Source organism: Procambarus clarkii, chromosome 29 (genome assembly GCF_040958095.1).
Source record: "Procambarus clarkii isolate CNS0578487 chromosome 29, FALCON_Pclarkii_2.0, whole genome shotgun sequence".
NCBI classification, from domain to species: domain Eukaryota; kingdom Metazoa; phylum Arthropoda; class Malacostraca; order Decapoda; family Cambaridae; genus Procambarus; species Procambarus clarkii.
In genome coordinates, this window is record NC_091178.1 from 23,095,425 (window position 1) to 23,167,513 (window position 72,089).

The window sequence follows — 72,089 nt, forward strand, 5'->3', positions numbered from 1 at the left end:
AAGCAAGTATGGGCTTATAGCATGGACATGAGTTCTCCCACATTAACAGTGGCTTGATGAAAATTGTATAGTAACCCCTAACTTGTCTGGTGCCCTTGGAAGTGGGGATATATGAGGTGTATATATATACCTCGAAATCTCTACTTATTTTAAGGGTCTGATGTGGTGTAGTGGGTTAAGGCGTACTAGTTATGGCAGCTACTGGAAGGTAGTTGTGCTTTCTGGGTTTGAGGCCCACTGGTGGGTATTGTCCAAAGATTGTTAATCTTAAAATGTGGTTTAAGCAAGTATGGGTTTATAGCATGGATAAGAGTTCTCCCACATTAACAGTGGCTTGATGAAAAACGTATAGTATCCCCTCACGTATCTGGTGCCCTTGGAAATTGGGGATATTTGAGGTGTATATATACCTCGAAATCTATACTTCTTTTAAGGGTCTAATGTGGTGTAGTGGGTTATGGTGTACTAGTTATGGCAGCTACTGGAAGGTAGTTGTGCTTTATGGGTTCGAGGCCCACTGGTGGGTGTTGTCCAAAGATTGTTAATCTTCACTTATGATTTATGCAAGTGTGTGCTTATAGCATGGACACGAGTTCTCCCACATTAACAGTGGCTTGATGAAAAGCGTATAGTAACCCCTCACTTGTCTGGTGCCCTTGGGACGAGGGGATATTTGAGGTGTATATATACCTCAAAATCTTACTTGTTTTAAGGGTCTGATGTGGTGTAGTGGGTTAAGGCATACTAGTTATGGCAGCTACTGAAAGGTAGTTGTGCTCTCTGGGTTCGATGCCCACTGGTGGGTGTTGTCCAAAGATTGTTAATCTTCACTTGTGGTTTAAGCAAGTATGGGCTTATAGCATGGACACGAGTTCTCCCACATTAACAGAGGCTTGATGAAAAACGTATAGTAACCCCTAACTTGTCTGGTGCCTTGGGGTTTGGGGATATTTGAGGTGTATATATATATACCTAGAAATCTCTACTTCTTTTAAGGAATGTGGTGTAGTGGGTTAAGCGTACTAGTTATGGCAGCTGCTGGAAGGTAGTTGTGCTTTCTGGGTTCGAGGCCCACTGGTGGGTGTTGTCCAAAGATTGTTAATCTTCACTTGTGATTTATGCAGGTATGGGCTTATAGCATGGACATGAGTTTTCCCACATTACCAGTGTCTTGATGAAAAACGTATAGTAACCCCTCACTTGTCTGGTGCCCTTGGGAAGTGGGGGTATTTGAGGTGTATATATACCTCGAAATCTCTACTTCTTTTAAGGGTCTCATGTGGTGTAGTGGGTTACAGCGTATTAGTTATGGCAGCTACTGGAAGGTAGTTGTGCTTTCTGGGTTCTAAGCCCACTGGTGGGTGTTGTCCAAAGATTGTTAATCTTCACTTGTGATTTATGCAAGTATGGGCTTATAGCACGGACATGAGTTCTCCCACATTAACAGTGGCTTGATGAAAAACGTATAGTAACCCCTCACTTGTATGGTGCCCTTGGGAAGTTGGGATATTTGAGGTGTATATATACCTCAAAATCTCTACTTCTTTTAAGGGTCTGATGTGGTGTAGTGGGTTAAGGCGTACTAGTTATGGCAGCTATTAAGAGGTAGTTGTGCTTTCTGGATTCGAGGCCCACTGGTGGGTGTTGTCCAAGGATTGTTACTCTTCACATGTGGTTTAAGCAAGTATGGGCTTATAGTATGGACACGAGTTTTCCCACATTAACAGTGGCATGATGAAAAACGTATAGTAACCCCTCACTTGTCTGGTGCCCTTTGGAAGTGGGGATACTTGAGGTGCATATATACCTCGAAATCTCTACTTCTTTTAAGGGTCTCATGTGGTGTAGTGGGTTAAGGCGTACTAGTTATAGCAGCTACTGGAAGGTAGTTGTGCTCTCTGGGTTCGAGGCCCACTGGTGGGTGTTGTCCAAAGATTGTTAATCTTCACTTGTGATTTATGCAAGTATGGGCTTATAGCATGGACACGAGTTCTCCCACATTAACAGTAGCTTGATGAAAAACGTATAGTAACCCTCACTTGTCTGGTGCCCTTGGGTTGTGGGGATATTTGAGGTGTATATATACCTCAAAATCTCTACTTCTTTTAAGGGTCTGATGTGGTGTAGTAAGTTAAGGCGTACTAATTATGGTAGCTACTGGAAGGTAGTTGTGCTTTATGGGTTCGAGGCCCACTGGTGGGTGTTGTCCAAAGATTGTTAATCTTCAATTGTTGTTTAGGCATGTATGGGCTTTTAGCAGGGATACGAGTTCTCCCACATTAACAGTGGCTTGATGAAAAACGTATAGTAACCCCTCACTTGTCTGGGGCCCTTGGGAAGTGGGGATATTTGAGGTGTATATATACCTCGAAATCTCTACTTCTTTTAAGGGTGTGATGTGGTGTAGTGGGTTAAGGCGTACTAGTTATGGCAGCTACTGGAAGGTAGTTGTGCTTTCTGGGTTCGAGGCCCACTGGTGGGTGTTGTCCAAAGATTGTTAATCTTCACTTGTGATTATGCAGGTATGGGCTTATAGCATGGACATGAGTTTTCCCACATTACCAGTGGCTTGATGAAAAACGTATAGTAACCCCTCACTTGTCTGGTGCCCTTAGGAAGTGGGAGTATTTGAGGTATATATATACCTCGAAATCTCTACTTCTTTTAAGGGTCTCATGTGGTGTAGTGGGTTACTGCATACTAGTTATGGCAGCAACTGGAAGGTAGTTGTGCTTTCTTGGTTCGAGGCCCACTGGTGGGTGTTGTCCAAAGATTGTTAATCTTCACTTGTGATTTATGCAAGTATGGGCTTATAGCACGGACATGAGTTCTCCCACATTAACAGTGGCTTGATGAAAAACGTATAGTAACCCCTCACTTGTCTGGTGCCCTTGGGAAGTGGGGATATTTGAGATGTATATATACCTCAAATCTCTACTTCTTTTAAGGGTCTGATGTGGTGTAGTGGGTTAAGGCGAACTAGTTATGGCAGCTATTGGAAGGTAGTTGTGCTTTCTGGATTCGAGGCCCACTGGTGGGTGTTACGGACCCGGTTCCGACGTCTGAGCACGGAGCAGTGACAACCACGCCATCTGTGGGTCAGCTCCTGAAACCCCCTCCAAATGGACGACGACACCTGGCAAGGACGAAGTGTACTGGCCACAAGGGCCAGTTTCCAGTCCTGTTCAGCTCACAACACCGCCGCTGCTGACCTCTGGTGAGGTGGTGCTCGGACAACAACGCCATCTATGGAGTGGATACGTCGGGCGTTTGTGTCTGAGCCTGTAAGTGAGGTGCTTTACTGTGTCCCTGTTATTGATGACGTGTCTGCTTACAGAGTCGACCTGGGACTGCTGTAAGGGAAGTTGAGTCAGTCTACCCAAGGCCGCCGTCCCCATACCAAGTGCTTTGCTGCAGCAGCTGTGAGTCGCCTCCCGGAGGAACACTGTGGTGTTGCCCTGCCAGTGAAGTGGCAGTTGAAGGATTGTCGTACCCGGGACCGACTGCTGGAGACGATTGACCACTGGGGTATTGTGGACAGGAGAGTGATCTGTGGTATCACACGAGGCTCATGACTGTGGCGCTACCCTAGTATCGCTCGTGGAGTGGCCTGAACAGCGTTGCTGATCCGGAACCTGCCACCAGCTTGCTGGACTTGTGGTTGACGGTCTCCACGGCGGTGCCCCAGTGAAACTGTGTTTTGGCTGGCCTGTGTAAGGGGTAGACTCAGCTTGATCGAAGGATTCGTCAAGAGACCACGAGAGCACCGAGGACTTGGCACCGAGAGGATCCAGCGTCTTCAGGAGAAGACGACCTTGTATATACATCCCCTGTGCAGTGTTAATACCCCTCTCCCTGTGTAATCTTTTTATATATTATTTATTGGTGGCGGTGCTAATTATAGTATTAAGTTCTTGACTTTATTTCCCTTCCCCATTAATTTACTTGCGTTACGGATCACATCCCTTGAAAGCCACTACTGGGTTGGGGCCGGATACCCTTCCTCTAACGACATCAGAGTAAGAACCCAGTTGCGACCCGAGAGGGCCGTAACATAATTGGCATCCCCAGCGGGATCCGTCCCCTTGTTAAGTATGTTTGACAGGGGTGGTGAAGTGGCGTAATCGCTGTATATAATTCCCCCTGTGTGTGACGATTGGGACGTTATACGTCCTGTGCGGTGCTCAGAGTGACTAAGTGCGATATTGTGCAGTGCGGTGCTCGCTGTGATTAAGCGATTAAGTGCAATATTGTGCAGTGCGGTGCTCGGCGTGATTCAGTGCAATATTGTAGAGCGAAGTGTTCGCTGGGATTCAGTGCAATATTGTGTAGTGCGGTGCCCGAAGTAATTACGTGCAATATTGGCAAGTGAGGCGCCAGGTGCGATAAAGTGCAATATTGACGTAGAACAGTGCTCGGTGCGTTAAGTGCTAACGTGAAAGCGGTGTGTTAAGTGCTAAGTGTTCCATCTGTGACAATGGCAGAAAAAGCTACCATCGATGATCTGGACGATGTTCAGGCTTTTCTGAACAGAGAGGACTGTCTTGCCAGATTAAAATATCTGAACAAACAGGAACTCGTACTGGTGAGCGCCTACCTGGAGATCAAGATCCGTGCCAGTGATTCCCGTGTGGAGATCTTGTCAAAGGTTCACCGGCATTTGAAGGCCGAGGAAAAACAGGAAGGTGAGGTACCAAGTACAAAAGAAAGTGAAGAAGTTGCTTCCACTGAAAAGGAAGATAAAGGCAGTGACATTGACAGTGATGCAGGTGAGCTGAATATTAGCTTGCTTACAGTCAAAATGCGCGCCTTAGAGATAAATCGTGAGATAGAATGGAAGAAATTAGAAATGGAAAGAGAGAGACAAGATAAAGAATTAGAGATGAGGCGTTTAGAATTAGAAGAAAGGAAGGCAGAAAGAGAAAGAGAAGAGAAACGAGAAAGAGAAAGAGAAGAACGAGAAAGAGAAAGAGAAGAACGAGAAAGAGAAGAGAAACGAGAAAGAGAAGAGCGAGAAAGAGAAGAGAAACGAGAAAGAGAAGAGCGAGAAAGAGAAGAGAAACGAGAAAGAGAAGAGCGAGAAAGAGAAGAGAAACGAGAAAGAGAAGAGCGAGAGAGAGAAGAGAAACGAGAAAGAGAACAGCGAGAGAGAGAAGAAAACGAAAGACAGAGACAACATGAACTAGAAGTATTGCGGTTAGGCGGTGGTCGGAGGCCAACGACGGAAACCAGCAGTTTCGATCCGGTAAGGAACATCAAAATGGTCCCAAAATTCAATGAGAGGGAAGTTTCAAAGTTCTTTGCAGCCTTCGAGAAAGTCGCTGCCTCTTTGGAGTGGCCAAGGGAGAATTGGGCCATCATGATACAGTCAGTCTTGACTGGGAAGGCCCAAATCGCCTACTCCACGTTATCCCTTGACGACTCCGGCGATTATGACAAGGTGAAAAAGGTCGTGCTCATGGCGTACCAATTGGTACCGGAGGCGTACAGGCAGAGGTTCAGAAACCTGAAGAAGACCTCAGAGCACACTTTCACCGAATTCGCCACTATCAAGGAGCGACTTTTCCAAGAATGGTGTGCCTCTCGGAAGGTGGAGACCAAAGAAGACCTCGAGCAGCTCATACTGCTAGAGGACTTCAAGGATTGTTTGTCTGGAGACCTGAAGACGTACTTAGAGGAGCAGCAGGTGGAGACCTTGAGCGCGGCAGCCACCATGGCTGAGGAATACATCCTGACTCATAGGCCGTCTGCTAAGTACGTCCCGAGGAATTACCAACGCCGGTTTGACAGACCTCATGACGAAGAGGAAAGACCCGTCCCACAAAGCGCTAAGAAGACGCCCCCAAGTAGCCCTCGAAGGACTAGTCCTAGCAGTCCGAAACACCGGAGTCCGAGGAGGAATATGGTGTGCTGGACTTGTGGGCAGAAAGGGCATGTAGCTGCTATGTGCCGAGGCAGAAGAGGTGGCGGCGCACGTAGGGAGGTGATGATGATGAGCTGTGTAACACCACCAGCAGGAAGCCAGTCGGCGATTACGCAGGAAGAACCCAGATTGTTTTCCCCTCACACTTCAGGCGGGTATGTATCGAGTGATCATACTGGTAGAGCAGTTGTAGTGCTGAGAGATAGTGGAGCAGCCCAGTCCCTGATCGTGAAAAACTCGTTGCCCGAGGGAGTAAGTGCGGACGGGAGACAACAGGTTGTCCTGGTTGGGTTTCCTAGGACGCAGTACATCGCCCCCTTAGTGCCAGTACATCTCGACTCGCCTTACTTCAGCGGCACATGTGTGTTGGCAGTAGTCGATACCCTCCCTGTAGCTGGGATTGACGTGGTACTAACCAACGACTTGGTGACAGGTTGGAGCGACAATCTTCCCAAGGTCGCGGACGAGTCAACCGGAACAGCAAGGTCTGAGGTAACAACAGGCAATGGTAATGTCCAGGTAAAGACAGACCCGGATTTAGGTATGTTTAATGCTTCCTCTCGCCTACAGATTGACGACAGAGTCGACAGTTTTCTAGCAGTGTCTCCCGATTCTTCGCCCGATAAGGAACATGCGGTTAAGGAGGCAGAAGTACCTGAGCTAGAAGAGAGGCCTTGTGTGCAGGCACCCACGGATACCAACGAGTCTGGAGCGAAGGCGGATGTGTACTTGCGGTATGGCAAGGTACAGCGTTCATTGAACCGACCAGAGATTCCCCAGACGTCAGAGGTATGTGAGGTGTGTTCGAAAGGTCTAGTGCCCTCTTTGGTCCAAACCAGGCTAATGGATGTAGCCGGCTATGGACATTACAGGCTCAGGAAGCTTATCCCTCAGTTGACCAAATGTTTCCTAGCGGTATTTTGTTTGATTCTTGTTCTCAGTAAGGACCAGTGGACGACCAGAAGGATGATGGCTCCCTTGAACATCGTGAAGAGATCCCTGGGATTAGAGACGTCCACTGTGAGTGTTGCAGTCGAAGAGGGGACCTGGAAGGTGATGGTAGATACAGGAGGTACGCGATACGATAATATGAGTGACTGTTTCCGACAGGTTGACACCCCCCGCGTGATAGCTGAGCCTCAATGCAGCGTTGTGCGGAACGTTGGTCGACCTGACGGTGGCAGAGCGAATGCCATCTTCGATGTACGAACAGCCCCGTTGGAACTAGGTGTGGACCTAGTAGAGTATGCTGTAAGTACTGTTTTACCCGCTGTCGCTGTCACTCTAAATTATCAGACCCCTGTATTCCAGGTGCCCGACTCCCTGAAGGACCGCTGGAACGGTACCAGAAATGCCGTTTGTAACCAGCCATCATTGGTGTCACGACACAGGGAAGTGTCGAGTCGACCCAGATCGTGTCGATACCAACCCTTACTAGAGAGAAGTGAGAATATGCCCCTGCTTGGCATCGCAGTGGAGATGCGGACGATTACATCTGGCAGGTCATTGCCCTCTATCTGCAAGTTCCCGTTGTGCCGGAATTGCCCAGTAGGACAGTTCTGTGGACAAGGCAGCCTCGCCGCTCCAGTTTATAAAGCATGTGAGTCCATTTGAAGTTGTGTCCCCGTACTAATTTGGTTTGTCTTCTCTTTTATAGAAACCCAAACCAAATTCTTTTTGGTGGGGAGGTGTTACGGACCCGGATCCGACGTCCGAGCACGGAGCAGTGACAACCACGCCATCTGTGGGTCAGCTCCCGAAACCCCCTCCAAATGGACGACGACACCTGGCAAAGACGAAATGTACTGGCCACAAGGGCCAGTTTCCAGTCCTGTTCAGCTCACAACACCGCCGCTGCTGACCTCTGGTGAGGTGGTGCTCGGACAACAACGCCATCTATGGAGAGGATACGTCAGGCGTTTGTGTCTGAGCCTGTAAGTGAGGTGCTTTACTGTGTCCCTGTTATTGATGACGTGTCTGCTTACAGAGTCGACCTGGGACTGCTGTAAGGGAAGTTGAGTCAGTCTACCCAAGGCCGCCGTCCCCATACCAAGTGCTTTGCTGCAGCAGCTGTGAGTCGCCTCCCGGAGGAACACTGTGGTGTGCCCTGCCAGTGAAGTGGCAGTTGAAGGATTGTCGTACCCGGGACCGACTGCTGGAGACGATTGACCACTGGGGTATTGTGGACAGGAGAGTGATCTGTGGTATCACACGAGGCTCCTGACTAGGGCGCTACCCTAGTATCGCTCGTGGAGTGGCCTGAACAGCGTTGCTGATCTGGAACCTGCCACCAGCTTGCTGGACTTGTAGTTGACGGCCTCCATGGCGGTGCCCCAGTGAAACTGTGTTTTGGCTGGCATGTGTCAGGGGTAGACTCAGCATGATCGAAGGATTCGTCAAGAGACCACGAGCTCACCGAGGACTTGGCACCGAGAGGATCCAGCGTCTTCAGGAGAAGACGACCTTGTATATACAACCCCTGTGCAGTGTTAATACCCCTCCCCCTGTGTAATCTTTTTATATATTATTTATTGGAGGCGGTGCTAATTATAGTATTAAGTTCTTAACTTTAATTCCCTTCCCCTTTAAGTTACTTGCGTTACGGATCACATCCCTTGAAAGCCACTACTGGCTTGGGGCCGGACACCCTTCCTCTAACGACATCAGAGTAAGAACCCAGTTGCGACCCGAGAGGGCCGTAACAGATGTGGTGTAGTGGGTTAAGGCGTACTAGTTATGGCAGCTATTGGAAGGTAGTTGTGCTTTCTGGATTAGAGGCCCACTGGTGGGTGTTGTCCAAGGATTGTTACTCTTCACATGTGGTTTAAGCAAGTATGGGTTTATAGCATGGATAAGAGTTCTCCCACATTAACAGTGGCTTGATGAAAAACGTATAGTAACTCCTCACTTGTCTGGTGCCCTTGGGAATTGGGAATATTTGAGGTGCATATATACCTCGAAATCTCTACTTCTTTTAAGGGTCTAATGTGGTGTAGTGGGTTACAGTGTACTAGTTATGGCAGCTACTGGAAGGTAGTTGTGCTTCTTGGGTTCGAGGCCCACTGGTGGGTATTGTCCAAAGATTGTTAATCTTCATATGTGGTTTAAGCAAGTATGGGTTTATAGCATGGATAAGAGTTCTCCCACATTAACAGTGGCTTGATGAAAAACGTATAGTAACTCCTCACTTGTCTGGTGCCCTTGGGAATTGGGGATGTTTGAGGTGCATATATACCTCGAAATCTCTACTTCTTTTAAGGGTCTAATTTGGTGTAGTGGGTTACAGCATACTAGTTATGGCAGCTACTGGAAGGTAGTTGGGCTTTCTGGGTTCGAGGCCCACTGGTGGGTGTTGTCCAAAGATTGTTAATCTTCACTTGTGATTTATGCAAGTATGGGCTTATAGCATGGACACGAGTTCTCCCTCATTAACAGTGGCTTGATGAAAAACGTATAGTAACCCATAACTTGTCTGGTGCCCTTGGGAAGTGGGGGTATTTGAGGTGTATATATACCTCAAAATCTCTACTTCTTTTAAGGGTCTGATGTGGTGTAGTGGGTTACAGCATACTAGTTATGGCAGCTACTGGAAGGTAGTTGTGCTTTCTGGGTTTGAGGCCCACTGGTGGGTGTTGTCCAGAGATTGTTAATCTTCACTTGTGATTTATGCAAGTATGGGCTTATAGCACGGACATGAGTTCTCCCATATTAACAGTGGCTTGATGAAAAATGTATAGTAACCCCTCACTTATCTGGTGCCCTTGGGAAGTGGAGATATTTTAGGAGTGTATATACCTCGAAATCTCTACTTCTTTTAAGGGTCTGATGTGGCTTATAGCATGGACATGAGTTTTCCCACATTACCAGTGGCTTGATAAAAAACATATAGTAACCCCTCACTTGTCTGGTGCCCTTGGGAAGTGGGGGTATTTCAAGTGTATATATACCTCGAAATCCCTACTTCTTTTAAGGGTCTGATGTGGTGTAGTGGGTTACAGCATACTAGTTATGACAGCTACTGGAAGGTAGTTGTGCTTTCTGGGTTCGAGGCCCACTGGTGGGTGTTGTCCAAAGATTAATAATCTTCACTTGTGATTTATGCAAGTATGGGCTTATAGCACGGACATGAGTTCTCCCACATTAACAGTGGCTTGATGAAAAACGTATAGTAACCCCTCTCTTATCTGGTGCCCTTGGGAAGTGGGGATATTTCAGGTGAATATATACCTCGAAATCTCTACTTCTTTTAAGGGTTTGATGTGGTAAGGTTGGTTAAGGCATACTAGTTATGGCAGCTATTGGAAGGTAGTTGTGCTTTCTGGGTTCGAGGCCCACTGGTGGCTGTTGTCCAAGGATTGTTACTCTTCACATGTGGTTTAAGCAAGTATGGGCTTATGGCATGGACATGAGTTCTCCCACATTAACAGTGGCTTGATGAAAAATGTATAGTAAACCCTAACTTGTCTGGTGCCCTTGGGAAGTGGGGATATATGAGGTGTATATATACCTCAAAATTTCTACTTGTTTTAAGGGTCTTATGTGGTGTAGTGGGTTAAGGCGTACTAGTTATGGCAGCTTCTGAAAGGTAGTTGTGCTCTCTGGGTTCGAGGCCCACTGGTGGGTGTTGTCCAAAGATTGTTAATCTTCACTTGTGGTTTAAGCAAGTATGGGCTTATAGCATGGACACGAGTTCTCCCACATTAACAGAGGCTTGATGAAAAACGTATAGTAACCCCTAACTTGTCTGGTGCCCTTGGGAAGTGGGGATATTTGAGGTGTATATATATACCTTGAAATCTCTACTTCTTTTAAGGGAATGTGGTGTAGTGGGTTAAGGCATACTAGTTATGGCAGCTACTGGAAGGTAGTTGTGCTTCTTGGGTTTGAGGCCCACTGGTGGGTTTTGTCCAAAGATTGTTAATCTTCATATGTGGTTTAAGCAAGTATGGGTTTATAGCATGGATAAGAGTTCTCCCACATTAACAGTGGCTTGATGAAAAACGCATAGTAACCCCTCACTTGTCTGGTGCCCTTGGGAATTGGGGATATTTGAGGTGCATATATATCTCGAAATCTCTACTTCTTTTAAAGGTCTAATGTGGTGTAGTGGGTTAAGGCGTACTAGTTATAGCAGCTACTGGAAGGTAGTTGTGCTCTCTGGGTTCGAGGCCCACTGGTGGGTGTTGTCCAAAGAATGTCAATCTTCACTTGTGATTTATGCAAGTATGGGCTTATAGCATGGACACGAGTTCTCCCACATTAACAGTGGCTTGATGAAAAACGTATAGTAACCCCTCACTTGTCTGGTGCCCTTGGGTCGTGGGGATATTTGAGGTGTATATATACCTCAAAATCTCTACTTCTTTTAAGGGTCTGATGTAATGTAGTAAGTTAAGGCGTACTAATTATGGTAGCTACTGGAAGGTAGTTGTGCTTTATGGGTTCGAGGCCCACTGGTGGGTGTTGTCCAAAGATTGTTAATCTTCAATTGTTGTTTAGGCATGTATGGGCTTTTAGCAGGGACATGAGTTCTCCCACATTAACAGTGGCTTGATGAAAAACGTATAGTAACCCTTCACTTGTCTGGGGCCCTTGGGAAGTGGGGATATTTGAGGTGTATATATACCTCGAAATCTCTACTGCTTTTAAGGGTGTGATGTGGTGTAGTGGGTTAAGGCGTACCAGTTATGGCAGCTACTGGAAGGTAGTTGTGCTTTCTGGGTTCGAGGCCCATTGGTGGGTGTTGTCCAAAGATTGTTATTCTTCACTTGTGGATTAAGCAAGTATGGCCTTATAGCATGGACACGAGTTCTCCCACATTAACAGTGGCATGATGAAAAACGTATAGTAACCCCTAACTTGTCTGGTGGCTTTGGGAAGTGGTGATATTTGAGTTGTATATATATACCTTGAAATCTCTACTTCTTTTAAGGGAATGTGATGTAGTGGGTTAAGGCGTACTAGTTATGGCAGTTACTGGAAGGTAGTTGTGCTTTCTGGGTTCGAGGCGCACTGGTGGGTGTTGTCCAAAGATTGTTAATCTTCACTTGTGATTTATGCAAGTATGGGCTTATAGCACGGACATGAGTTCTCCCACATTAACAGTGGCTTGATGAAAAACGTATAGTAACCCCTCACTTGTATGGTGCCCTTGGGAAGTGGGTATATTTGAGGTGTATATATACCTCAAAATCTCTACTTCTTTTAAGTGTCTGATGTGGTGTAGTGGGTTAAGGCGTACTAGTTATGGCAGCTATTGGAAGGTAGTTGTGTTTTCTGGATTCGAGGCCCACTGGTGGGTGTTGTCCAAGGATTGTTACTCTTCACATGTGGTTTAAGCAAGTATGGGCTTATAGAATGGACACGAGTTTTCCCACATTAACAGTGGCATGATGAAAAACTATTAGTAACCCCTCACTTGTCTGGTGCCCTTTGGAAGTGGGGATACTTGAGGTGCATATATACCTCAAAATCTCTACTTCTTTTAAGGGTCTCATGTGGTGTAGTGGGTTAAGGCGTACTAGTTATGGCAGCTACTGGAAGGTAGTTGTGCTTCTTGGGTTTGAGGCCCACTGGTGGGTTTTGTCCAAAGATTGTTAATCTTCATATGTGGTTTAAGCAAGAATGGGTTTATAGCATGGATAAGAGTTCTCCCACATTAACAGTGGCTTGATGAAAAACGTATAGTAACGCGTCACTTGTCTGGTGCCCTTGGGAATTGGGGATATTTGAGGTGCATATATATCTCGAAATCTCTACTTCTTTTAAGGGTCTAATATGGTGTAGTGGGTTAAGGTTTTTGTCCAAAGATTGTTAATCTTCATATGTGGTTTAAGCATTTATGGGTTTATAGCATGGATAAGAGTTCTCCCACATTAACAGTGGCTTGATGAAAAACGTATAGTAACCCGTCACTTGTCTGGTGCCCTTGGGAATTTGGGATATTTGAGGTGCATATATATCTCGAAATCTCTACTTCTTTTAAGGGTCTAATGTGGTGTAGTAAGGTAAGGCGTACTAATTATGGTTGCTACTGGAAGGTAGTTGTGCTTTCTGGGTTCGAGGCCCACTGGTGGGTGTTGTCCAAAGATTGTTAATCTTCACTTGTGATTTATGCAAGTATGGGCTTATAGCATGGACACGAGTTCTCCCACATTAACAGTGGCTTGATGAAAAACGTATAGTAACCCCTCACTTGTCTGGTGCTCTTGGGTCGTGGGGATATTTGAGGTGTATATATACCTCAAAATCTCTACTTCTTTTAAGGGTCTAATGTGGTGTAGTGGGTTACGGTGTACTAGTTATGGCAGCTACTGGAAGGTAGTTGTGATTTCTGGGTTCAAGCCCCACTGGTGGGTGTTGTCCAAAGATTGTTAATCTTCACTTGTGATTTATGCAAGTATGGGCTTATAGCATGGACACGAGTTCTCCCACATTAACAGTGGTTTGATGAAAAGCATATAGTAACCCCTCACTTGTCTGGTGCCCTTGGGACATGGGGATATTTGAGGTGTATATATACCTCGAAATTTCTACTTGTTTTAAGGGTCTGATGTGGTGTAGTGGGTTAAGGCGTACTAGGTATGGCAGCTACTGGAAAGTAGTTGTGCTTTCTGGGTTCGAGGCCCACTGGTGGGTGTTGTCCAAAGATTGTTAGACTTCACTTGTGGTTTAAGCAAGTATGGGCTTATAGAATGGACACGAGTTCTCCCACATTAACAGTGGCTTGATGAAAAACGTATATTAACCCCTCACTTGTCTGGGGCCCTTGGAAAGTGGGGATATTTGAGGTGTATATATATACCTCGAAATCTCTACTTCTTTTAAGGGTCTAATGTGGTGTAGTGGGTTACGGTGACTAGTTATGGCAGCTACTGGAAGGTAGTTGTGCTTTCTGGGTTCGAGGCCCACTGGTGGGTGTTGTCCAAAGATTGTTAATCTTCACTTGTGATTTATGCAAGTATGGGTTTATAGCATGGACACGAGTTCTCCCACATAAATAGTGGCTTGATGAAAAACGTATAGTAACCCCTCACTTGTCTGGTGCCCTTGGGACGTGGGGATATTTGAGGTGTATATATACCACAAAATCTCTACTTCTTTTAAGGGTCTGATGTGGTGTATTGGGTTAAGGCGTACTAGGTATGGCAGCTACTGGAAAGTAGTTGTGCTTTCTGGGTTCGAGGCCCACTGGTGGGTGTTGTCCAAAGATTGTTAGACTTCACTTGTGGTTTAAGCAAGTATGGGCTTATAGAATGGACACGAGTTCTCCCACATTAACAGTAGCTTGATGAAAAACGTATATTAACCCCTCACTTGTCTGGGGCCCTTGGAAAGTGGGGATATTTGAGGTGTATATATATACCTCGAAATCTCTACTTCTTTTAAGGGTCTGATGTGGTGTAGTGGGTTAAGGCGTACTAGTTATGGCAGCTACTGGAAGGTAGTTGTGCTTTCTATGTTCGAGGCCCATTGGTGGGTGTTGTCCAAAGACTGTTAATCTTCACTTGTGGTTTAAGCAAGTATGGGCTTATAGCATGGACACGAGTTCTCCCACATTAACAGTGGCTTGATGAAAAACGTATAGTAACCCCTAACTTGTCTGGTGCCCTTGGGAAGTGGGGATATTTGAGGTGTATATATATATACCTTGAAATCTCTTCTTCTTTTAAGGGAATGTGGTGTAGTGGGTTAAGGCGTACTAGTTATGGGAGCTACTGGAAGGTAGTTGTACTTTTTGGGTTCGAGGCCCACTGGTGGGTGTTGTCCAAAGATTGTTAATCTTCACTTGTGATTTAAGCAAGTATGGGCTTATAGAATGGACACGAGTTTTCCCACATTACCAGTGGCTTGATGAAAAACATATAGTAACCCCTCACTTGTCTGGTGCCCTTGGGAAGTGGGGGTATTTGAGGTGTATATATACCTCGAAATCTCTACTTTTTTTAAGGGTCTGATGTGGTGTAGTGGGTTACAGCATACTAGTTATGGCAGCTACTGGAAGGTAGTTGGGCTTTCTGGGTTCGAGGCCCACTGGTGGGTGTTCTCCAAAGATTGTTAATCTTCACTTGTGATTTATGCAAGTATGGGCTTATAGCACGGACATGAGTTCTCCCACATTAACAGTGGCTTGATGAAAAACGTATAGTAACCCTTCACTTATCTGGTGCCCTTGGGAAGTGGGGATATTTTAGGTGTATATATACCTCGAAATTTCTACTTCTTTTAAGGGTCTGATGTGGCTTATAGCATGGACATGAGTTTTCCCACATTACCAGTGGCTTGATAAAAAACATTTAGTAACCCCTCACTTGTCTGGTGACCTTGGGAAGTGCGGGTATTTGAGGTGTATATATACCTCGAAATCTCTCCTTCTTTTAAGGGTCTGATGTGGTGTAGTGGGTTACAGCATACTAGTTATGGCAGCTACTGGAAGGTAGTTGTGCTTTCTGGGTTCGAGGTCCACTGGTGGGTGTTGTCCAAAGATTATTAATCTTCACTTGTGATTTATGCAAGTATGGGCTTATAGCATGGACATGAGTTCTCCCACATTAACAGTGGCTTGATGAAAAATGTATAGTAACCCTTAACTTGTCTGGTGCCCTTGGGAAGTTGGGATATATGAGGTGCATATATATACCTCGAAATCTCTACTTATTTTAAGGGTCTGATGTGGTGTAGTGGGTAAGGCGAACTAGTTATGGCAGCTACTGGAAGGTAGTTGTGCTTTCTGGGTTTGAAGCCCACTGGTGGGTATTGTCCAAAGATTGTTAATCTTAAAATGTGGTTTAAGCAAGTATGGGTTTATAGCATGGATAAGAGTTCTCCCACATTAACAGTGGCTTGATGAAAAACGCATAGTAACCCCTCACTTGTCTGGTGCCCTTGGGAATTGGGGATATTTGAGGTGCATATATATCTCGAAATCTCTACTTCTTTTAAAGGTCTAATGTGGTGTAGTGGGTTAAGGCGTACTAGTTATAGCAGCTACTGGAAGGTAGTTGTGCTCTCTGGGTTCGAGGCCCACTGGTGGGTGTTGTCCAAAGAATGTCAATCTTCACTTGTGATTTATGCAAGTATGGGCTTATAGCATGGACACGAGTTCTCCCACATTAACAGTGGCTTGATGAAAAACGTATAGTAACCCCTCACTTGTCTGGTGCCCTTGGGTCGTGGGGATATTTGAGGTGTATATATACCTCAAAATCTCTACTTCTTTTAAGGGTCTGATGTAATGTAGTAAGTTAAGGCGTACTAATTATGGTAGCTACTGGAAGGTAGTTGTGCTTTATGGGTTCGAGGCCCACTGGTGGGTGTTGTCCAAAGATTGTTAATCTTCAATTGTTGTTTAGGCATGTATGGGCTTTTAGCAGGGACATGAGTTCTCCCACATTAACAGTGGCTTGATGAAAAACGTATAGTAACCCTTCACTTGTCTGGGGCCCTTGGGAAGTGGGGATATTTGAGGTGTATATATACCTCGAAATCTCTACTGCTTTTAAGGGTGTGATGTGGTGTAGTGGGTTAAGGCGTACCAGTTATGGCAGCTACTGGAAGGTAGTTGTGCTTTCTGGGTTCGAGGCCCATTGGTGGGTGTTGTCCAAAGATTGTTATTCTTCACTTGTGGATTAAGCAAGTATGGCCTTATAGCATGGACACGAGTTCTCCCACATTAACAGTGGCATGATGAAAAACGTATAGTAACCCCTAACTTGTCTGGTGGCTTTGGGAAGTGGTGATATTTGAGTTGTATATATATACCTTGAAATCTCTACTTCTTTTAAGGGAATGTGATGTAGTGGGTTAAGGCGTACTAGTTATGGCAGTTACTGGAAGGTAGTTGTGCTTTCTGGGTTCGAGGCGCACTGGTGGGTGTTGTCCAAAGATTGTTAATCTTCACTTGTGATTTATGCAAGTATGGGCTTATAGCACGGACATGAGTTCTCCCACATTAACAGTGGCTTGATGAAAAACGTATAGTAACCCCTCACTTGTATGGTGCCCTTGGGAAGTGGGTATATTTGAGGTGTATATATACCTCAAAATCTCTACTTCTTTTAAGTGTCTGATGTGGTGTAGTGGGTTAAGGCGTACTAGTTATGGCAGCTATTGGAAGGTAGTTGTGTTTTCTGGATTCGAGGCCCACTGGTGGGTGTTGTCCAAGGATTGTTACTCTTCACATGTGGTTTAAGCAAGTATGGGCTTATAGAATGGACACGAGTTTTCCCACATTAACAGTGGCATGATGAAAAACTATTAGTAACCCCTCACTTGTCTGGTGCCCTTTGGAAGTGGGGATACTTGAGGTGCATATATACCTCAAAATCTCTACTTCTTTTAAGGGTCTCATGTGGTGTAGTGGGTTAAGGCGTACTAGTTATGGCAGCTACTGGAAGGTAGTTGTGCTTCTTGGGTTTGAGGCCCACTGGTGGGTTTTGTCCAAAGATTGTTAATCTTCATATGTGGTTTAAGCAAGAATGGGTTTATAGCATGGATAAGAGTTCTCCCACATTAACAGTGGCTTGATGAAAAACGTATAGTAACGCGTCACTTGTCTGGTGCCCTTGGGAATTGGGGATATTTGAGGTGCATATATATCTCGAAATCTCTACTTCTTTTAAGGGTCTAATATGGTGTAGTGGGTTAAGGTTTTTGTCCAAAGATTGTTAATCTTCATATGTGGTTTAAGCATTTATGGGTTTATAGCATGGATAAGAGTTCTCCCACATTAACAGTGGCTTGATGAAAAACGTATAGTAACCCGTCACTTGTCTGGTGCCCTTGGGAATTTGGGATATTTGAGGTGCATATATATCTCGAAATCTCTACTTCTTTTAAGGGTCTAATGTGGTGTAGTAAGGTAAGGCGTACTAATTATGGTTGCTACTGGAAGGTAGTTGTGCTTTCTGGGTTCGAGGCCCACTGGTGGGTGTTGTCCAAAGATTGTTAATCTTCACTTGTGATTTATGCAAGTATGGGCTTATAGCATGGACACGAGTTCTCCCACATTAACAGTGGCTTGATGAAAAACGTATAGTAACCCCTCACTTGTCTGGTGCTCTTGGGTCGTGGGGATATTTGAGGTGTATATATACCTCAAAATCTCTACTTCTTTTAAGGGTCTAATGTGGTGTAGTGGGTTACGGTGTACTAGTTATGGCAGCTACTGGAAGGTAGTTGTGATTTCTGGGTTCAAGCCCCACTGGTGGGTGTTGTCCAAAGATTGTTAATCTTCACTTGTGATTTATGCAAGTATGGGCTTATAGCATGGACACGAGTTCTCCCACATTAACAGTGGTTTGATGAAAAGCATATAGTAACCCCTCACTTGTCTGGTGCCCTTGGGACATGGGGATATTTGAGGTGTATATATACCTCGAAATTTCTACTTGTTTTAAGGGTCTGATGTGGTGTAGTGGGTTAAGGCGTACTAGGTATGGCAGCTACTGGAAAGTAGTTGTGCTTTCTGGGTTCGAGGCCCACTGGTGGGTGTTGTCCAAAGATTGTTAGACTTCACTTGTGGTTTAAGCAAGTATGGGCTTATAGAATGGACACGAGTTCTCCCACATTAACAGTGGCTTGATGAAAAACGTATATTAACCCCTCACTTGTCTGGGGCCCTTGGAAAGTGGGGATATTTGAGGTGTATATATATACCTCGAAATCTCTACTTCTTTTAAGGGTCTAATGTGGTGTAGTGGGTTACGGTGACTAGTTATGGCAGCTACTGGAAGGTAGTTGTGCTTTCTGGGTTCGAGGCCCACTGGTGGGTGTTGTCCAAAGATTGTTAATCTTCACTTGTGATTTATGCAAGTATGGGTTTATAGCATGGACACGAGTTCTCCCACATAAATAGTGGCTTGATGAAAAACGTATAGTAACCCCTCACTTGTCTGGTGCCCTTGGGACGTGGGGATATTTGAGGTGTATATATACCACAAAATCTCTACTTCTTTTAAGGGTCTGATGTGGTGTATTGGGTTAAGGCGTACTAGGTATGGCAGCTACTGGAAAGTAGTTGTGCTTTCTGGGTTCGAGGCCCACTGGTGGGTGTTGTCCAAAGATTGTTAGACTTCACTTGTGGTTTAAGCAAGTATGGGCTTATAGAATGGACACGAGTTCTCCCACATTAACAGTAGCTTGATGAAAAACGTATATTAACCCCTCACTTGTCTGGGGCCCTTGGAAAGTGGGGATATTTGAGGTGTATATATATACCTCGAAATCTCTACTTCTTTTAAGGGTCTGATGTGGTGTAGTGGGTTAAGGCGTACTAGTTATGGCAGCTACTGGAAGGTAGTTGTGCTTTCTATGTTCGAGGCCCATTGGTGGGTGTTGTCCAAAGACTGTTAATCTTCACTTGTGGTTTAAGCAAGTATGGGCTTATAGCATGGACACGAGTTCTCCCACATTAACAGTGGCTTGATGAAAAACGTATAGTAACCCCTAACTTGTCTGGTGCCCTTGGGAAGTGGGGATATTTGAGGTGTATATATATATACCTTGAAATCTCTTCTTCTTTTAAGGGAATGTGGTGTAGTGGGTTAAGGCGTACTAGTTATGGGAGCTACTGGAAGGTAGTTGTACTTTTTGGGTTCGAGGCCCACTGGTGGGTGTTGTCCAAAGATTGTTAATCTTCACTTGTGATTTAAGCAAGTATGGGCTTATAGAATGGACACGAGTTTTCCCACATTACCAGTGGCTTGATGAAAAACATATAGTAACCCCTCACTTGTCTGGTGCCCTTGGGAAGTGGGGGTATTTGAGGTGTATATATACCTCGAAATCTCTACTTTTTTTAAGGGTCTGATGTGGTGTAGTGGGTTACAGCATACTAGTTATGGCAGCTACTGGAAGGTAGTTGGGCTTTCTGGGTTCGAGGCCCACTGGTGGGTGTTCTCCAAAGATTGTTAATCTTCACTTGTGATTTATGCAAGTATGGGCTTATAGCACGGACATGAGTTCTCCCACATTAACAGTGGCTTGATGAAAAACGTATAGTAACCCTTCACTTATCTGGTGCCCTTGGGAAGTGGGGATATTTTAGGTGTATATATACCTCGAAATTTCTACTTCTTTTAAGGGTCTGATGTGGCTTATAGCATGGACATGAGTTTTCCCACATTACCAGTGGCTTGATAAAAAACATTTAGTAACCCCTCACTTGTCTGGTGACCTTGGGAAGTGCGGGTATTTGAGGTGTATATATACCTCGAAATCTCTCCTTCTTTTAAGGGTCTGATGTGGTGTAGTGGGTTACAGCATACTAGTTATGGCAGCTACTGGAAGGTAGTTGTGCTTTCTGGGTTCGAGGTCCACTGGTGGGTGTTGTCCAAAGATTATTAATCTTCACTTGTGATTTATGCAAGTATGGGCTTATAGCATGGACATGAGTTCTCCCACATTAACAGTGGCTTGATGAAAAATGTATAGTAACCCTTAACTTGTCTGGTGCCCTTGGGAAGTTGGGATATATGAGGTGCATATATATACCTCGAAATCTCTACTTATTTTAAGGGTCTGATGTGGTGTAGTGGGTAAGGCGAACTAGTTATGGCAGCTACTGGAAGGTAGTTGTGCTTTCTGGGTTTGAAGCCCACTGGTGGGTATTGTCCAAAGATTGTTAATCTTAAAATGTGGTTTAAGCAAGTATGGGTTTATAGCATGGATAAGAGTTCTCCCACATTAACAGTGGCTTGATGAAAAACGCATAGTAACCCCTCACTTGTCTGGTGCCCTTGGGAATTGGGGATATTTGAGGTGCATATATATCTCGAAATCTCTACTTCTTTTAAAGGTCTAATGTGGTGTAGTGGGTTAAGGCGTACTAGTTATAGCAGCTACTGGAAGGTAGTTGTGCTCTCTGGGTTCGAGGCCCACTGGTGGGTGTTGTCCAAAGAATGTCAATCTTCACTTGTGATTTATGCAAGTATGGGCTTATAGCATGGACACGAGTTCTCCCACATTAACAGTGGCTTGATGAAAAACGTATAGTAACCCCTCACTTGTCTGGTGCCCTTGGGTCGTGGGGATATTTGAGGTGTATATATACCTCAAAATCTCTACTTCTTTTAAGGGTCTGATGTAATGTAGTAAGTTAAGGCGTACTAATTATGGTAGCTACTGGAAGGTAGTTGTGCTTTATGGGTTCGAGGCCCACTGGTGGGTGTTGTCCAAAGATTGTTAATCTTCAATTGTTGTTTAGGCATGTATGGGCTTTTAGCAGGGACATGAGTTCTCCCACATTAACAGTGGCTTGATGAAAAACGTATAGTAACCCTTCACTTGTCTGGGGCCCTTGGGAAGTGGGGATATTTGAGGTGTATATATACCTCGAAATCTCTACTGCTTTTAAGGGTGTGATGTGGTGTAGTGGGTTAAGGCGTACCAGTTATGGCAGCTACTGGAAGGTAGTTGTGCTTTCTGGGTTCGAGGCCCATTGGTGGGTGTTGTCCAAAGATTGTTATTCTTCACTTGTGGATTAAGCAAGTATGGCCTTATAGCATGGACACGAGTTCTCCCACATTAACAGTGGCATGATGAAAAACGTATAGTAACCCCTAACTTGTCTGGTGGCCTTGGGAAGTGGTGATATTTGAGTTGTATATATATACCTTGAAATCTCTACTTCTTTTAAGGGAATGTGATGTAGTGGGTTAAGGCGTACTAGTTATGGCAGTTACTGGAAGGTAGTTGTGCTTTCTGGGTTCGAGGCGCACTGGTGGGTGTTGTCCAAAGATTGTTAATCTTCACTTGTGATTTATGCAAGTATGGGCTTATAGCACGGACATGAGTTCTCCCACATTAACAGTGGCTTGATGAAAAACGTATAGTAACCCCTCACTTGTATGGTGCCCTTGGGAAGTGGGTATATTTGAGGTGTATATATACCTCAAAATCTCTACTTCTTTTAAGTGTCTGATGTGGTGTAGTGGGTTAAGGCGTACTAGTTATGGCAGCTATTGGAAGGTAGTTGTGTTTTCTGGATTCGAGGCCCACTGGTGGGTGTTGTCCAAGGATTGTTACTCTTCACATGTGGTTTAAGCAAGTATGGGCTTATAGAATGGACACGAGTTTTCCCACATTAACAGTGGCATGATGAAAAACTATTAGTAACCCCTCACTTGTCTGGTGCCCTTTGGAAGTGGGGATACTTGAGGTGCATATATACCTCAAAATCTCTACTTCTTTTAAGGGTCTCATGTGGTGTAGTGGGTTAAGGCGTACTAGTTATGGCAGCTACTGGAAGGTAGTTGTGCTTCTTGGGTTTGAGGCCCACTGGTGGGTTTTGTCCAAAGATTGTTAATCTTCATATGTGGTTTAAGCAAGAATGGGTTTATAGCATGGATAAGAGTTCTCCCACATTAACAGTGGCTTGATGAAAAACGTATAGTAACGCGTCACTTGTCTGGTGCCCTTGGGAATTGGGGATATTTGAGGTGCATATATATCTCGAAATCTCTACTTCTTTTAAGGGTCTAATATGGTGTAGTGGGTTAAGGTTTTTGTCCAAAGATTGTTAATCTTCATATGTGGTTTAAGCATTTATGGGTTTATAGCATGGATAAGAGTTCTCCCACATTAACAGTGGCTTGATGAAAAACGTATAGTAACCCGTCACTTGTCTGGTGCCCTTGGGAATTTGGGATATTTGAGGTGCATATATATCTCGAAATCTCTACTTCTTTTAAGGGTCTAATGTGGTGTAGTAAGGTAAGGCGTACTAATTATGGTTGCTACTGGAAGGTAGTTGTGCTTTCTGGGTTCGAGGCCCACTGGTGGGTGTTGTCCAAAGATTGTTAATCTTCACTTGTGATTTATGCAAGTATGGGCTTATAGCATGGACACGAGTTCTCCCACATTAACAGTGGCTTGATGAAAAACGTATAGTAACCCCTCACTTGTCTGGTGCTCTTGGGTCGTGGGGATATTTGAGGTGTATATATACCTCAAAATCTCTACTTCTTTTAAGGGTCTAATGTGGTGTAGTGGGTTACGGTGTACTAGTTATGGCAGCTACTGGAAGGTAGTTGTGATTTCTGGGTTCAAGCCCCACTGGTGGGTGTTGTCCAAAGATTGTTAATCTTCACTTGTGATTTATGCAAGTATGGGCTTATAGCATGGACACGAGTTCTCCCACATTAACAGTGGTTTGATGAAAAGCATATAGTAACCCCTCACTTGTCTGGTGCCCTTGGGACATGGGGATATTTGAGGTGTATATATACCTCGAAATTTCTACTTGTTTTAAGGGTCTGATGTGGTGTAGTGGGTTAAGGCGTACTAGGTATGGCAGCTACTGGAAAGTAGTTGTGCTTTCTGGGTTCGAGGCCCACTGGTGGGTGTTGTCCAAAGATTGTTAGACTTCACTTGTGGTTTAAGCAAGTATGGGCTTATAGAATGGACACGAGTTCTCCCACATTAACAGTGGCTTGATGAAAAACGTATATTAACCCCTCACTTGTCTGGGGCCCTTGGAAAGTGGGGATATTTGAGGTGTATATATATACCTCGAAATCTCTACTTCTTTTAAGGGTCTAATGTGGTGTAGTGGGTTACGGTGACTAGTTATGGCAGCTACTGGAAGGTAGTTGTGCTTTCTGGGTTCGAGGCCCACTGGTGGGTGTTGTCCAAAGATTGTTAATCTTCACTTGTGATTTATGCAAGTATGGGTTTATAGCATGGACACGAGTTCTCCCACATAAATAGTGGCTTGATGAAAAACGTATAGTAACCCCTCACTTGTCTGGTGCCCTTGGGACGTGGGGATATTTGAGGTGTATATATACCACAAAATCTCTACTTCTTTTAAGGGTCTGATGTGGTGTATTGGGTTAAGGCGTACTAGGTATGGCAGCTACTGGAAAGTAGTTGTGCTTTCTGGGTTCGAGGCCCACTGGTGGGTGTTGTCCAAAGATTGTTAGACTTCACTTGTGGTTTAAGCAAGTATGGGCTTATAGAATGGACACGAGTTCTCCCACATTAACAGTGGCTTGATGAAAAACGTATATTAACCCCTCACTTGTCTGGGGCCCTTGGAAAGTGGGGATATTTGAGGTGTATATATATACCTCGAAATCTCTACTTCTTTTAAGGGTCTGATGTGGTGTAGTGGGTTAAGGCGTACTAGTTATGGCAGCTACTGGAAGGTAGTTGTGCTTTCTATGTTCGAGGCCCATTGGTGGGTGTTGTCCAAAGACTGTTAATCTTCACTTGTGGTTTAAGCAAGTATGGGCTTATAGCATGGACACGAGTTCTCCCACATTAACAGTGGCTTGATGAAAAACGTATAGTAACCCCTAACTTGTCTGGTGCCCTTGGGAAGTGGGGATATTTGAGGTGTATATATATATACCTTGAAATCTCTTCTTCTTTTAAGGGAATGTGGTGTAGTGGGTTAAGGCGTACTAGTTATGGGAGCTACTGGAAGGTAGTTGTACTTTTTGGGTTCGAGGCCCACTGGTGGGTGTTGTCCAAAGATTGTTAATCTTCACTTGTGATTTAAGCAAGTATGGGCTTATAGAATGGACACGAGTTTTCCCACATTACCAGTGGCTTGATGAAAAACATATAGTAACCCCTCACTTGTCTGGTGCCCTTGGGAAGTGGGGGTATTTGAGGTGTATATATACCTCGAAATCTCTACTTTTTTTAAGGGTCTGATGTGGTGTAGTGGGTTACAGCATACTAGTTATGGCAGCTACTGGAAGGTAGTTGGGCTTTCTGGGTTCGAGGCCCACTGGTGGGTGTTCTCCAAAGATTGTTAATCTTCACTTGTGATTTATGCAAGTATGGGCTTATAGCACGGACATGAGTTCTCCCACATTAACAGTGGCTTGATGAAAAACGTATAGTAACCCTTCACTTATCTGGTGCCCTTGGGAAGTGGGGATATTTTAGGTGTATATATACCTCGAAATTTCTACTTCTTTTAAGGGTCTGATGTGGCTTATAGCATGGACATGAGTTTTCCCACATTACCAGTGGCTTGATAAAAAACATTTAGTAACCCCTCACTTGTCTGGTGACCTTGGGAAGTGCGGGTATTTGAGGTGTATATATACCTCGAAATCTCTCCTTCTTTTAAGGGTCTGATGTGGTGTAGTGGGTTACAGCATACTAGTTATGGCAGCTACTGGAAGGTAGTTGTGCTTTCTGGGTTCGAGGTCCACTGGTGGGTGTTGTCCAAAGATTATTAATCTTCACTTGTGATTTATGCAAGTATGGGCTTATAGCATGGACATGAGTTCTCCCACATTAACAGTGGCTTGATGAAAAATGTATAGTAACCCTTAACTTGTCTGGTGCCCTTGGGAAGTTGGGATATATGAGGTGCATATATATACCTCGAAATCTCTACTTATTTTAAGGGTCTGATGTGGTGTAGTGGGTAAGGCGAACTAGTTATGGCAGCTACTGGAAGGTAGTTGTGCTTTCTGGGTTTGAAGCCCACTGGTGGGTATTGTCCAAAGATTGTTAATCTTAAAATGTGGTTTAAGCAAGTATGGGTTTATAGCATGGATAAGAGTTCTCCCACATTAACAGTGGCTTGATGAAAAACGTATAGTATCCCCTCACGTGTCTGGTGCCCTTGGGAATTGGGGATATTTGAGGTGTATATATACCTCGAAATCTCTACTTCTTTTAAGGGTCTAATGTGGTGTAGTGGGTTACGGTGTACTAGTTATGGCAGCTACTGGAAGGTAGTTGTGCTTTATGGGTTCGAGGCCCACTGGTGGGTGTTGCCAAAGATTGTTAATCTTCACTTGTGATTTATGCAAGTATGGGCTTATAGCACGGACATGAGTTTTCCCACATTAACAGTGGCTTGATGAAAAACGTATAGTATCCCCTCACGTGTCTGGTGCCATGGGAATTTTGGATATTTGAGGTGTATATATACCTCGAAATCTCTACTTCTTTTAAGGGTCTAATGTGGTGTAGTGGGTTAAGGCGTACTAGTTAGGGCAGCTACTGGAAAGTAGTTGTGCTTTCTGGGTTCGAGGCCCACTGGTGGGTGTTGTCCAAAGATTGTTAGACTTCACTTGTGGATTAAGCAAGTATGGGCTTATAGAATGGACAAGAGTTTTCCCACATTACCAGTGGCTTGATGAAAAACATATAGTAACCCCTCACTTGTCTGGGGCCCTTGGAAAGTGGGGATATTTGAGGTGTATATATATACCTTGAAATCTCTTCTTCTTTTATGGGAATGTGGTGTAGTGGGTTAAGGCGTACTAGTTATGGCAGCTACTGGAAGGTAGTGTTGCTTTTTGGGTTCGAGGCCCACTGGTTGGTGTTGTCCAAAGATTGTTAATCTTCACTTGTGATTTAAGCAAGTATGGGCTCATAGAATGGACACGAGTTTTCCCAAATTACCAGTAGCTTGATGAAAAACATATAGTAACCCCTCACTTGTCTGGTGCCCTTGGGAAGTGGGGGTATTTGAGGTGTATATATACCTCGAAATCTGTACTTTTTTTAAGGGACTGATGTGGTGTTGTGGGTTACAGCATACTAGTTATGGCAGCTACTGGAAGATAGTTGGGCTTTCTGGGTTCGTGGCCCACTGGTGGGTGTTGTCCAAAGATTGTTAATCTTCACTTGTGATTTATGCAAGTATGGGCTTATAGCATGGACACGAGTTCTCCCACATTAACAGTGGCTTGATGAAAAAGGTATAGTAACCCATAACTTGTCTGGTGCCCTTGGGAAGTGGGGATATTTGAGGTGTATATATATACCTTGAAATCTCTTCTTCTTTTAAGGGAATGTGGTGTAGTGGGTTAAGGCGTACTAGTTATGGCAGCAACTGGAAGGTAGTTGTGCTTTTTGGGTTCGAGGCCCACTGGTGGGTGTTGTCGAAAGATTGTTAATCTTCCTTTGTGATTTATGCAAGTATGGGCTTATAGCATGGACATGAGTTTTCCCACATTAACAGTGGCTTGATGAAAAATGTATAGTAACCCCTAACTTGTCTGGTGCTCTTAGGAAGTGGGGATATATGAGGTGTATATATATACCTCTAAATCTCTACTTATTTTAAGGATCTGATGTGGTTTAGTGGGTTAAGGCGTACTAGTTTTGCAGCTACTGGAAGGTAGTTGTGCTTTCTGGGTTTGAGGCCCACTGGTGGGTGTTGTCCAAAGATTGTTAATCTTCTCTTGTGATTTATGCAAGTATGGGCTTATAGCACGGACATGAGTTCTCCCACATTAACAGTGGCTTGATGAAAAGCGTATAGTAACCCCTCATTTATCTGGTGCCCTTGGGAAGTCGGGATATTTGAGGTGTATATATACCTCGAAATCTCTACTTCTTTTAAGGGTCTAATGTGGTAAGGTGGGTTAAGGCGTACTAGTTATGGCAGCAATTGGAAGGTAGTTGTGCTTTCTGGGTTCGAGGCCCACTGGTGGGTGTTGTCCAAGGATTGTTACTCTTCACATGTGGTTTAAGCAAGTATGGGCTTATAGCATGGACATGAGTTCTCCCACATTAACAGTGGCTTGATGAAAAATGTATAGTAACCCCTAACTTGTCTGGTGCCATTGGGAAGTGGGGATATATGAGGTGTATATATATACCTCTAAATCTCTACTTATTTTAAGGGTCTGATGTGGTGTAGTGGGTTAAGGCGTACTAGTTATGGCAGCTACTGGAAGGTAGTTGTGCTTTATGGGTTCGAGGCCCACTGGTGGGTGTTGTCCAAAGATTGTTAATCTTCACTTGTGATTTATGCAAGTATGGGCTTATAGCACGGACATGAGTTTTCCCACATTAACAGTGGCTTGATGAAAAACGTATAGTAACCCCTCACTTGTCTGGTGCCCTTAGGAATTGGGGGTATTTGAGCTGTATATATACCTCGAAATGTCTACTTCTTTTAAGGTTCTGATGTGGTTTAGTGGGTTACAACGTACTAGTTATAGCAGCTACTGGAAGGTAGTTGTGCTTTCTGGGTTCGAGGCCCACTGGTGGGTGTTGTCCAAAGATTGTTAATCTTCACTTATGATTTATGCAAGTATGTGCTTATAGCATGGACACGAGTTCTCCCACATTAACAGTGGCTTGATGAAAAACGTATAGTAACCCCTCACTTGTCTGGTGCCCTTTGGAAGTGGGGATATTTGAGCTGTATATATACCTTAAAATCTATACTTCTTTTAAGGGTCTGATGTGGTGTAGTGGGTTAAGGCGTACTAGTTATGGCAGCTACTGGAAGGTAGTTGTGCTTTCTGGGTTCGAGGCCCACTGGTGGGTGTTGTCCAAAGATTGTTAATCTTCACTTGTGATTTATACAAGTATGGGCTTATAGCATGGACACGAGTTCTCCCACATTAACAGTGGCTTGATGAAAAGCGTATAGTAACCCCTCACTTGTCTGGTGCCCTTGGGACGTGGGGATATTTGAGATGTATATATACCTCAAAATCTCTACTTGTTTTAAGGGTCTGATGTGTTGTAGTGGGTTAAGGCGTACTAGTTATGGCAGCTACTTAAAGGTAATTGTGCTCTCTGGGTTCGAGGCCCACTGGTGGGTGTTGTCCAAAGATTGTTAATCTTCACTTGTGGTTTAAGCAAGTATGGGCTTATAGAATGGACACGAGTTTTCCCACATTAACAGTGGCATGATGAAAAACGTATAGTAACCCCTCACTTGTCTGGTGCCCTTTGGAAGTGGGGATATTTGAGGTGTATATATATACCTTGAAATCTCTACTTCTTTTAAGGGAATGTGGTGTGGTGGGTTAAGGCATACTAGTTATGGCAGCTACTGGAAGGTAGTTGTGCTTCTTGGGTTTGAGGCCCACTGGTGGGTTTTGTCCAAAGATTGTTAATCTTCAATTGTTGTTTAGGCATGTATGGGCTTTTAGCAGGGACAAGAGTTCTCCCACATTAACTGTGGCTTGATGAAAAACGTATATTAACCCCTCACTTGTCTGGGGCTCTTGGGAAGTGGGGATATTTGAGGTGAATATATACCTCGAAATCTCTACTTCTTTTAAGGGTGTGATGTGGTGTAGTGGGTTAAGGCGTACCAGTTATGGCAGCTACTGGAAGGTAGTTGTGCTTTCTGGGTTCGAGGCCCATTGGTGGGTGTTGTCCAAAGATTGTTAATCTTCACTGGTGGTTTAAGCAAGTATAGGCTTATAGCATGGACACGAGTTCTCCCACATTAACAGTGGCATGATGAAAAACGTATAGTAACCCCTAACTTGTCTGGTGCCCTTGGGAAGTGGGGATATTTGAGGTGTATATATATATACCTTGAAATCTCTACTTCTTTTAAGGGAATGTGATGTAGTGGGTTAAGGCGTACTAGTTATGGCAGCTACTGAAAGGTAGTTGTGCTTTCTGGGTTCGAGGCCCACTGGTGGGTGTTCTCCAAAGATTGTTAATCTTCACTTGTGATTTATGCAGGTATGGGCTTATAGCATGGACATGAGTTTTCCCACATTACCAGTGGCTTGATGAAAAACGTATAGTAACCCCTAACTTGTCTGGTGCCCTTGGGAAGTGGGGGTATTTGACGTGTATATATACCTCGAAATCACTACTTCTTTTAAGGGTCTCATGTGGTGTAGTGGGTTACAGCGTACTAGTTATGGCAGCTACTGGAAGGTAGTTGTGCTTTCTGGGTTCGAGGCCCACTGGTGGGTGTTGTCCAAAGATTGTTAATCTTCATTTGGGATTTATGCAAGTATGGGCTTATAGCACGGACATGAGTTCTCCCACATTAACAGTGGCTTGATGAAAAACGTATAGTAACCCCTCACTTGTCTGGTGCCCTTGGGAATTGGGGATATTTGAGGTGCATATATACCTCGAAATCTCTGCTTCTTTTAAGGGTCTAATGTGGTGTAGTGGGTTAAGGTGTACTAGTTATGGCAGCTACTGGAAGGTAGTTGTGCTTTCTGGGTTCGAGGCCCACTGGTGGGTGTTGTCCAAAGATTGTTAATCTTCACTTGTGATTTATGCCAGTATGGGCTTATAGCATGGACACGAGTTCTTCCTCATTAACAGTGGCTTGATGAAAAACGTATAGTAACCCCTCACTTGTCTGGTGCCCTTTGGAAGTGGGGATATTTAAGGTGTATATATATACCTCAAAATCTATACTACTTTTAAGGGTCTAATGTGGTGTAGTGGGTTAAGGCGTATTAGTTATGGCAGCTACTGGAAGGTAGTTGTGCTGTCTGCGTTCGAGGCCCACTGGTGGGTGTTGTCCAAAGATTGTTAATCTTCACTTGTGATTTATGCAAGTATGGGCTTATAGCATGGACACGAGTTCTCCCACATTAACAGTGGCTTGATGAAAAGCGTATAGTAACCCCTCACTTGTCTGGTGCCCTTGGGACGTGGGGATATTTGAGGTGTATATATACCTCAAAATCTCTACTTGTTTTAAGGGTCTGATGTGTTGTAGTGGGTTAAGGCGTACTAGTTATGGCAGTTACTTAAAGGTAGTTGTGCTCTCTGGGTTCGAGACCCACTGGTGGGTGTTGTCCAAAGATTGTTAATCTTCACTTGTGGTTAAAGCAAGTATGGGCTTATGGCATGGACACGAGTTCTCCCACATTAACAGAGGCTTGATGAAAAACGTATAGTAACCTGTAACTTGTCTGGTGCCCTTGGGAAGTGGGGATATTTGAGGTGTATATATATACCTTGAAATCTCTACTTCTTTTAAGGGAATGTGGTGTAGTGGGTTAAGGCGTACTAGTTATGGCAGCTATTGGAAGGTAATTGTGCTTTCTGGATTCGAGGCCCACTGGTGGGTGTTGTCCAAGGATTGTTACTCTTCACATGTGGTTTAAGCAAGTATGGGCTTATAGAATGGACACGAGTTTTCTCACATTAACAGTGGCATGATGAAAAACGTATAGTAACCCCTCACTTGTCTGGTGCCCTTTGAAAGCGGGGATACTTGAGGTGCATATATACCTCGAAATCTCTACTTCTTTTAAGGGTCTCATGTGGTGTAGTGGGTTAAGGTGTACTAGTTATGGCAGCTACTGGAAGGTAGTTGTGCTTTCTGGGTTCGAGGCCCATTGGTGGGTGTTGTCCAAAGATTGTTAATCTTCACTTGTGGGTTAAGGTGTACTAGTTATGGCAGCTACTGGAAGGTAGTTGTGCTTTCTGGGTTCAAGGCCCATTGGTGGGTGTTGTCCATAGATTGTTAATCTTCACTTGTGGTTTAAGCAAGTATGGGCTTATAGCATGGACACGAGTTCTCCCACATTAACAGTGGCATGATGAAAAACGTATAGTAACCCCTAACTTGTCTGGTGCCCTTGGGAAGTGGGGATATTTGAGGTGTATATATATACCTTGAAATCGCTACTTCTTTTAAGGGAATGTGATGTAGTGGGTTAAGGCGTACTAGTTATGGCAGCTTCTGGAAGGTAGTTGTGCTTTCTGGGTTCGAGGCCCACTGGTGGGTGTTGTCCAAAGATTGTTAATCTTCACTTGTGATTTATGCAGGTATGGGCTTATAGCATGGACATGAGTTTTCCCACATTACCAGTGGCTTGATGAAAAACGTATAGTAACCCTTCACTTGTCTGGTGCCCTTGGGAAGTGGGGGTATTTGAGGTGTATATATACCTCGAAATCTCTACTTCTTTTAAGGGTCTAATGTGGTGTAGTGGGTTACAGCGTATTAGTTATGGCAGCTACTGGAAGGTAGTTGTGCTTTCTAGGTTCGAGGCCCACTGGTGGGTGTTGTCCAAAGATTGTTAATCTTCACTTGTGATTTATGCAAGTATGGGCTTATAGCATGGACACGAGTTCTCCCACATTAACAGTGGCTTGATGAAAAACGTATAGTAACCCCTCACTTGTCTGGTGCCCTTTGGAAGTGGGGATAATTGAGCTGTATATATACCTCAAAATCTATACTTCTTTTAAGGGTCTGATGTGGTGCAGTGGGTTAAGGCGTACTAGTTATGGCAGCTACTGGAAGGTAGTTGTGCTTTCTGCGTTCGAGGCCCACTGGTGGGTGTTGTCCAAAGATTGTTAATCTTCACTTGTGATTTATGCAAGTATGGGCTTATAGCATGGACACGAGTTCTCCCACATTAACAGTGGCTTGATGAAAAACGTATAGTAACCCCTCACTTGTCTGGTGCCCATTGGAAGTGGGGATATTTGAGCTGTATATATACCTCAAAATCTATACTTCTTTTAAGGGTCTGATGTGGTGCAGTGGGTTAAGGCGTACTAGTTATGGCAGCTACTGGAAGGTAGTTGTGATTTCTGGGTTCAAGGCCCATTGGTGGGTGTTGTCCAAAGATTGTTAATCTTCACTTGTGATTTATGCAAGTATGGGCTTATAGCATAGACACGAGTTCTCCCACATTAACAGTGGCTTGATGAAAAGCGTATAGTAACCCCTCACTTGTCTGGTGCCCTTGGGACGTGGGGATATTTGAGGTGTATATATACCTCAAAATCTCTACTTGTTTTAAGGGTCTGATGTGTTGTAGTGGGTTAAGGCGTACTAGTTATGGCAGCTACTTAAAGGTAGTTGTGCTCTCTGGGTTCGAGGCCCATTGGTGGGTGTTGTCCAAAGATTGTTAATCTTCACTTGTGGTTTAAGCAAGTATGGGCTTATAGCATGGACACGAGTTCTCCCACATTAACAGTGGCATGATGAAAAACGTATAGTAACCCCTAACTTGTCTGGTGCCCTTGGGAAGTGGGGATATTTGAGGTGTATATATATACCTTGAAATCGCTACTTCTTTTAAGGGAATGTGATGTAGTGGGTTAAGGCGTACTAGTTATGGCAGCTTCTGGAAGGTAGTTGTGCTTTCTGGGTTCGAGGCCCACTGGTGGGTGTTGTCCAAAGATTGTTAATCTTCACTTGTGATTTATGCAGGTATGGGCTTATAGCATGGACATGAGTTTTCCCACATTACCAGTGGCTTGATGAAAAACGTATAGTAACCCTTCACTTGTCTGGTGCCCTTGGGAAGTGGGGGTATTTGAGGTGTATATATACCTCGAAATCTCTACTTCTTTTAAGGGTCTAATGTGGTGTAGTGGGTTACAGCGTATTAGTTATGGCAGCTACTGGAAGGTAGTTGTGCTTTCTAGGTTCGAGGCCCACTGGTGGGTGTTGTCCAAAGATTGTTAATCTTCACTTGTGATTTATGCAAGTATGGGCTTATAGCATGGACACGAGTTCTCCCACATTAACAGTGGCTTGATGAAAAACGTATAGTAACCCCTCACTTGTCTGGTGCCCTTTGGAAGTGGGGATAATTGAGCTGTATATATACCTCAAAATCTATACTTCTTTTAAGGGTCTGATGTGGTGCAGTGGGTTAAGGCGTACTAGTTATGGCAGCTACATAAGGTAGTTGTGCTTTCTGCGTTCGAGGCCCACTGGTGGGTGTTGTCCAAAGATTGTTAATCTTCACTTGTGATTTATGCAAGTATGCGCTTATAGCATGGACACGAGTTCTCCCACATTAACAGTGGCTTGATGAAAAACGTATAGTAACCCCTCACTTGTCTGGTGCCCATTGGAAGTGGGGATATTTGAGCTGTATATATACCTCAAAATCTATACTTCTTTTAAGGGTCTGATGTGGTGCAGTGGGTTAAGGCGTACTAGTTATGGCAGCTACTGGAAGGTAGTTGTGATTTCTGGGTTCGAGTCCCATTGGTGGGTGTTGTCCAAAGATTGTTAATCTTCACTTGTGATTTATGCAAGTATGGGCTTATAGCATAGACACGAGTTCTCCCACATTAACAGTGGCTTGATGAAAAGCGTATAGTAACCCCTCACTTGTCTGGTGCCCTTGGGACGCGGGGATATTTGAGGTGTATATATACCTCAAAATCTCTACTTGTTTTAAGGGTCTGATGTGTTGTAGTGGGTTAAGGCGTACTAGTTATGGCAGCTACTTAAAGGTAGTTGTGCTCTCTGGGTTCGAGGCCCATTGGTGGGTGTTGTCCAAAGATTGTTAATCTTCACTTGTGGTTTAAGCAAGTATGGGCTTATAGCATGGACACGAGTTCTCCCACATTAACAGTGGCATGGTGAAAAACGTATAGTAACCCCTAACTTGTCTGGTGCCCTTGGGAAGTGGGGATATTTGAGGTGTATATATATACCTTGAAATCGCTACTTCTTTTAAGGGAATGTGATGTAGTGGGTTAAGGCGTACTAGTTATGGCAGCTTCTGGAAGGTAGTTGTGCTTTCTGGGTTCGAGGCCCACTGGTGGGTGTTGTCCAAAGATTGTTAATCTTCACTTGTGATTTATGCAGGTATGGGCTTATAGCATGGACATGAGTTTTCCCACATTACCAGTGGCTTGATGAAAAACGTATAGTAACCCTTCACTTGTCTGGTGCCCTTGGGAAGTGGGGGTATTTGAGGTGTATATATACCTCGAAATCTCTACTTCTTTTAAGTGTCTAATGTGGTGTAGTGGGTTACAGCGTATTAGTTATGGCAGCTACTGGAAGGTAGTTGTGCTTTCTAGGTTCGAGCCCCACTGGTGGGTGTTGTCCAAAGATTGTTAATCTTCACTTGTGATTTATGCAAGTATGGGCTTATAGCATGGACACGAGTTCTCCCACATTAACAGTGGCTTGATGAAAAACGTATAGTAACCCCTCACTTGTCTGGTGCCCTTTGGAAGTGGGGATAATTGAGCTGTATATATACCTCAAAATCTATACTTCTTTTAAGGGTCTGATGTGGTGCAGTGGGTTAAGGCGTACTAGTTATGGCAGCTACTGTAAGGTAGTTTTGCTTTCTGGGTTCGAGGCCCATTGGTGGGTGTTGTCCAAAGATTGTTAATCTTCACTTGTGATTTATGCAAGTATGGGCTTATAGCATGGACACGAGTTCTCCCACATTAACAGTGGATTGATGAAAAACGTATAGTAACCCCTCACTTGTTTAGTGCCCTTTGGAAGTGGGGATACTTGAGGTGCATATATACCTCGAAATCTCTACTTCTTTTAAGGGTCTCATGTGGTGTAGTGGGTTAAGGCGTACTAGTTATGGCAGCTACTGGAAGGTAGTTGTGCTTCTTGGGTTTGAGGCCCACTGGTGGGTTTTGTCCAAAGATTGTTAATCTTCAATTGTTGTTTAGGCATGTATGGGCTTTTAGCAGGGACAAGAGTTCTCCCACATTAACTGTGTCTTGATGAAAAACGTATATTAACCCCTCACTTGTCTGGGGCCCTTGGGAAGTGGGGATATTTGAGGTGTATATATACCTCGAAATCTCTACTTCTTTTAAGGGTGTGATGTTTTGTAGTGGGTTAAGGCGTACCATTTATGGCCGCTACTGGAAGGTAGTTGTCCTTTCTGGGTTCGAAGCCCATTGGTGGGTGTTGTCCAAAGATTGTTAATCTTCACTGGTGGTTTAAGCAAGTATAGGCTTATAGCATGGACACGAGTTCTCCCACATTAACAGTGGCATGATGAAAAACGTATAGTAACCCCTAACTTGTCTGGTGCCCTTGGGAAGTGGGGATATTTGAGGTGTATATATATACCTTGAAATCTCTACTTCTTTTAAGGGAATGTGATGTAGTGGGTTAAGGCGTACTAGTTATGGCAGCTACTGGAAGGTAGTTGTGCTTTCTGGGTTCGAGGCCCACTGGTGGGTGTTGTCCAAAGATTGTTAATCTTCATTTGGGATTTATGCAAGTATGGGCTTATAGCACGGACATGAGTTCTCCCACATTAACAGTGGCTTGATGAAAAACGTATAGTAACCCCTCACTTGTCTGGTGCCCTTGGGAATTGGGGATATTTGAGGTGCATATATACCTCGAAATCTCTGCTTCTTTTAAGGGTCTAATGTGGTGTAGTGGGTTAAGGTGTACTAGTTATGGCAGCTACTGGAAGGTAGTTGTGCTTTCTGGGTTCGAGGCCCACTGGTGGGTGTTGTCCAAAGATTGTTAATCTTCACTTGTGATTTATGCCAGTATGGGCTTATAGCATGGACACGAGTTCTTCCTCATTAACAGTGGCTTGATGAAAAACGTATAGTAACCCCTCACTTGTCTGGTGCCCTTTGGAAGTGGGGATATTTAAGGTGTATATATATACCTCAAAATCTATACTACTTTTAAGGGTCTAATGTGGTGTAGTGGGTTAAGGCGTACTAGTTATGGCAGCTACTGGAAGGTAGTTGTGCTTTCTGCGTTCGAGGCCCACTGGTGGGTGTTGTCCAAAGATTGTTAATCTTCACTTGTGATTTATGCAAGTATGGGCTTATAGCATGGACACGAGTTCTCCCACATTAACAGTGGCTTGATGAAAAACGTATAGTAACCCCTCACTTGTCTGGTGCCCATTGGAAGTGGGGATATTTGAGCTGTATATATACCTCAAAATCTATACTTCTTTTAAGGGTCTGATGTGGTGCAGTGGGTTAAGGCGTACTAGTTATGGCAGCTACTGGAAGGTAGTTGTGATTTCTGGGTTCGAGGCCCATTGGTGGGTGTTGTCCAAAGATTGTTAATCTTCACTTGTGATTTATGCAAGTATGGGCTTATAGCATAGACACGAGTTCTGACACATTAGCAGTGGCTTGATGAAAAGCGTATAGTAACCCCTCACTTGTCTGGTGCCCTTGGGACGTGGGGATATTTGAGGTGTATATATACCTCAAAATCTCTACTTGTTTTAAGGGTCTGATGTGTTGTAGTGGGTTAAGGCGTACTAGTTATGGCAGCTACTTAAAGGTAGTTGTGCTCTCTGGGTTCGAGGCCCACTGGTGGGTGTTGTCCAAAGATTGTTAATCTTCACTTGTGGTTTAAGCAAGTATGGGCTTATAGCATATACACGAGTTCTCCCACATTAACAGAGGCTTGATGAAAAACGTATAGTAACCCCTAACTTGTCTGGTGCCCTTGGGAAGTGGGGATATTTGAGGTGTATATATATACCATGAAATCTCTACTTCTTTTAAGGGAATGTGGTGTAGTGTTTTAAGGGGTACTAGTTATGGCAGCTACTGGAAGGTAGTTGTGCTTTCTGGGTTCGAGGCCCACTGGTGGGTGTTGTCCAAAGATTGTTACTCTTCACATGTGGTTTAAGCAAGTATGGGCTTATAGAATGGACACGAGTTTTCCCACATTAACAGTGGCATGATGAAAAACGTATAGTAACCCCTCACTTGTCTGGTGCCCTTTGGAAGTGGGGATACTTGAGGTGCATATATACCTCGAAATCTCTACTTCTTTTAAGGGTCTCATGAGGTGTAGTGGGTTAAGGCGTACTAGTTATGGCAGCTACTGGAAGGTAGTTGTGCTTCTTGGGTTTGAGGCCCACTGGTGGGTTTTGTCCAAAGATTGTTAATCTTCAATTGTTGTTTAGGCATGTATGGGCTTTTAGCAGGGACAAGAGTTCTCCCACATTAACTGTGGCTTGATGAAAAACGTATATTAACCCCTCACTTGTCTGGGGCCCTTGGGAAGTGGGGATATTTGAGGTGTATATATACCTCGAAATCTCTACTTCTTTTAAGGGTGTGATGTTTTGTAGTGGGTTAAGGTGTACCAGTTATGGCAGCTACTGGAAGGTAGTTGTGCTTTCTGGGTTCGAGGCCCATTGGTGGGTGTTGTCCAAAGATTGTTAATCTTCACTGGTGGTTTAAGCAAGTATAGGCTTATAGCATGGACACGAGTTCTCCCACATTAACAGTGGCATGATGAAAAACGTATAGTAACCCCTAACTTGTCTGGTGCCCTTGGGAAGTGGGGATATTTGAGGTGTATATATATACCTTGAAATCTCTACTTCTTTTAAGGGAATGTGATGTAGTGGGTTAAGGCGTACTAGTTATGGCAGCTACTGGAAGGTAGTTGTGCTTTCTGGGTTCGAGGCCCACTGGTGGGTGTTGTCCAAAGATTGTTAATCTTCATTTGGGATTTATGCAAGTATGGGCTTATAGCACGGACATGAGTTCTCCCACATTAACAGTGGCTTGATGAAAAACGTATAGTAACCCCTCACTTGTCTGGTGCCCTTGGGAATTGGGGATATTTGAGGTGCATATATACCTCGAAATCTCTGCTTCTTTTAAGGGTCTAATGTGGTGTAGTGGTTAAGGTGTACTAGTTATGGCAGCTACTGGAAGGTAGTTGTGCTTTCTGGGTTCGAGGCCCACTGGTGGGTGTTGTCCAAAGATTGTTAATCTTCACTTGTGGTTTAAGCAAGTATGGGCTTATAGCATGGACACGAGTTCTCCCACATTAACAGAGGCTTGATGAAAAATGTATAGTAACCCCTAACTTGTCTGGTGCCCTTTGGAAGTGGGGATATTTAAGGTTTATATATATACCTCAAAATCTATACTACTTTTAAGGGTCTAATGTGGTGTAGTGGGTTAAGGCGTATTAGTTATGGCAGCTACTGGAAGGTAGTTGTGCTTTCTGCGTTCGAGGCCCACTGGTGGGTGTTGTCCAAAGATTGTTAATCTTCACTTGTGATTTATGCAAGTATGGGCTTATAGCATGGACACGAGTTCTCCCACATTAACAGTGGCTTGATGAAAAGCGTATAGTAACCCCTCACTTGTCTGGTGCCCTTGGGACGTGGGGATATTTGAGGTGTATATATACCTCAAAATCTCTACTTGTTTTAAGGGTCTGATGTGTTGTAGTGGGTTAAGGCGTACTAGTTATGGCAGCTACTTAAAGGTAGTTGTGCTCTCTGGGTTCGAGGCCCACTGGTGGGTGTTGTCCAAAGATTGTTAATCTTCACTTGTGGTTTAAGCAAGTATGGGCTTATAGCATGGACACGAGTTCTCCCACATTAACAGAGGCTTGATGAAAAATGTATAGTAACCCGTAACTTGTCTGGTGCCCTTGGGAAGTGGGGATATTTGAGGTGTATATATATACCTTGAAATCTCTACTTCTTTTAAGGGAATGTGGTGTAGTGGGTTAAGGCGTACTAGTTATGGCAGCTACTGGAAGGTAGTTGTGCTTTGTGGGTTCGAGGCCCCACTGGTGGGTGTTGTCCAAAGATTGGTAATCTTCACTTGTGATTTATTGCAGGTATGGGCTTATAGCATGGACATGAGTTTTCCCACATTACCAGTGGCTTGATGAAAAACGTATAGTAACCCCTCACTTGTCTGGTGCCCTTGGGAATTGGGGGTATTTGAGGTGTATATATACCTCGAAATCTCTACTTCATTTAAGGGTCTGATGTGGTGTAGTGGATTACAGCGTACTAGTTATGGCAGATACTGGAAGGTAGTTGTGCTTTCTGGGTTCGAGGCCCACTGGTGGGTGTTGTCCAAAGATTGTTAATCTTCACTTCTGATTGATGCAAGTATGGGTTTATAGCACGGACATGAGTTCTCCCACATTAACAGTGGCTTGATGAAAAACGTATAGTAACCCCTCACTTGTCTGGTGCCCCTGAGAAGTGGGGATATTTGAGGTGTATATATACCTCAAAATCTCTACTTCTTTTAAGGGTCTCATGTGGTGTAGTGGGTTAAGGTGTACTAGTTATGGCAGCTATTGGAAGGTAATTGTGCTTTCTGGATTCGAGGCCCACTGGTGGGTGTTGTCCAAGGATTGTTACTCTTCACATGTGGTTTAAGCAAGTATGGGCTTATAAAATGGACACGAGTTTTCTCACATTAACAGTGGCATGATGAAAAACGTATAGTAACCCCTCACTTGTCTGGTGCCCTTTGGAAGTGGGGATACTTGAGGTGCATATATACCTCGAAATCTCTACTTCTTTTAAGGGTCTCATGTGGTGTAGTGGGTTAAGGTGTACTAGTTATGGCAGCTACTGGAAGGTAGTTGTGCTTTCTGGGATCGAGGCCCATTAGTGGGTGCTGTCCAAAGATTGTTCATCTTCACTTGTGGGTTAAGGTGTACTAGTTATGGCAGCTACTGGAAGGTAGTTGTGCTTTCTGGGTTCGAGGCCCATTGGTGGGTGTTGTCCAAAGATTGTTAATCTTCACTTGTGGTTTAAGCAAGTATGGGCTTATAGCATGGACACGAGTTCTCCCACATTAACAGTGGCATGATGAAAAACGTATAGTAACCCCTAACTTGTCTGGTGCCCTTGGGAAGTGGGGATATTTGAGGTGTATATATATACCTTGAAATCGCTACTTCTTTTAAGGGAATGTGATGTAGTGGGTTAAGGCGTACTAGTTATGGCAGCTTCTGGAAGGTAGTTGTGCTTTCTGGGTTCGAGGCCCACTGGTGGGTGTTGTCCAAAGATTGTTAATCTTCACTTGTGATTTATGCAGGTATGGGCTTATAGCATGGACATGAGTTTTCCCACATTACCAGTGGCTTGATGAAAAACGTATAGTAACCCTTCACTTGTCTGGTGCCCTTGGGAAGTGGGGGTATTTGAGGTGTATATATACCTCGAAATCTCTACTTCTTTTAAGGGTCTAATGTGGTGTAGTGGGTTACAGCGTATTAGTTATGGCAGCTACTGGAAGGTAGTTGTGCTTTCTAGGTTCGAGCCCACTGGTGGGTGTTGTCCAAAGATTGTTAATCTTCACTTGTGATTTATGCAAATATGGGCTTATAGCATGGACACGAGTTCTCCCACATTAACAGTGGCTTGATGAAAAACGTATAGTAACCCCTCACTTGTCTGGTGCCCTTTGGAAGTGGGGATAATTGAGCTGCATATATACCTCAAAATCTATACTTCTTTTAAGGGTCTGATGTGGTGCAGTGGGTTAAGGCGTACTAGTTATGGCAGCTACTGGAAGGTAGTTGTGCTTTCTGGGTTCGAGGCGCATTGGTGGGTGTTGTCCAAAGATTGTTAATCTTCACTTGTGATTTATGCAAGTATGGGCTTATAGCATGGACACGAGTTCTCCCACATTAACAGTGGTTTGATGAAAAGCGTATAGTAACCCCTCACTTGTCTGGTGCCCTTGGGACGTGGGGATATTTGAGGTGTATATATACCTCAAAATCTCTACTTGTTTTAAGGGTCTGCTGTGTTGTAGTGGGTTAAGGTGTACTAGTTATGGCAGCTACTTAAAGGTAGTTGTGCTCTCTGGGTTCGAGGCCCACTGGTAGGTGTTGTCCAAAGATTGTTACTCTTCACATGTGGTTTAAGCAAGTATGGGCTTATAGAATGGACACAAGTTTTCCCACATTAACAGTGGCATGATGAAAAACGTATAGTAACCCCTCACTTGTTTAGTGCCCTTTGGAAGTGGGGATACTTGAGGTGCATATATACCTCGAAATCTCTACTTCTTTTAAGGGTCTCATGTGGTGTAGTGGGTTAAGGCGTACTAGTTATTGCAGCTACTGGAAGGTAGTTGTGCTTCTTGGGTTTGAGGCCCACTGGTGGGTTTTGTCCAAAGATTGTTAATCTTCAATTGTTGTTTAGGCATGTATGGGCTTTTAGCAGGGACAAGAGTTCTCCCACATTAACTGTGTCTTGATGAAAAACGTATATTAACCCCTCACTTGTCTGGGGCGCTTGGGAAGTGGGGATATTTGAGGTGTATATATACCTCGAAATCTCTACTTCTTTTAAGGGTGTGATGTTTTGTAGTGGGTTAAGGCGTACCAGTTATGGCCGCTACTGGAAGGTAGTTGTCCTTTCTGGGTTCGAAGCCCATTGGTGGGTGTTGTCCAAAGATTGTTAATCTTCACTGGTGGTTTAAGCAAGTATAGGCTTATAGCATGGACACGAGTTCTCCCACATTAACAGTGGCATGATGAAAAACGTATAGTAACCCCTAACTTGTCTGGTGCCCTTGGGAAGTGGGGATATTTGAGGTGTATATATATACCTTGAAATCTCTACTTCTTTTAAGGGAATGTGATGTAGTGGGTTAAGGCGTACTAGTTATGGCAGCTACTGGAAGGTAGTTGTGCTTTCTGGGTTCGAGGCCCACTGATGGGTGTTGTCCAAAGATTGTTAATCTTCATTTGGGATTTATGCAAGTATGGGCTTATAGCACGGACATGAGTTCTCCCACATTAACAGTGGCTTGATGAAAAACGTATAGTAACCCCTCACTTGTCTGGTGCCCTTGGGAATTGGGGATATTTGAGGTGCATATATACCTCGAAATCTCTGCTTCTTTTAAGGGTCTAATGTGGTGTAGTGGGTTAAGGTGTACTAGTTATGGCAGCTACTGGAAGGTAGTTGTGCTTTCTGGGTTCGAGGCCCACTGGTGGGTGTTGTCCAAAGATTGTTAATCTTCACTTGTGATTTATGCCAGTATGGGCTTATAGCATGGACACGAGTTCTTCCTCATTAACAGTGGCTTGATGAAAAACGTATAGTAACCCCTCACTTGTCTGGTGCCCTTTGGAAGTGGGGATATTTAAGGTGTATATATATACCTCAAAATCTATACTACTTTTAAGGGTCTAATGTGGTGTAGTGGGTTAAGGCGTACTAGTTATGGCCGCTACTGGAAGGTAGTTGTGCTTTCTGCGTTCGAGGCCCACTGGTGGGTGTTGTCCAAAGATTGTTAATCTTCACTTGTGATTTATGCAAGTATGGGCTTATAGCATAGACACGAGTTCTCCCACATTAACAGTGGCTTGATGAAAAGCGTATAGTAACCCCTCACTTGTCTGGTGCCCTTGGGACGTGGGGATATTTGAGGTGTATATATACCTCAAAATCTCTACTTGTTTTAAGGGTCTGATGTGTTGTAGTGGGTTAAGGCGTACTAGTTATGGCAGCTACTTAAAGATAGTTGTGCTCTCTGGGTTCGAGGCCCACTGGTGGGTGTTGTCCAAAGATTGTTAATCTTCACTTGTGGTTTAAGCAAGTATGGGCTTATAGCATATACACGAGTTCTCCCACATTAACAGAGGCTTGATGAAAAACGTATAGTAACCCCTAACTTGTCTGGTGCCCTTGGGAAGTGGGGATATTTGAGGTGTATATATATACCATGAAATCTCTACTTCTTTTAAGGGAATGTGGTGTAGTGTTTTAAGGGGTACTAGTTATGGCAGCTACTGGAAGGTAGTTGTGCTTTCTGGGTTCGAGGCCCACTGGTGGGTGTTGTCCAAAGATTGTTACTCTTCACATGTGGTTTAAGCAAGTATGGGCTTATAGAATGGACACGAGTTTTCCCACATTAACAGTGGCATGATGAAAAACGTATAGTAACCCCTCACTTGTCTGGTGCCCTTTGGAAGTGGGGATACTTGAGGTGCATATATACCTCGAAATCTCTACTTCTTTTAAGGGTCTCATGTGGTGTAGTGGGTTAAGGCGTACTAGTTATGGCAGCTACTGGAAGGTAGTTGTGCTTCTTGGGTTTGAGGCCCACTGGTGGGTTTTGTCCAAAGATTGTTAATCTTCAAATGTTGTTTAGGCATGTATGGGCTTTTAGCAGGGACAAGAGTTCTCCCACATTAACTGTGGCTTGATGAAAAACGTATATTAACCCCTCACTTGTCTGGGGCCCTTGGGAAGTGGGGATATTTGAGGTGTATATATACCTCGAAATCTCAACTTCTTTTAAGGGTGTGATGTTTTGTAGTGGGTTAAGGTGTACCAGTTATGGCAGCTACTGGAAGGTAGTTGTGCTTTCTGGGTTCGAGGCCCATTGGTGGGTGTTGTCCAAAGATTGTTAATCTTCACTGGTGGTTTAAGCAAGTATAGGCTTATAGCATGGACACGAGTTCCCCCACATTAACAGTGGCATGATGAAAAACGTATAGTAACCCCTAACTTGTCTGGTGCCCTTGGGAAGTGAGGATATTTGAGGTGTATATATATACCTTGAAATCTCTACTTCTTTTAAGGGAATGTGATGTAGTGGGTTAAGGCGTACTAGTTATGGCAGCTACTGGAAGGTAGTTGTGCTTTCTGGGTTCGAGGCCCACTGGTGGGTGTTGTCCAAAGATTGTTAATCTTCACTTGTGATTTATGCCAGTATGGGCTTATAGCATGGACACGAGTTCTTCCTCATTAACAGTGGCTTGATGAAAAACGTATAGTAACCCCTCACTTGTCTGGTGCCCTTTGGAAGTGGGGATATTTGAGGTGCATATATACCTCGAAATCTCTGCTTCTTTTAAGGGTCTAATGTGGTGTAGTGGGTTAAGGTGTACTAGTTATGGCAGCTACTGGAAGGTAGTTGTGCTTTCTGGGTTCGAGGCCCACTGGTGGGTGTTGTCCAAAGATTGTTAATCTTCACTTGTGATTTATGCCAGTATGGGCTTATAGCATGGACACGAGTTCTTCCTCATTAACAGTGGCTTGATGAAAAACGTATAGTAACCCCTCACTTGTCTGGTGCCCTTTGGAAGTGGGGATATTTAAGGTGTATATATATACCTCAAAATCTATACTACTTTTAAGGGTCTAATGTGGTGTAGTGGGTTAAGGCGTACTAGTTATGGCCGCTACTGGAAGGTAGTTGTGCTTTCTGCGTTCGAGGCCCACTGGTGGGTGTTGTCCAAAGATTGTTAATCTTCACTTGTGATTTATGCAAGTATGGGCTTATAGCATAGACACGAGTTCTCCCACATTAACAGTGGCTTGATGAAAAGCGTATAGTAACCCCTCACTTGTCTGGTGCCCTTGGGACGTGGGGATATTTGAGGTGTATATATACCTCAAAATCTCTACTTGTTTTAAGGGTCTGATGTGTTGTAGTGGGTTAAGGCGTACTAGTTATGGCAGCTACTTAAAGGTAGTTGTGCTCTCTGGGTTCGAGGCCCACTGGTGGGTGTTGTCCAAAGATTGTTAATCTTCACTTGTGGTTTAAGCAAGTATGGGCTTATAGCATATACACGAGTTCTCCCACATTAACAGAGGCTTGATGAAAAACGTATAGTAACCCCTAACTTGTCTGGTGCCCTTGGGAAGTGGGGATATTTGAGGTGTATATATATACCATGAAATCTCTACTTCTTTTAAGGGAATGTGGTGTAGTGTTTTAAGGGGTACTAGTTATGGCAGCTACTGGAAGGTAGTTGTGCTTTCTGGGATCGAGGCCCACTGGTGGGTGTTGTCCAAAGATTGTTACTCTTCACATGTGGTTTAAGCAAGTATGGGCTTATAGAATGGACACGAGTTTTCCCACATTAACAGTGGCATGATGAAAAACGTATAGTAACCCCTCACTTGTCTGGTGCCCTTTGGAAGTGGGGATACTTGAGGTGCATATATACCTCGAAATCTCTACTTCTTTTAAGGGTCTCATGTGGTGTAGTGGGTTAAGGCGTACTAGTTATGGCAGCTACTGGAAGGTAGTTGTGCTTCTTGGGTTTGAGGCCCACTGGTGGGTTTTGTCCAAAGATTGTTAATCTTCAAATGTTGTTTAGGCATGTATGGGCTTTTAGCAGGGACAAGAGTTCTCCCACATTAACTGTGGCTTGATGAAAAACGTATATTAACCCCTCACTTGTCTGGGGCCCTTGGGAAGTGGGGATATTTGAGGTGTATATATACCTCGAAATCTCTACTTCTTTTAAGGGTGTGATGTTTTGTAGTGGGTTAAGGTGTACCAGTTATGGCAGCTACTGGAAGGTAGTTGTGCTTTCTGGGTTCGAGGCCCATTGGTGGGTGTTGTCCAAAGATTGTTAATCTTCACTGGTGGTTTAAGCAAGTATAGGCTTATAGCATGGACACGAGTTCTCCCACATTAACAGTGGCATGATGAAAAACGTATAGTAACCCCTAACTTGTCTGGTGCCCTTGGGAAGTGGGGATATTTGAGGTGTATATATATACCTTGAAATCTCTACTTCTTTTAAGGGAATGTGATGTAGTGGGTTAAGGCGTACTAGTTATGGCAGCTACTGGAAGGTAGTTGTGCTTTCTGGGTTCGAGGCCTACTGGTGGGTGTTGTCCAAAGATTGTTAATCTTCACTTGTGATTTATGCCAGTATGGGCTTATAGCATGGACACGAGTTCTTCCTCATTAACAGTGGCTTGATGAAAAACGTATAGTAACCCCTCACTTGTCTGGTGCCCTTTGGAAGTGGGGATATTTAAGGTATATATATATACCTCAAAATCTATACTACTTTTAAGGGTCTAATGTGGTGTAGTGGGTTAAGGCGTACTAGTTATGGCAGCTACTGGAAGGTAGTTGTGCTTTCTGCGTTCGAGGCCCACTGGTGGGTGTTGTCCAAAGATTGTTAATCTTCACTTGTGATTTATGCAAGTATGGGCTTATAGCATGGACACGAGTTCTCCCACATTAACAGTGGCTTGATGAAAAGCGTATAGTAACCCCTCACTTGTCTGGTGCCCTTGGGACGTGGGGATATTTGAGGTGTATATATACCTCAAAATCTCTACTTGTTTTAAGGGTCTGATGTGTTGTAGTGGGTTAAGGCGTACTAGTTATGGCAGCTACTTAAAGGTAGTTGTGCTCTCTGGGTTCGAGGCCCACTGGTGGGTGTTGTCCAAAGATTGGTAATCTTCACTTGTGATTTATTGCAGGTATGGGCTTATAGCATGGACATGAGATTTCCCACATTACCAGTGGCTTGATGAAAAACGTATAGTAACCCCTCACTTGTCTGGTGCCCTTGGGAAGTGGGGGCATTTGAGGTGTATATATACCTCGAAATCTCTACTTCATTTAAGGGTCTGATGTGGTGTAGTGGATTACAGCGTACTAGTTATGGCAGCTACTGGAAGGTAGTTTTGCTTTCTGGGTTCGAGGCCCATTGGTGGGTGTTGTCCAAGGATTGTTACTCTTCACATGTGGTTTAAGCAAGTATGGGCTTATAGAATGGACATGAGTTTTCTCACATTAACAGTGGCATGACGAAAAACGTATAGTAACCCCTCACTTGTTTGGTGCCCTTGGGAAGTGGGGATATTTGAGGTGTATATATACCTCAAAATCTCTACTTCTTTTAAGGGTCTGATGTGGTGTAGTGGGTTAAGGCGTACTAGTTATGGCAGCTATTGGAAGGTAATTGTGCTTTCTGGATTCGAGGCCCACTGGTGGGTGTTGTCCAAGGATTGTTACTCTTCACATGTGGTTTAAGCAAGTATGGGCTTATAGAATGGACATGAGTTTTCTCACATTAACAGTGGCATGACGAAAAACGTATAGTAACCCCTCACTTGTCTGGTGCCCTTTGGAAGTGGGGATACTTGAGGTGCATATATACCTCGAAATCTCTACTTCTTTTAAGGGTCTCATGTGGTTTAGTGGGTTAAGGTGTACTAGTTATGGCAGCTACTGGAAGGTAGTTGTGCTTTCTGGGTTCGAGGCCCATTGGTGGGTGTTGTCCAAAGATTGTTAATCTTCACTTGTGGTTTAAGCAAGTATGGGCTTATAGCATGGACACGAGTTCTCCCACATTAACAGTGGCATGATGAAAAACGTATAGTAACCCCTAACTTGTCTGGTGCCCTTGGGAAGTGGGGATATTTAAGGTGTATATATATACCTTGAAATCGCTACTTCTTTTAAGGGAATGTGATGTAGTGGGTTAAGGCGTACTAGTTATGGCAGCTACTTAAAGGTAGTTGTGCTCTCTGGGTTCGAGGCCCACTGTTGGGTGTTGTCCAAAGATTGTTAATCATCACTTGTGGTTTAAGCAAGTATGGGCGTATAGCATTTACACGAGTTCTCCCACATTAACAGAGGCTTGATGAAAAACGTATAGTAACCCTTAACTTGTCTGGTGCCCTTGGGAAGTGGGGATATTTGAGGTGTATATATACCTCGAAATCTCTACTTCTTTTAAGGGTGTGATGTTTTGTAGTGGGTTAAGGCGTACCAGTTATGGCAGCTACTGGAAGGTAGTTGTGCTTTCTGGGTTCGAGGCCCACTGGTGGGTGTTGTCCAAAGATTGTTACTCTTCACATGTGGTTTAAGCAAGTATGGGCTTATAGAATGGACACGAGTTTTCCCACATTAACAGTGGCATGATGAAAAACGTATAGTAACCCCTCACTTGTCTGGTGCCCTTTGTAAGTGGGGATACTTGAGCTGCATATATACCTCGAAATCTCTTCTTCTTTTAAGGGTCTCATGTTGTGTAGTGGGTTAAGGCGTACTAGTTATGGCAGCTACTGGAAGGTAGTTGTGCTTCTTGGCTTTGAGGCCCACTGGTGGGTTTTGTCCAAAGATTGTTAATCTTCAATTGTTGTTTAGGCATGTATGGGCTTTTAGCAGGGACAAGAGTTCTCCCACATTAACTGAGGCTTGATGAAAAACGTATATTAACCCCTCACTTGTCTGGGGCCCTTGGGAAGTGGGGATATTTGAGGTGTATATATACCTCGAAATCTCTACTTCTTTTAAGGGTGTGATGTTTTGTAGTGGGTTAAGGCGTACCAGTTATGGCAGCTACTGGAAGGTAGTTGTGCTTTCTGGGTTCGAGGCCCATTGGTGGGTGTTGTCCAAAGATTGTTAATCTTCACTGGTGGTTTAAGCAAGTATAGGCTTATAGCATGGACACGAGTTCTCCCACATTAACAGTTGCATGATGAAAAACGTATAGTAACCCCTAACTTGTCTGGGGCCCTTGGGAAGTGGGGATATTTGAGGTGTATATATATACCTTGAAATCTCTACTTCTTTTAAGTGAATGTGATGTAGTGGGTTAAGGCGTACTAGTTATGGCAGCTACTGGAAGGTAGTTGTGCTTTCTGGGTTCGAGGCCCACTGGTGGGTGTTGTCCAAAGATTGTTAATCTTCACTTGCGATTTATGCAGGTATGGGCTTATAGCATGACATGAGTTTTCCCACATTAACAGTGGCTTGATGAAAAACGTATAGTAACCCCTCACTTGTCTGGTGCCCTTGGGAAGTGGGGGTATTTGACGTGTATATATACCTCGAAATCACTACTTCTTTTAAGGGTCTGATGTGGTGTAGTGGGTTACAGCGTACTAGTTATGGCAGCTACTGGAAGGTAGTTGTGCTTTCTGGGTTCGAGGCCCACTGGTGGGTGTTGTCCAAAGATTGTTAATCTTCATTTGGGATTGATGCAAGTATGGGCTTATAGCACGGACATGAGTTCTCCCACATTAACAGTGGCTTGATGAAAAACGTATAGTAACCCCTCACTTGTCTGGTGCCCTTGGGAATTGGGGATATTTGAGTTGCATATATACCTCGAAATCTCTGCTTCTTTTAAGGGTCTAATGTGGTGTAGTGGGTTAAGGTGTACTAGTTATGGCAGCTACTGGAAGGTAGTTGTGCTTTCTGGATTCGAGGCCCACTGGTGGGTGTTGTCCAAAGATTGTTAATCTTCACTTGTGATTTATGCCAGTATGGGCTTATAGCATGGACACGAGTTCTTCCTCATTAACAGTGGCTTGATGAAAAACGTATAGTAACCCCTCACTTGTCTGGTGCCCTTTGGAAGTGGGGATATTTAAGGTGTATATATATACCTCAAAATCTATACTTCTTTTAAGGGTCTAATGTGGTGTAGTGGGTTAAGGCGTACTAGTTATGGCAGCTACTGGAAAGTGGTTGTGCTTTCTGCGTTCGAGGCCCACTGGTGGGTGTTGTCCAAAGATTGTTAATCTTCACTTGTGATTTATGCAAGTATGGGCTTATAGCATGGACACGAGTTCTCCCACATTAACAGTGGCTTGATGAAAAGCGTATAGTAACCCCTCACTTGTCTGGTGCCCTTGGGATGTGGGGATATTTGAGGTGTATATATACCTCAAAATCTCTACTTGTTTTAAGGGTCTGATGTGTTGTAGTGGGTTAAGGCGTACTAGTTATGGCAGCTACTTAAAGATAGTTGTGCTCTCTGGGTTTGAGGCCCACTGGTGGGTGTTGTCCAAAGATTGTTAATCTTCACTTGTGGTTTAAGCAAGTATGGGCTTATTGCATGGACACGAGTTCTCCCACATTAACAGAGGCTTGATGAAAAACGTATAGTAACCCCTAACTTGTCTGGTGCCCTTGGGAAGTGGGGATATTTGAGGTGTATATATATACCTTGAAATCTCTACTTCTTTTAAGGGAATGTGATGTAGTGGGTTAAGGCGTACTAGTTATGGCAGCTACTGGAAGGTAGTTGTGCTTTCTGGGTTCGAGGCCTACTGGTGGGTGTTGTCCAAAGATTGTTAATCTTCACTTGTGATTTATGCAGGTATGGGCTTATAGCATGGACATGAGTTTTCCCACATTACCAGTGGCTTGATGAAAAACGTATAGTAACCCCTCACTTCTCTGGTGCCCTTGGGAAGTGGGGGTATTTGACGTGTATATATACCTCGAAATCACTACTTCTTTTAAGGGTCTCATGTGGTGTAGTGGATTACAGAGTACTAGTTATGGCAGCTACTGGAAGGTAGTTGTGCTTTCTGGGTTCGAGGCCCACTGGTGGGTGTTGTCCAAAGATTGTTAATCTTCATTTGGGATTTATGAAAGTATGGGCTTATAGCACGGACATGAGTTCTCCCACATTAACAGTGGCTTGATGAAAAACGTATAGTAACCTTTCACTTATCTGGTGCCCTTGGGAATTGGGGATATTTGAGGTGCATATATACCTCGAAATCTCTGCTTCTTTTAAGGGTCTAATGTGGTGTAGTGGGTTAAGGTGTACTAGTTATGGCAGCTACTGGAAGGTAGTTGTGCTTTCTGGGTTCGAGGCCCACTGGTGGGTGTTGTCCAAAGATTGTTAATCTTCACTTGTGATTTATGCCAGTGTGGGCTTACAGCATGGACACGAGTTCTTCCTCATTAACAGTGGCTTGATGAAAAACGTATAGTAACCCCTCACTTGTCTGGTGCCCTTTGGAAGTGGGGATATTTAAGGTGTATATATATACCTCAGAATCTATACTTCTTTTAAGGGTCTAATGTGGTGTAGTGGGTTAAGGCGTACTAGTTATGGCAGCTACTGGAAGGTGGTTGTGCTTTCTGCGTTCGAGGCCCACTGGTGGGTGTTGTCCAAAGATTGTTAATCTTCACTTGTGATTTATGCAAGTATGGGCTTATAGCATGGACACGAGTTCTCCCACATTAACAGTGGCATGATGAAAAACGTATAGTAACCCCTAACTTGTCTGGTGCCCTTGGAAAGTGGGGATATTTGAGGTGTATATATATACCTTGAAATCTCTACTTCATTTAAGGGAATGTGATGTAGTGGGTTAAGGCGTACTAGTTATGGCAGCTACTGGAAGGTAGTTGTGCTTTCTGGGTTCGAGGCCCTCTGGTGGGTGTTGTACAAAGATTGTTAATCTTCACTTGTGATTTATGCAGGTATGGGCTTATAGCATGGACATGAGTTTTCCCACATTACCAGTGGCTTGATGAAAAACATATAGTAACCCCTCACTTGTCTGGTGCCCTTGGGAAGTGGGGATACTTGAGGTGCATATATACCTCGAAATCTCTACTTCTTTTAAGGGTCTCATGTGGTGTAGTGGGTTAAGGCGTACTAGTTATGGCAGCTACTGGAAGGTAGTTGTGCTTCTTGGGTTTGAGGCCCACTGGTGGGTATTGTCCAAAGATTGTTAATCTTCATATGTGGTTTAAGCAAATATGGGTTTATAGCATGGATAAGAGTTCTCCCACATTAACAGTGGCTTGATGAAAAACGTATAGTAACCCCTCACTTGTCTGGTGCCCTTGGGAATTGGGGATATTTGAGGTGCATATATACCTCGAAATCTCTGCTTCTTTTAAGGGTCTAATGTGGTGTAGTGGGTTAAGGTGTACTAGTTATGGCAGCTACTGGAAGGTAGTTGTGCTTTCTGGGTTCGAGGCCCACTGGTGGGTGTTGTCCAAAGATTGTTAATCTTCACTTGTGATTTATGCAAGTATGGGCTTATAGCATGGACACGAGTTCTCCCACATTAACAGTGGCTTGATGAAAAGCGTATAGTAACCCCTCACTTGTCTGGTGCCCTTGGGACATGGGGATATTTGAGGTGTATATATACCTTGAAATTTCTATTTGTTTTAAGGGTCTGATGTGGTGTAGTGGGTTAAGGCGTACTAGTTATGGCAGCTACTGGAAGGTAGTTGTGCTTTCTGGGTTCGAGGCCCACTGGTGGGTGTTGTCCAAAGATTATTAATCTTCACTTGTGATTTATGCAAGTATGGGCTTATAGCATGGACACGAGTTCTCTCACATTAACAGTGGTTTGATGAAAAACATATATTAACCCCTCACTTGTCTGGGGCCCTTGGAAAGTGGGGATATTTGAGGTGTATATATATACCTTGAAATCTCTTCTTCTTTTAAGGGAACGTGGTGTAGTGGGTTAAGGCGTACTAGTTATGGCAGCTACTGGAAGGTAGTGTTGCTTTTTGGGTTGGAGGCCCACTGGTGGGTGTTGTCCAAAGATTGTTAATCTTCACTTGTGATTTAAGCAAGTATGGGCTTATAGAATGGACACGAGTTTTCCAACATTACCAGTGGCTTGATGAAAAACATATGGTAACCCCTCAGGTATCCCCCTGGGATACCTGAGGTGCATATATACCTCGAAATCTCTACTACTTTTAAGGGTCTCATGTGGTGTAGTGGGTTACGGCGTACTAGTTATGGCAGCTACTGGAAGGTAGTTGTGCTTCTTGGGTTTGAGGCCCACTGGTGGGTATTGTCCAAAGATTGTTAATCTTCATATGTGGTTTAAGCAAATATGGGTTTATAGCATGGATAAGAGTTCTCCCACATTAACAGTGGCTTGATGAAAAACGTATAGTAACCCTCCACTTGTCTGGTGCCCTTGGGAATTGGGGATATTTGAAGTGAATATATACCTCGAAATCTCTGCTTCTTTTAAGGGTCTAATGTGGTGTAGTGGGTTAAGGTGTTCTAGTTATGGCAGCTACTGGAAGGTAGTTGTGCTTTCTGGGTTCGAGGCCCACTGGTGGGTGTTGTCCAAAGATTGTTAATCTACACTTGTGATTTATGCAAGTATGGGCTTATAGCATGGACACGAGTTCTCCCACATTAACAGTGGCTTGATGAAAAACGTATAGTAACCCCTCACTTGTCTGGTGCCCTTTGGAAGTGGGGATATTTAAGGTGTATATATACCTCAAAATCTATACTTCTTTTAAGGGTCTGATGTGGTGTAGTGGGTTAAGGCGTACTAGTTATGGCTGCTACTGGAAGGTAGTTGTGCTTTCTGCGTTCGAGGCCCACTGGTGGGTGTTGTCCAAAGATTGTTAATCTTCACTTGTGATTTATGCAAGTATGGGCTTATAGCATGGACACGAGTTCTCCCACATTAAAAGTGGTTTGATGAAAAGCGTATAGTAACCCCTCACTTGTCTGGTGCCCTTGGGACATGGGGATATTTGAGTTGTATATATACCTCAAAATCTCTACTTCTTTTAAGGGTCTGATGTGGTGTAGTGGGTTAAGGCATACTAGTTATGGCAGCTACTGGAAAGTAGTTGTGCTTTCTGGGTTCGAGGCCCACTGGTGGGTGTTGTCCAAAGATTGTTAGACTTCACTTGTGATTTATGCAAGTATGGGCTTATAGCAAGGACACGAGTTCTCCCACATTAATAGTAGCTTGATGAAAAACGTATAGTAACCCCTCACTTGTCTGGTGCCCTTGGGACGTGGGGATATTTGAGGTGTATATATACCTCAAAATCTCTACTTCTTTTAAGGGTCTGATGTGGTGTAGTGGGTTAAGGCATACTAGTTATGGCAGCTACTGGAAAGTAGTTGTGCTTTCTGGGTTCGAGGCCCACTGATGGGTGTTGTCCAAAGATTGTTAGACTTCACTTGTGGTTTAAGCAAGTATGGGCTTATAGAATGGACACGAGTTCTCCCACATTAACAGTGGCTTGATGAAAAACGTATATTAACCCCTCACTTGTCTGGTGCCCTTGGGAAGTGGGGGTATTTGAGGTGTATATATATACCTTGAATTCTCTTCTTCTTTTAGGGGAATGTGGTGTAGTGGGTTAAGGCGTACTAGTTATGGCAGCTACTGGAAGGTAGTGTTGCTTTTTGGGTTCGAGGCCCACTGGTGGGTGTTGTCCAAAGATTGTTAATCTTCACTTGTGATTTAAGCAAGTATGGGCTTATAGAATGGACACGAGTTTTCCCACATTACCAGTGGCTTGATGAAAAACATATAGTAACCCCTCACTTGTCTGGTGCCCTTGGGAAGTGGGGGTATTTTAGGTGTATATATACCTCGAAATCTCTACTTTTTTTAAGGGTCTGATGTGGTGTAGTGGGTTACAGCATACTAGTTATGGCAGCTACTGGAAGGTAGTTGGGCTTTCTGGGTTCGAGGCCCACTGGTGGGTGTTGTCCAAAGATTGTTAATCTTCACTTGTGGTTTATGCAAGTATGGGCTTATAGCATGGACACGAGTTCTCCCACATTAACAGGGGCTTGATGAAAAACGTATAGTAAACCATAACTTGTCTGGTGCCCTTGGGAAGTGGGGATATTTGAGGTGTATATATATACCTTGAAATCTCTTCTTCTTTTAAGGGAATGTGGTGTAGTGGGTTAAGGCATGCTAGTTATGGCAGCTACTGGAAGGTAGTTGTTCTTTCTGGGTTTGAGGCCCACTGGTGGGTGTTGTCCAAAGATTGTTAATCTTCACTTGTGATTTATGCAAGTATGGGCTTATAGCACGGACATGAGTTCTCCCACATTAACAGTGGCTTGATGAAAAATGTATAGTAACCCCTCACTTATCTGGTGCCCTTGGGAGGTGGGGATATTTTAGGTGTATATATACCTCAAAATCTCTACTTCTTTTAAGGGTCTGATGTGGCTTATATCATGGACATGAGTTTTCCCACATTACCAGTGGCTTGATAAAAAACATATAATAACCCCTCACTTGTCTGGTGCCCTTGGGAAGTGGGGGTATTTGAGGTGTATATATACCTCGAAATCTCTACTTCTTTTAAGGGTCTGATGTGGTGTAGTGGGTTACAGCATACTAGTTATGGCAGCTACTGGAAGGTAGTTGTGCTTTATGGGTTCGAGGCCCATTGGTGGGTGTTGTCCAAAGATTATTAATCTTCACTTGTGATTTATGCAAGTATGGGCTTATAGCACGGACATGAGTTTTCCCACATTAACAGTGGCTTGATGAAAAATGTATAGTAACCCCTCACTTGTCTGGTGCCCTTGGGAAGTGGGGGTATTTGAGGTGTATATATACCTCGAAATCTCTACTTCTTTTAAGGGTCTGATGTGGTAAGGTGGGTTAAGGCGTACTAGTTATGGCAGCTATTGGAAGGTAGTTGTGCTTTCTGGGTTCGAGGCCCACTGGTGGGTGTTGTCCAAGGATTGTTACTCTTCACATGTGGTTTAAGCAAGTATGGGCTTATAGCATGGACATGAGTTCTCCCACATTAACAGTGGCTTGATGAAAAATGTATAGTAACCCCTAACTTGTCTGGTGCCCTTGGGAAGTGGGGATATATGAGGTGTATATATATACCTCTAAATCTCTACTTATTTTAAGGGTCTGATGTGGTGTAGTGGGTTAAGGCGTACTAGTTATGGCAGCTACTGGAAGGTAGTTGTGCTTTCTGGGTTTGAGGCCCACTGGTGGGTATTGTCCAAAGATTGTTAATCTTAAAATGTGGTTTAAGCAAGTATGGGTTTATAGCATGGATAAGAGTTCTCCCACATTAACAGTGGCTTGATGAAAAACGTATAGTATCCCCTCACGTGTCTGGTGCCCTTGGGAATTGGGGATATTTGAGGTGTATATATACCTCGAAATCTCTACTTCTTTTAAGGGTCTAATGTGGTGTAGTGGGTTACGGTGTACTAGTTATGGCAGCTACTGGAAGGTAGTTGTGCTTTATGGGTTCGAGGCCCACTGGTGGGTGTTGTCCAAAGATTGTTAATCTTCACTTGTGATTTATGCAAGTATGGGCTTATAGCACGGACATGAGTTTTCCCTCATTAACAGTGGCTTGATGAAAAACGTATAGTAACCCCTCACTTGTCTGGTGCCCTTGGGAAGTGGGGGTATTTGAGGTGTATATATACCTCGAAATCTCTACTTCTTTTAAGGGTCTGATGTGGTGTAGTGGGTTACAATGTAGTAGTTATAGCAGCTACTGGAAGGTAGTTGTGCTTTCTGGGTTCGAGGCCCACTGGTGGGTGTTGTCCAAAGATTGTTAATCTTCACTTATGATTTATGCATGTATGTGCTTATAGCATGGACACGAGTTCTCCCACATTAACAGTAGCTTGATGAAAAACGTATAGTAACCCCTCACTTGTCTGGTGCCCTTTGGAAGTGGGGATATTTGAGCTGTATATATACCTCAAAATCTATACTTCTTTTAAGGGTCTGATGTGGTGTAGTGGGTTAAGGCGTACTAGTTATGGCAGCTACTGGAAGGTAGTTGTGCTTTCTGGGTTCGAGGCCCACTGGTGGGTGTTGTCCAAAGATTGTTAATCTTCACTTGTGATTTATGCAAGTATGGGCTTATAGCATGGACACGAGTTCTCCCACATTAACAGTGGCTAGATGAAAAGCGTATAGTAACCCCTCACTTGTCTGGTGCCGTTGGGACGTGGGGATATTTGAGGTGTATATATACCTCAAAATCTATACTTCTTTTAAGGGTCTGATGTGGTGTAGTGGGTTAAGGCGTACTAGTTATGGCAGCTACTGAAAGATAGTTGTGCTCTCTGGGTTCGAGGCCCACTGGTGGGTGTTGTCCAAAGATTGTTAATCTTCACTTGTGATTTATGCAAGTATTTGCTTATAGCATGGATACGAGTTCTCCCACATTAATAGTGGCTTGATGAAAAACATATAGTAACCCCTCACTTGTCTGGCGCCCTTGGGAAGTGGGGATATTTGAGGTGTATATATACCTCGAAATCTCTACTTCTTTTAAGGGTCTGATGTGGTGTAGTGGGCTAAGGCGTACTAGTTATGGCAGCTACTGAAAGATAGTTGTGCTCTCTGGGTTCGAGGCCCACTGGTGGGTGTTGTCCAAAGATTGTTAATCTTCACTTGTGATTTATGCAAGTATTTGCCCTTAGCATGGATACGAGTTCTCCCACATTAATAGTGGCTTGATGAAAAACATATAGTAACCCCTCACTTGTCTGGCGCCCTTGGGAAGTGGGGATATTTGAGGTGTATATATACCTCGAAATCTCTACTTCTTTTAAGGGTCTGATGTGGTGTAGTGGGTTAAGGCGTACCAGTTATGGCAGCTACTGGAAGGTAGTTGTGCTTTCTGGGTTCGAGGCCCATTGGTGGGTGTTGTCCAAAGATTGTTAATCTTCACTTGTGATTTATGCAAGTATGGGCTTATAGCACGGACATGAGTTCTCCCACATTAACAGTGGCTTGATTAAAAAACGTATAGTAACCCCTCACTTGTCTGTTGCCCTTGGGAAGTGGGGATATATGAGGTGTATATATACCTCAAAATCTCTACTTCTTTTAAGGGTCTGATGTGGTGTAGTGGGTTAAGGAGTACTAGTTATGGCAGCTATTGGAAGGTAGTTGTGCTTTCTGGATTCGAGGCCCACTGGTGGGTGTTGTTCAAGGAATGTTACTCTTCACATGTGGTTTAAGCAAGTATGGGCTTACAGAATGGACACGAGTTTTCCCACATTAACAGTGGCATGATGAAAAACGTATAGTAACCCCTCACTTGTCTGGTGCCCTTGGGAAGTGGGGATATATGAGGTGTATATATACCTCGAAATCTCTACTTCTTTTAAGGGTCTAATGTGGTGTAGTGGGTTAAGGCGTATTAGTTATGGCACCTTCTGGAAGGTAGTTGTGCTTACTGGGTTCGAGGCCCACTGGTGGGTGTTGTCCAAAGATTGTTAATCTTCACTTGTGATTTATGCAGGTATGGGCTTATAGCATGGACACGAGTTTTCCCACATTAACAGTGGCATGATGAAAAACGTATAGTAACCCCTCACTTGTCTGGTGCCCTTGGGAAGTGGGGATATATGAGGTGTATATATACCTCAAAATCTCTACTTCTTTTAAGGGTCTGATGTGGTGTAGTGGGTTAAGGCGTACTAGTTATGGCAGCTACTGGAAGGTAGTTGTGCTTTCTGGGTTCGAGGCCCACTGGTGGGTGTTGTCCAAAGATTGTTAATCTTCACTTGTGATTTATGCAAGTATGGGCTTATAGCATGGACACGAGTTCTCCCACATTAACAGTGGTTTGATGAGAAGCGTATAGTAACCCCTCACTTGTCTGGTGCCCTTGGGACATGGGGATATTTGAGGTGTATATATACCTCGAAATCTCTACTTGTTTTAAGGGTCTGATGTGGTGTAATGGGTAAGGCGTACTAGTTATGGCAGCTACTGGAAGGTAGTTGTGCTTTCTGGGTTCGAGGCCCACTGGTGGGTGTTGTCCAAAGATTGTTAATCTTCACTTGTGATTTATGCAAGTATGGGCCTATAGCATGGACAAGAGTTCTCCCACATTAATTGTGACTTGATGAAAAACGTATAGTAACCCCTCACTTGTCTGGTGCCCTTGGGACGTGGGGATATTTGAGGTGTATATATACCTCAAAATCAGTACTTCTTTTAAGGGTCTGATTTGGTGTAGTGGGTTTAGGCATACTAGTTATGGCAGCTACTGGAAGGTAGTTGTGCTTTCTGGGTTCGAGGCCCATTGGTGGGTGTTGTCCAAAGATTGTTAATCTTCACTTGTGGTTTATTCAAGTATGGGCTTATAGCATGGACACGAGTTCTCCCACATTAACAGTGGCTTGATGAAAAACGTATAGTATCCCCTAACTTGTCTGGTGCCCTTGGGAAGTGGGGATATTTGAGGTGTATATATATACCTTGAAATCTCATCTTCTTTTAAGGGAATGTGGTGTAGTGGGTTAAGGCGTACTAGTTATGGCAGCTACTGGAAGGTAGTTGTGCTTTTTGGGTTCGAGGCCCACTGGTGGGTGTTGTCCAAAGATTGTTAATCTTCACTTGTGATTTATGCAAGTATGGGCCTATAGCATGGACACGAGTTCTCCCACATTAATTGTGACTTGATGAAAAACGTATAGTAACCCCTCACTTGTCTGGTGCCCTTGGGACGTGGGGATATTTGAGGTGTATATATACCTCAAAATCAGTACTTCTTTTAAGGGTCTGATGTGGTGTAGTGGGTTTAGGCATACTAGTTATGGCAGCTACTGGAAGGTAGTTGTGCTTTCTGGGTTCGAGGCCCATTGGTGGGTGTTGTCCAAAGATTGTTAATCTTCACTTGTGGTTTATGCAAGTATGGGCTTATAGCATGGACACGAGTTCTCCCACATTAACAGGGGCTTGATGAAAAACGTATAGTAAACCATAACTTGTCTGGTGCCCTTGGGAAGTGGGGATATTTGAGGTGTATATATATACCTTGAAATCTCTTCTTCTTTTAAGGGAATGTGGTGTAGTGGGTTAAGGCATGCTAGTTATGGCAGCTACTGGAAGGTAGTTGTTCTTTCTGGGTTTGAGGCCCACTGGTGGGTGTTGTCCAAAGATTGTTAATCTTCACTTGTGATTTATGCAAGTATGGGCTTATAGCACGGACATGAGTTCTCCCACATTAACAGTGGCTTGATGAAAAATGTATAGTAACCCCTCACTTATCTGGTGCCCTTGGGAGGTGGGGATATTTTAGGTGTATATATACCTCAAAATCTCTACTTCTTTTAAGGGTCTGATGTGGCTTATATCATGGACATGAGTTTTCCCACATTACCAGTGGCTTGATAAAAAACATATAATAACCCCTCACTTGTCTGGTGCCCTTGGGAAGTGGGGGTATTTGAGGTGTATATATACCTCGAAATCTCTACTTCTTTTAAGGGTCTGATGTGGTGTAGTGGGTTACAGCATACTAGTTATGGCAGCTACTGGAAGGTAGTTGTGCTTTATGGGTTCGAGGCCCATTGGTGGGTGTTGTCCAAAGATTATTAATCTTCACTTGTGATTTATGCAAGTATGGGCTTATAGCACGGACATGAGTTTTCCCACATTAACAGTGGCTTGATGAAAAATGTATAGTAACCCCTCACTTGTCTGGTGCCCTTGGGAAGTGGGGGTATTTGAGGTGTATATATACCTCGAAATCTCTACTTCTTTTAAGGGTCTGATGTGGTAAGGTGGGTTAAGGCGTACTAGTTATGGCAGCTATTGGAAGGTAGTTGTGCTTTCTGGGTTCGAGGCCCACTGGTGGGTGTTGTCCAAGGATTGTTACTCTTCACATGTGGTTTAAGCAAGTATGGGCTTATAGCATGGACATGAGTTCTCCCACATTAACAGTGGCTTGATGAAAAATGTATAGTAACCCCTAACTTGTCTGGTGCCCTTGGGAAGTGGGGATATATGAGGTGTATATATATACCTCTAAATCTCTACTTATTTTAAGGGTCTGATGTGGTGTAGTGGGTTAAGGCGTACTAGTTATGGCAGCTACTGGAAGGTAGTTGTGCTTTCTGGGTTTGAGGCCCACTGGTGGGTATTGTCCAAAGATTGTTAATCTTAAAATGTGGTTTAAGCAAGTATGGGTTTATAGCATGGATAAGAGTTCTCCCACATTAACAGTGGCTTGATGAAAAACGTATAGTATCCCCTCACGTGTCTGGTGCCCTTGGGAATTGGGGATATTTGAGGTGTATATATACCTCGAAATCTCTACTTCTTTTAAGGGTCTAATGTGGTGTAGTGGGTTACGGTGTACTAGTTATGGCAGCTACTGGAAGGTAGTTGTGCTTTATGGGTTCGAGGCCCACTGGTGGGTGTTGTCCAAAGATTGTTAATCTTCACTTGTGATTTATGCAAGTATGGGCTTATAGCACGGACATGAGTTTTCCCACATTAACAGTGGCTTGATGAAAAACGTATAGTAACCCCTCACTTGTCTGGTGCCCTTGGGAAGTGGGGGTATTTGAGGTGTATATATACCTCGAAATCTCTACTTCTTTTAAGGGTCTGATGTGGTGTAGTGGGTTACAATGTACTAGTTATAGCAGCTACTGGAAGGTAGTTGTGCTTTCTGGGTTCGAGGCCCACTGGTGGGTGTTGTCCAAAGATTGTTAATCTTCACTTATGATTTATGCATGTATGTGCTTATAGCATGGACACGAGTTCTCCCACATTAACAGTAGCTTGATGAAAAACGTATAGTAACCCCTCACTTGTCTGGTGCCCTTTGGAAGTGGGGATATTTGAGCTGTATATATACCTCAAAATCTATACTTCTTTTAAGGGTCTGATGTGGTGTAGTGGGTTAAGGCGTACTAGTTATGGCAGCTACTGGAAGGTAGTTGTGCTTTCTGGGTTCGAGGCCCACTGGTGGGTGTTGTCCAAAGATTGTTAATCTTCACTTGTGATTTATGCAAGTATGGGCTTATAGCATGGACACGAGTTCTCCCACATTAACAGTGGCTAGATGAAAAGCGTATAGTAACCCCTCACTTGTCTGGTGCCGTTGGGACGTGGGGATATTTGAGGTGTATATATACCTCAAAATCTATACTTCTTTTAAGGGTCTGATGTGGTGTAGTGGGTTAAGGCGTACTAGTTATGGCAGCTACTGAAAGATAGTTGTGCTCTCTGGGTTCGAGGCCCACTGGTGGGTGTTGTCCAAAGATTGTTAATCTTCACTTGTGATTTATGCAAGTATTTGCTTATAGCATGGATACGAGTTCTCCCACATTAATAGTGGCTTGATGAAAAACATATAGTAACCCCTCACTTGTCTGGCGCCCTTGGGAAGTGGGGATATTTGAGGTGTATATATACCTCGAAATCTCTACTTCTTTTAAGGGTCTGATGTGGTGTAGTGGGTTAAGGCGTACTAGTTATGGCAGCTACTGAAAGATAGTTGTGCTCTCTGGGTTCGAGGCCCACTGGTGGGTGTTGTCCAAAGATTGTTAATCTTCACTTGTGATTTATGCAAGTATTTGCTTATAGCATGGATACGAGTTCTCCCACATTAATAGTGGCTTGATGAAAAACATATAGTAACCCCTCACTTGTCTGGCGCCCTTGGGAAGTGGGGATATTTGAGGTGTATATATACCTCGAAATCTCTACTTCTTTTAAGGGTCTGATGTGGTGTAGTGGGTTAAGGCGTACCAGTTATGGCAGCTACTGGAAGGTAGTTGTGCTTTCTGGGTTCGAGGCCCATTGGTGGGTGTTGTCCAAAGATTGTTAATCTTCACTTGTGATTTATGCAAGTATGGGCTTATAGCACGGACATGAGTTCTCCCACATTAACAGTGGCTTGATTAAAAAACGTATAGTAACCCCTCACTTGTCTGTTGCCCTTGGGAAGTGGGGATATATGAGGTGTATATATACCTCAAAATCTCTACTTCTTTTAAGGGTCTGATGTGGTGTAGTGGGTTAAGGAGTACTAGTTATGGCAGCTATTGGAAGGTAGTTGTGCTTTCTGGATTCGAGGCCCACTGGTGGGTGTTGTTCAAGGATTGTTACTCTTCACATGTGGTTTAAGCAAGTATGGGCTTACAGAATGGACACGAGTTTTCCCACATTAACAGTGGCATGATGAAAAACGTATAGTAACCCCTCACTTGTCTGGTGCCCTTGGGAAGTGGGGATATATGAGGTGTATATATACCTCGAAATCTCTACTTCTTTTAAGGGTCTAATGTGGTGTAGTGGGTTAAGGCGTATTAGTTATGGCACCTTCTGGAAGGTAGTTGTGCTTACTGGGTTCGAGGCCCACTGGTGGGTGTTGTCCAAAGATTGTTAATCTTCACTTGTGATTTATGCAGGTATGGGCTTATAGCATGGACACGAGTTTTCCCACATTAACAGTGGCATGATGAAAAACGTATAGTAACCCCTCACTTGTCTGGTGCCCTTGGGAAGTGGGGATATATGAGGTGTATATATACCTCAAAATCTCTACTTCTTTTAAGGGTCTGATGTGGTGTAGTGGGTTAAGGCGTACTAGTTATGGCAGCTACTGGAAGGTAGTTGTGCTTTCTGGGTTCGAGGCCCACTGGTGGGTGTTGTCCAAAGATTGTTAATCTTCACTTGTGATTTATGCAAGTATGGGCTTATAGCATGGACACGAGTTCTCCCACATTAACAGTGGTTTGATGAGAAGCGTATAGTAACCCCTCACTTGTCTGGTGACATGGGGATATTTGAGGTGTATATATACCTCGAAATCTCTACTTGTTTTAAGGGTCTGATGTGGTGTAATGGGTAAGGCGTACTAGTTATGGCAGCTACTGGAAGGTAGTTGTGCTTTCTGGGTTCGAGGCCCACTGGTGGGTGTTGTCCAAAGATTGTTAATCTTCACTTGTGATTTATGCAAGTATGGGCCTATAGCATGGACAAGAGTTCTCCCACATTAATTGTGACTTGATGAAAAACGTATAGTAACCCCTCACTTGTCTGGTGCCCTTGGGACGTGGGGATATTTGAGGTGTATATATACCTCAAAATCAGTACTTCTTTTAAGGGTCTGATGTGGTGTAGTGGGTTTAGGCATACTAGTTATGGCAGCTACTGGAAGGTAGTTGTGCTTTCTGGGTTCGAGGCCCATTGGTGGGTGTTGTCCAAAGATTGTTAATCTTCACTTGTGGTTTATTCAAGTATGGGCTTATAGCATGGACACGAGTTCTCCCACATTAACAGTGGCTTGATGAAAAACGTATAGTATCCCCTAACTTGTCTGGTGCCCTTGGGAAGTGGGGATATTTGAGGTGTATATATATACCTTGAAATCTCATCTTCTTTTAAGGGAATGTGGTGTAGTGGGTTAAGGCGTACTAGTTATGGCAGCTACTGGAAGGTAGTTGTGCTTTTTGGGTTCGAGGCCCACTGGTGGGTGTTGTCCAAAGATTGTTAATCTTCACTTGTGATTTATGCAAGTATGGGCCTATAGCATGGACACGAGTTCTCCCACATTAATTGTGACTTGATGAAAAACGTATAGTAACCCCTCACTTGTCTGGTGCCCTTGGGACGTGGGGATATTTGAGGTGTATATATACCTCAAAATCAGTACTTCTTTTAAGGGTCTGATGTGGTGTAGTGGGTTTAGGCATACTAGTTATGGCAGCTACTGGAAGGTAGTTGTGCTTTCTGGGTTCGAGGCCCATTGGTGGGTGTTGTCCAAAGATTGTTAATCTTCACTTGTGATTTAAGCAAGTATGGGCTTATAGAATGGACACGAGTTTTCCCACATTACCAGTGGCTTGATGAAAAACATATAGTAACCTCTCACTTGTCTGGTGCCCTTGGGAAGTGGGGGTATTTGAGGTGTATATATACCTCGAAATCTCTACTTCTTTTAAGGGTCTGATGTGGTGTAGTGGGTTACAACGTACTAGTTATGGCAGCTACTTGAAGGTAGTTGTGCTTTCTGGGTTCGAGGCCCACTGGTTGGTGTTGTCCAAAGATTGTTAATCTTCACTTATGATTTATGCAAGTATGTGCTTATAGCATGGACACGAGTTCTCCCACATTAACAGAGGCTTGATGAAAAACATATAGTAACCCCTCACTTGTCTGGTGCCCTTTGGAAGCGGGGATATTTGAGGTGTATATATACCACAAAATCTCTACTTCTTTTAAGGGTCTGATGTGGTGTAGTGGGTAAGGCGTACTAGTTATGGCAGCTACTGGAAGGTAGTTGTGCTTTCTGGGTTCGAGGCCCACTGGTGGGTATTGTCCAAAGATTGTTAATCTTCATATGTGGTTTAAGCAAGTATGGGTTTATAGCATGGATAAGAGTTCTCCCACATTAACAGTGGCTTGATGAAAAACGTATAGTAACCCCTCACTTGTCTGGTGCCCTTGGGAATTGGGGATATTTGAGGTGCATATATACCTCGAAATCTCTACTTCTTTTAAGGGTCTAATGTGGTGTAGTGGGTTAAGGCGTATTAGTTATGGCACCTTCTGGAAGGTAGTTGTGCTTACTGGGTTCGAGGCCCACTGGTGGGTGTTGTCCAAAGATTGTTAATCTTCACTTGTGATTTATGCAGGTATGGGCTTATAGCATGGACACGAGTTCTCCCACATTAACAGTGGTTTGATGAAAAGCGTATAGTAACCCCTCACTTGTCTGGTGCCCTTGGGACATGGGGATATTTGAGGTGTATATATACCTCGAAATCTCTACTTGTTTTAAGGGTCTGATGTGGTGTAGTGGGTAAGGCGTTCTAGTTATGGCAGCTACTGGAAGGTAGTTGTGCTTTCAGGGTTCGAGGCCCACTGGTGGGTGTTGTCTAAAGATTGTTAATCTTCACTTGTGATTAATGCAAGTATGGGCTTATAGCATGGGCATGAGTTCTCCCACATTAATAGTGGCTTGATGAAAAACGTATAGTAACCCCTCACTTATCTGGTGCCCTTGGGAAGTGGGGATATTTGAGGTGTATATATACCTTGAAATCTCTACTTCTTTTAAGGCGCTGATGTGGTCTGATGTGAAGTGGGGATACTTTGGAAGTGGGGATACTCGAAATCTCTACTTCTTTTAAGGGTCTGATGTGGTGTAGTGGGTTAAGGCATACTCGTTATGGCAGCTACTGGAAGGTAGTTGTGCTTTCTGGGTTCGAGGCCCATTGGTGGGTGTTGTTCATAGATTGTTAATCTTCACTTGTGGTTTAAGCAAGTATGGGCTTATAGCATGGACATGAGTTCTTCCACATTAACAGTGGCTTGATGAAAAATGTATAATAACCCCTAACTTGTCTGGTGCCCTTGAAAAATGGGGATATATGAGGTATATATATATACCTCGAAATCTCCACTTATTTTAAGGGTCTGATGTGGTGTAGTGGGTTAAGGCGTAATAGTTATGGTAGCTACTGGAAGGTAGTTGTGCTTTCTGGGTTTGAGGCCCACTGGTGGGTATTGTCCAAAGATTGTTAATCTTAAAATGTGGTTTAAGCAAGTATGGGTTTATAGCATGGATAAGAGTTTTTCCACATTAACAGTGGCTTGATGAAAAATGTATAGTATCCCCTCACTTGTCTGGTGCCCTTGGGAAGTGGGGGCATTTGAGGTCTATATATACCTCGAAATCTCTACTTCTTTTAAGGCGCTGATGTGGTAAGGTGGGTTAAGGCGTACTAGTTATGGCAGCTATTGGAAGGTAGTTGTGCTTTCTGGGTTCGAGGCCCACTGGTGGGTGTTGTCCAAGGATTGTTACTCTTCACATGTGGTTTAAGCAAGTATGGGCTTATAGCATGGACATGAGTTCTCCCACATTAACAGTGGCTTGATGAAAAATGTATTGTAACCCCTAACTTGTCTGGTGCCCTTGGGAAGTGGGGATATATGAGGTCTATATATATACCTCGAAATCTCTACTTATTTTAAGGGTCTGATGTGGTGTAGTGGGTTAAGGCGTACTAGTTATGGCAGCTACTGGAAGGTAGTTGTGCTTTCTGGGTTTGAGGCCCACTGGTGGGTATTGTCCAAAGATTGTTAATCTTAAAATGTGGTTTAGGCAAGTATGGGTATATAGCATGGATAAGAGTTCTCCCACATTAACAGTGGCTTGAGGAAAAACGTATAATATCCCCTCACTTGTCTGGTGCCCTTGGGAATTGGGGATATTTATGGTGTATATATACCTCGAAATCTCTACTTCTTTTAAGGGTCTAATGTGGTGAAGTGGGTTACGGTGTACTAGTTATGGCAGCTACTGGAAGGTAGTTGTGCTTTATGGGTTCGAGGCCCACTGGTGGGTGTTGTCCAAAGATTGTTAATCTTCACTTGTGATTTATGCAAGTATGGGCTTATAGCACGGATATGAGTTTTCCCACATTAACAGTGGCTTGATGAAAAACGTATAGTAACCCCTCACTTGTCTGGTGCCCTTGGGAAGAGGGGGTATTTGAGGTGTATATATACCTCGAAATCTCTACTTCTTTTAAGGGCCTGATGTGGTGAAGTGGGTTACAACGTACTAGTTATAGCAGCTACTGGAAGGTAGTTGTGCTTTCTGGGTTCGAGGCCCACTGGTGGGTGTTGTCCAAAGATTGTTAATCTTCACTTATGATTTATGCAAGTATGTGTTTATAGCATGGACACGAGTTCTCCCACATTACAGTGGCTTGATGAAAAACGTATAGTAACCCCTAACTTCTCTGGTGCCCTTGGGAAGTGGGGATATTTGAGGTGTATATATATACCTTGAAATCTCTTCTTCTTTTAAGGGAATGTGGTGTAGTGGGTTAAGGCGTACTAGTTATGGCAGCTACTGGAAGGTAGTTGTGCTTTCTGGGTTCGAGGCCCACTGGTGGGTGTTGTCCAAAGATTGTTAATCTTCACTTGCGGTTTAAGCAAGTATGGGCTTATAGCATGGACACGAGTTCTCCCACATTAACAGTGGCTTGATGAAAAACGTATAGTATCCCCTAACTTGTCTGGTGCCCTTGGGAAGTGGGGATATTTGAGGTGTATATATATACCTTGAAATCTCATCTTCTTTTAAGGGAATGTGGTGTAGTGGGTTAAGGCGTACTAGTTATGGCAGCTACTGGAAGGTAGTTGTGCTTTTTGGGTTCGAGGCCCACTGGTGGGTGTTGTCCAAAGAATGTTAATCTTCACTTGTGATTTAAGCAAGTATGGGCTTATAGAATGGACACGAGTTTTCCCACATTACCAGTGGCTTGATGAAAAACATATAGTAACCCCTCACTTGTCTGGTGCCCTTGGGAAGTGGGGGTATTTGAGGTGTATATATACCTCGAAATCTCTACTTCTTTTAAGGGTCTGATGTGGTGTAGTGGGTTACAGCATACTAGTTATGGCAGCTACTGGAAGGTAGTTGTGCTTTCTGGGTTCGAGGCCCACAGTTGGGTGTTGTCCAAAGATTGTTATCTTCACTTGTGATTTATGCAAGTATGGGCTTATAGCACGGACATGAGTTCTCCCACATTAACAGTGGCTTGATGAAAAACGTATAGTAACCCCTCACTTATCTGGTGCCCTTGGGAAGTGGGGATATTTGAGGTGTATATATACCTCGAAATCTCTACTTCTTTTAAGGGTCTGATGTGGTGTTGTGGGTTAAGGCGTACTAGTTATGGCAGCTATTGGAAGGTAGTTGTGCTTTCTGGGTTAGAGGCCCACTGGTGGGTGTTGTCCAAGGATTGTTACTCTTCACATGTGGTTTAAGCAAGTATGGGCTTATAGAATGGGCACGAGTTTTCCCACATTAACAGTGGCACGATGAAAAACGTATAGTATCCCCTCACTTGTCTGGTGCCCTTTGGAAGTGGGGATACTTGAGGTGTATATATACCTCGAAATCTCTACTTCTTTTAAGGGCCTGATGTGGTGTAGTGGGTTAAGGCATACTCGTTATGGCAGCTACTGGAAGGTAGTTGTGCTTTCTGGGTTCGAGGCCCATTGGTGGGTGTTGTTCATAGATTGTTAATCTTCACTTGTGGTTTAAGCAAGTATGGGCTTATAGCATGGACATGAGTTCTCCCACATTAACAGTGGCTTGATGAAAAATGTATAGTAACCCCTAACTTGTCTGGAGCCCTTGAAAAATGGGGATATATGAGGTGTATATATATACCTCGAAATCTCTACTTATTTTAAGGGTCTGATGTGGTGTAGTGGGTTAAGGCGTATTAGTTATGGCAGCTACTGGAAGGTAGTTGTGCTTTCTGAGTTTGAGGCCCACTGGTGGGTACTGTCCAAAGATTGTTAATCTTAAAATGTGGTTTAAGCAGGTATGGGTTTATAGCATGGATAAGAGTTCTCCCACATTAACAGTGGCTTGATGAAAAACGTATAGTATCCCCTCACTTGTCTGGTGCCCTTGAGAAGTGGGGGTATTTGAGGTGTATATATACCTCGAAATCTCTACTTCTTTTAAGGGTCTGATGTGGTGTAGTGGGTTACAACGTACTAGTTATGGCAGCTACTTGAAGGTAGTTGTGCTTTCTGGGTTCGAGGCCCACTGGTTGGTGTTGTCCAAATATTGTTAATCTTCACTTATGATTTATGCAGGTATGTGCTTATAGCATGGATACGAGTTCTCCCACATTAACAGTGGCTTGATGAAAAACATATAGTAACCCCTCACTTGACTGGTGCCCTTTGGAAGTGGGGATATTTGAGGTGTATATATACCTCGAAATCTCTACTTCTTTTAAGGGTCTCATGTGGTGTACTGGGTTACAGCGTATTAGTTATGGCAGCTACTGGAAGGTAGTTGTGCTTTCTGGGTTCGAGGCCCACTGGTGGGTGTTGTCCAAAGATTGTTAATCTTCACTTGTGATTTATGCAAGTATGGGCTTATAACACGGACATGAGTTCTCCCACATTAACAGTGGCTTGATTAAAAAACGTATAGTAACCCCTCACCTGTCTGTTGCCCTTGGGAAGTGGGGATATATGAGGTGTATATATACCTTAAAATCTCTACTTCTTTTAAGGGTCTGATGTGGTGTAGTGGGTTAAGGCGTACTTGTTATGGCAGCTATTGGAAGGTAGTTGTGCTTTCTGGATTCGAGGCCCACTGGTGGGTGTTGTCCAAGGATTGTTACTCTTCACATGTGGTTTAAGCAAGTATGGGCTTACAGAATGGACACGAGTTTTCCCACATTAACAGTGGCATGATAAAAAACGTATAGTAACCCCTCACTTGTCTGGTGCCCATTGGAAGTGGGGATACTTGAGGTGCATATATACCTCAAAATCTCTACTTCTTTAAAGGGTCTCATGTGGTGTAGTGGGTTAAGACGTACTAGTTATGGCAGCTACTGGAAGGTAGTTGTGCTTCTTGGGTTTGAGGCCCACTGGTGGGTTTTGTCCAAAGATTGTTAATCTTCATATGTGGTTTAAGCAAGTATGGGTTTATAGCATGGACACGAGTTCTCCCACATTAACAGTGGCTTGATGAAAAACGTATAGTAACCCCTCACTTGTGTGGTGCCCTTGGGTCGTGGGGATATTTGAGGTGTATATATACCTCAAAATCTCTACTTCTTTTAAGGTTCTGATGTGGTGTAGTAAATTAAGGCGTACTAATTATGGTAGCTACTGGAAGGTAGTTGTGCTTTATGGGTTCGAGGCCCACTGGTGGGTGTTGTCCAAAGATTGTTAATCTTCACTTGTGGTTTAAGCAAGTATGGGCTTATAGCATGGACACGAGTTCTCCCACATTAACAGTGGCATGATGAAAAACGTATAGTAACCCCTAACTTGTCTGGTGCCCTTGGGAAGTGGGGATATTTGAGGTGTATATATATACCATGAAATCTCTACTTCTTTTAAGGGAATGTGATGTAGTGGGTTAAGGCATACTAGTTATGGCAGCTACTGGATGGTAGTTGTGCTTTCTGGGTTCGAGGCCCACTGGTGGGTGTTGTCCAAAGATTGTTAATCTTCACTTGTAATATATGCAGGCTTATATATGAAGGCTTATAGCATGGACATGAATTTTCCCACATTACCAGTGGCTTGATGAAAAACGTATAGTAACCCCTCACTTGTCTGGTGCCCTTGGGAAGTGGGGGTATTTGAGGTGTATATATACCTCGAAATCTCTACTTCTTTTAAGGGTCTCGTTTGGTGTACATATGAAGGCTTATAGCATGGACATGAATTTTCCCACATTACCAGTGGCTTGATGAAAAACGTATAGTAACCCCTCACTTGTCTGGTGCCCTTGGGAAGTGGGGGTATTTGAGGTGTATATATACCTCGAAATCTCTACTTCTTTTAAGGGTCTCGTTTGGTGTAGTGGGTTACAGCGTACTAGTTATGGCAGCTACTGGAAGGTAGTTGTGCTTTCTGGGTTCGAGGATCACTGATGGGTGTTGTCCAAAGATTGTTAATCTTCACTTGTGATTTATGCAAGTATGGGCTTAAAGCACGGACATGAGTTCTCCCACATTAACAGTGGCTTGATGAAAAACGTATAGTAACCCCTCACTTGTCGGGTGCCCTTGGGAAGTGGGGATATTTGAGGTGTATATATACCTCAAAATCTCTACTTCTTTTAAGGGTCTGATGTGGTGTAGAGGGTTAAGGCGTACTAGTTATGGCAGCTATTGTAAGGTAGTTGCGCTTTCTGGATTCGAAGCGCACTGGTGGGTGTTGTCCAAGGGTTGTTACTCTTCACATGTGGTTTAAGCAAGTATGGGTTTATAGAATGGACACGAGTTTTCTCACATTAACAGTGGCATGATGAAAAACGTATAGTAACCCCTCTCTTGTCTGGTGCCCTTTGGAAGTGGGGATACTTGAGGTGCATATATACCTCGAAATCTCTACTTCTTTTAAGGGTCTCATGTGGTGTAGTGGGATAAGGCGTACTAGTTATGGCAGCTACTGGAAGGTAGTTGTGCTTCTTGGGTTTGAGGCCCACTGGTGGGTATTGTCCAAAGATTGTTAATCTTCATAAGTGGTTTAAGCAAGTATGGGTTTATAGCATGGATAAGAGTTCTCCCACATTAACAGTGGCTTGATGAAAAACGTATAGTAACCCCTCACTTGTCTGGTGCCCTTGGGAATTGGGGATATTTGAGGTGCATATATACCTCGAAATCTCTACTTCTTTTAAGGGTCTAATGTGGTGTAGTGGGTTACGGTGTAATAGTTATGGCAGGTACTGGAAGGTAGTTGTGATTTCTGGGTTCGAGGCCCACTGGTGGGTGTTGTCCAAAGATTGTTAATCTTCACTTGTGATTTATGCAAGTATGGGCTTATAGCATGGACACGAGTTCTCCCACATTAACAGTGGTTTGATGAAAAGCGTATAGTAACCCCTCACTTGTCTGGTGCCCTTGGGACATGGGGATATTTGAGGTGTATATATACCTCAAAATTTCTACTTCTTTTAAGGGTCTGATGTGGTGTAGTGGGTTAAGGTGTACTAGTTAAGGCAGCTACTGGAAGGTAGTTGTGCTTTCTGCGTTCGAGGCCCACTGGTGGGTGTTGTCCAAAGATTGTTAATCTTCACTTGTGATTTATGCAAGTATGGGCTAATAGCATGGACACGAGTTCTCCCACATTAACAGTGGTTTGATGAAAAGCGTATAGAAACCCCTCACTTGTCTGGTGCCCTTGGGACATGGGGATATTTGAGGTGTATATATACCTCAAAATTTCTACTTCTTTTAAGGGTCTGATGTGGTGTAGTAGGTTAAGGCGTACTAGTTATGGCAGCTACTGGAAGGTAGTTGTGCTTTCTGGGTTCGAGGCCAACTGGTGGGTGTTGTCCAAAGATTATTAGACTTCACTTGTGGTTTAAGCAAGTATGGGCTTAT